Source organism: Trifolium pratense, linkage group LG6, assembly GCF_020283565.1.
Source record: "Trifolium pratense cultivar HEN17-A07 linkage group LG6, ARS_RC_1.1, whole genome shotgun sequence".
Lineage (NCBI taxonomy): Eukaryota > Viridiplantae > Streptophyta > Magnoliopsida > Fabales > Fabaceae > Trifolium > Trifolium pratense.
In genome coordinates this window covers 30,878,742-30,950,830 of record NC_060064.1, presented here as the reverse complement: position 1 = coordinate 30,950,830, position 72,089 = coordinate 30,878,742, and the positions used below count along the sequence as shown (strand labels likewise).

Sequence of the window (72,089 nt, the reverse complement as noted above, 5' to 3'; positions counted from 1 at the left end):
AATTAGTAATATCTCCTGTAATTAAATCGATCACTATGTTCACCACTAACTTGCCGGTAAATTTCATGAAAGAACGCATTCTCCCTCTTTTTGATCTTTTTTTCAAATTTTCAAGAATCATATCCTTGAAACATGAAACATGAACACAAGACTGTCCATCAGAATTAACAACATATGACCAACCTTCAAATTGGTTTCTCACAACATGCTTTTGCTTACAATGATAACAATCTGATGGAACTTCATGAGACAATGTCATTATCACGTTTCCATCATCATTCAAAATATTTTCTTCGAGATTCAAACAACAAGGATGTAGAGAATATCTTGTTCCTCCGAACAAACGGTTGAAAAAACCTTTTTTTGAATGGTAGTAAAATCCTAACAAATCTTTTCCACAAGCATCACAAAATCCACCTTCCTCTGCTTTCTCACGAAACTCGAAATTGCAATTTTTGAAAAATGGATGAACAGCATGTTCAACATGTTCTACACATTCTTTATGGAGGATGTAATTGCAACTGTTGTTTTCACAGTTGTAACTAGATCCAAAACCTAGCTCTTTGCAACCACTGCACATGAATGAAGGTAATTTTGAACCATTCAATTGTAATGTGTGTTGGTGATCCATATAGCACTATAGTGTATGTATCGATTGTGACTTTTGTTAAATATGAGTGATCAAAATTTAGCTAGTAGCTTGCCTGTTTTCCGAGAGGTTACTTGGTTCGAAACCCGGCACAGTTAGAAAACTCAAATTTAGCTAGTAGCTTTGTATACTTTTTGTATTAATATATGCTTTATGAAACATTTCTATTTATATGCAAAAGATGTGTCAATAATACAAGACTTCGGGTTTCCTAGAAAGGGTATAACTTATTCTTAATATATTATCAAACATGACATATTCAACTAGTTGACTTGTTGTGTTAAAAAGAAAACTAATTGACTTGTTCTTTTTTCGTTATATATACATACATATGTGTGTCGTGTCGGTGTGCAGATGCATGGTAGTTAAAAGAGTACTTTACTCCATCAATACCACTTCTACATGATTTTAATTTTAAAGGTGTCTAATTCAAACACAAATTTTGAGACACAAAATTAACAGAACTATCTTTCCACTCATAAAAAATCAAAAAAAGTATATTTGTTGTATTTTTGTCAAATAAATGTGTTAACATAACATTTTCCTTTTAATTTTGAGAATTGTTATGAAATATGGATCGAAAGAATGAATATCTAATTCATAAGAGAAATAAGTTTGAGAAGTTAATATAAAAGAAAATTTGTAGTATTCATATTAAATTATTGATTAAAAAATGATAGAATGTGTACATATTCTATTTAATTTAATTATAGAATTCAACTATATAACTAATAGAATAACTAACTATAACTAAATTTTTACTACCAACTAATTATATTAATTTCTATATTCTAAAAAGAATCACTACCACCCCTTTTTACCATTTTTTTTGACAATAATTTATGGTAAAAAGGGGGATTTTATATTTATTTTATCATCATATACTGATAAGGCAAATGGAACCTCTAGTCTTTCATTGATCATAGCAAAGCCTTATATAGCCAATGTACAAGATACAAGTTAGTTACAACAAACTTAACCAACACAAAACAGTTAACTTGGGCCTTAAGCCACGGCTGGTGCGCGCGCGTGCCTTAGCAGCAGGCCTGCTCATAGGCTTGGCAAGCTTGTTTATGAGCATTACAACTGACTAGGGTTACATTGATCAACATATATCTAACATTTACCCCCATTTAGCAGGTCATTGTTTACTATATATGGCTATTGTGGATTGAAATCATTATCAATTTTTACAAATATTTACTATTGATTGCACGTGCTTGAATTATGCAGTTGAAGGACAATTAAAGGAAAGATTATTCAATAAATCTGAAGAAAAAAAATTAAGATTTGGATGAATATGACCAAATTTGTATGATATAGTTCTTAATATTGCTACGATGTGGCACACACACGTGATTGAAGATTACATCAAAATTGCAATAAAATTCTTTTACGACAATATAGCAACATTATTGTTGCGGCCGTAATTGCCCGTGCTTGGCACGGGTCCGGATACTAGTTGCATATATGAACCACATAGTGGTGACTATTAAACATACAAAGATGGATCCTCTCCTCTCAAATTTTAACCGAATTTTCTTTAAAGACAAGTTAAAAATTAAGTGCCTCAATAGATAATAATTAAAAAACTCTTGCCATTTAAATTTAAATCAATAATCTATGACTAATATTTATATATATAGAATAATGAGGCACACCAACATGACATCCCAGGTATAGGATAAAACAACGAGAGGGCTTCAATCCTCCTAACTCATTTAGGCCTAACATGACACCACAACTAACTCTATCGTTTCCAGCATAAAGTATGTTGTATATCCCCAAGAGTGACACAAAGTGTTGGTTAACATGATTATGGGAAATTGCAATGTTAACAAGAGGATTCTAACTTTGATCATACACATTTGAGATCTCAAGAACATGAATTAACAAGTTTAGATTAATCCTATTTAGCGAGAAAGAAATAGATCCTAGTTGGTTAACTAGTATCATGAATTCCCTATTTTGAAAGTCTCAAGAATTCACTTAATTTCTTAATTTGTTTTCTTTTGGGGCTTGCCCCCTTTTTTTCCCCTAAAATATAAATTAAGCGCTTTTGTATTTTAATGGCTAAAAAATTAAAAAAAGTACAAAGATACACTCCAATGCAAAACAATCAATAATCAAAATTCAAAGATCAACTACTATAATTATTTGTTTAGTTTCTTTTTAAAAGGGAAAATAGATAATTATATAATATGAACCAAACCAAAGAGTACAACCAGTACCAGGAATACTAGATCACAGAAAATAAAACCAGACACAACAAAGAGACAACTAAAACAAGAAAAACACCAAAATCCACTACATAAAACACACACCAAAAAGAAAAGCAAATTAGCCAACTGGAATACAGAGGATCGTGACCAAACTAAAAGTGAGTTGGACACCACACTCTAACTCAAAACCTTAAGGTGTTAAGTTTATGGGTTCTCGTGTTCAACCTCCACTTTTCTGATCAATGTGAGACTTAACTCAGCTCACACTTGCCACAACATTAATCACCCAGCAAATATTGCAGTGACGTCTCCCACAATGCCACCAATAGAAGTAACATCCCCTGTGAATAGCATTGCTAGGTGCACCCCTAGCATTGTTAGGTGCCCAGCTTTCTTGCTAAATTTCATGAAAGAACGCATTCTTGTTAGAATATTTTCTAATATTCTGTGGGCTGCAATCAATTGTGGGTTTTGGTTTTAATAAAAACGGGTTGATGTTGTTGTGATCCATTTGATGATGCTTAAGCCCAGTAATTGTGATCAGTAATAATGGGCTTGAACACTAATTCTGATTTGTGTAGAAACAAAGTGTAGGCCCAACTCTAGAGTCCATGATGGGTGGTACTAGGGTTGTGATCTTATATAAGATTGGCTAGGTCCCCTTTGCCGTCACGTACAAACACAGTAAGCTCATTTGTTGTCTTCCCCATCAAAGACCTCAAAGACGGGAGCATGTGATTAGGCAGAGGAAGACCTTGTCTAATATATCGGTGATTTCGATATCGGCTATTCCGGTAAACATGATTGCTGATTATCAAGTAAGTGTGTTCTAATTTCATATAATATATCGATCTCTAAATTGTTAATTATTACATGTGGTATCAGAGCTTGTTATTATATGAGGTTCCTTGTCAAAACCATAATTTTATTTTGAGGTTCCTTGTTAATCATGTTGTGCGATTAACATACTTACTTCTGTTTGATAGTCGTATGAATGTTGTTGCATATGCTATTGGTGGGTTTTCAAAGTTTTGGAGATTATTTTATTTGTTTCTTCATTAACCCAGTACGTGAATGACCAATAACATCATATTATTTTATATTCACATCGGCTGTGATTCATTCAAGGAAATCGTATTTGCTTTCCATATATCGATTGGGTGTTTTGGATTTTATATAATTGTTTTATTATTATGTTTTGATTTTGTGCAATTTCCTTAAACCAAAACCGAACTTAAAGAAACCAAGTATATTGTTGTTGTAAGCACGAAGCAGAATTGTTTAATTGAAGCTTAATGTTTTTTTTTTTTTTTTTTTATTGGTGCTTCGTCTCAAATTGGTTAAGTATAAGCCGGTCATGTTTGAATCATAGCTATGCTTCATCATTGTGAAATTTTTATTCGGCTATGTATTTTTTCGGTCAATCACGTTTTGGTTTGGTTTAAAGATTGATTTATCAATTATCCCGGGTCAAAGCCTAATTTTTTATAGTGAATGTTCTTGTTGGTGAATAGAGCCAAATCATGTTTAAATATGGAGAAATTGACGTGAATACAAAGGACATATTTCTTTTATTTTTGAAAGAATTGATCCTTTCTAAATATATTTTATTTTGTACAGAAACTAATTTTACGATTTGAGATTTCTCTTGCTTAAATTTTTAACTCTCAAATCAATGGGTTTTGTGTGCTGGCTGCATTTGTTAATTTCTTTTCTCAGCCGTATAGTTGGATTTAAGTTGAGTACTAGTATAATACTTTTGCTCTCAAATTATTTTGTGGGTCTTCTTCTTAAATATTGGGACCAATTAAATTATTCTACACGGGATTGCTACTAATTTTATTTTGCAGCAACCATGTGAAGTGTGAAGTATGTTAAGAGAAATTCGGTGAGAAATTTTTTATTTATTTTTTGTACCACCACTGGTTGCCGGTTATTCAATTTAACGTGTTATGGTATAAGCAAGGTTTTAAATAAAGGTCCGTTACCGCGAAAAAGGCCGCGACAAAAAGGTTTTGACGTCTACCGTTACCGTTTTTCACCGTTTTTATATGGTGAAAAAAAATCACGCCGAAACGTCGTTATGGCCGCGACGAAACACCGATACGGCCGCAACGAAACGCAATACGGCCGCGACAAAATGCTAATAGATAGAGACTTCTATTTTTTACAATAGAAATGAATAAAAATCACATTTTTAGTACAAATATGAACATAAATTATAAAGTGTTATCTCTTTTTAACTCTTTCCTAGTTCAAAACTTTACATTTATCTCATATTTAAGTTGTTATACATATATTATAATATAAATAATTTTAATAAGAGTTGTGCGATATTGTGATTAATTCACATCGCGACGACTGTATTTCGTAACGCAACAGCCATTACAACCGAAATCGCGAAATTCTTGACGTGACCGCGACCGTGACCGTTACCGCTATTTAAAACCTTGGGTATAAGTGCTCAAATTCTTCTGTTTTGCTCAAATTCAGATTTTGGACTATTAATTTTGAATGTTGCTATGATTCATATTTTAATAATAACTTACGATCTATTTATTTGCCAATTTAAAGTATGTGATATTTGGAAATAATTGGCTAAATAAGAGCAAAATCAGTTACGTTGAATGGATTGCAGGCAGAAGGAATCAATGGTTGTTTATATATTATATTCTCTCCATCAGACTTATCATCCTTGTGGGTTTTGTTCCTCAATATTTGGATTTGGGACTAATGATATTTGAAATTGTTTGGTGCTTGATTTCTTTTAATTCTATTTTGCCGCAAACATGTGAAATATTATTCCTTTGAGCAATTATGGCAATTTTACAATTAACATCCTTGCATCTTTTATTTATATTTTATATAAATTGAGTCGATTATTATTAAAGTTTATTATTATGATATACTGGTTTACTGTTGATTTGTGAGATGTTTGAGATGACATTGTCAAAGATCTTATCGTAAAGTCATCGATGCTCGTCGACTCTATTTGCAAGGATGAAAGTCATACTCTTGGAGGTTAGTGGTGAAATTATTTATCCTCTTGTGACTTATTATATAATTGTGCATAAGGAGAAATTCTTTTAAGATATTATCAACTCATTTTGAAATAATAAATGTGCAATTATATATGAAAGTTTTATTGTTTTTCAAGAATATTTTTTAAAATTATAAACTCTCTACAATTATCAATTGACTTCTCGTATATACTCCAATTTTAAAAACTTTACTTTATTGAGTGGGAGTATTTTAAGTTTAATATTTTGAGAGTTTTATTCTGGATAAAATATAATTTTAAATTTAGTGTGACATTATTTGACATGTCTTTTGTGTGATAGAGAAGATAGTTGAATATTTGCTTAAATATTTTAAAATTTTGAATTATATTTCAACTATAATTCTCTATCAAGTGGGAGAGTTTTACATGTCAACTATTTATAAATGTTTATAGAGACTTATATTGAGGAGTCCTATGTTATTTATAAAAGTTCGGGACTATTTGCTTTATATCCTCAATAATATTTCAAATGAAGTCTCATATTATTCCGCTGCATAAATTATTTATTTATTATATTGAGTTGACTGATTCACAGTAATGATCTCTCCCCTCAAATACTATTTTTCCGCATTGAATAATTCAAGACATGTTGAGAATGCAAATTAAAATATAATGAGTGATCAGTTTAGATGCATTTAAATGATGCATATTTTTACTGAGTTGTATTTTGACCAGAGACAAAAAATAATGATTCCTATGCAAGAGATTTCATGCATTAATATAGGCCGTTACCACCAAAGTGGAACCGCTTATATTATTGATTTGATGAAACTTTTCTTTGTAGTTTGAGGAATGTGTTTTTAATTATTGATTCCTATGCAAGAGAATTTTGTGCGTTGGTATAAACCGTTACCACCAAAGTGGGACCGCTTATATCGATCAATGAGATTTTCTTTGTAGTTTGAGGAATTTTTTTTTTAATTGTGACATGTGATTTTCTGCCTAAAGGTGATAATTATATGTTGTAGTTAAAAAATTAATTTTAGATGAAGTTATTGGAGTTATCTTTAAAAAAAAAAAAAAAAATTGTGAAGGAACATTTGGATAAGTGAGAGTTTTAATATACCACTTGATTAGTGGGAGATAACTTATATTCTTTTGATATGCTTGATTAGTGGGAGTTTGAATTTTATATTAACTCCTTTTATAAATTTGAAATTATTTGAAATATAAAAATATTTGAGCTCAGTGTTGTTGGGATCACTATGCCGGTGATCAACACTATTTTGGAGCTGAGGCATTATATAAATAAATATTATAGCTCAGTGTTGTTGGGATCACTATGCCGGTGATCAACACTATTTTGGAGCTGAGGCATTATGTGAAAACATAAATAAATAAGCTCAGTGTTGTCGGGATCACTTAGCCGGTGATTAACACTATTTTGGAGCTGAGGCATTATGGTATCTTAAGAACCATGTAATTTCTCTGGCTTTGATGCATTTGAGAGAAATTATGTCTAAAATATTGGAGCTCGATGTTGATTAGATCATTATACTGCAGTAGTCAACATTGTTTTGGAGCTTGGACTTGTGGTATCTTATGGACCATAGAATTTCTCTGGCTTTAAGGCATTTGAGAGAAATTGAGGACTGACGAAGAAAATGATAGTATGGTTGAGATCACAAACATATCATTTTCTCGCTACACTCTACACAAATGACTAGTCGACGAAGTTTGGTGGTATTTGTAACCATGGAAGGTGTTGTGTCGATAATGATATAATTACCGCTATGATTCGATATCATTTAACTTTTGTTGGACGGAGTCTTAATTAGATGTTGCATCTTGGGATCAATGTGGCCACGTTAAAATATGTTGTCAACCCGAGAGTCGTTTTCAAAATGTTTTCTTCAAATTAAATATACACAATTGATTTTGCCCAAGTGGGAGAATGTTAGAATATTTTCTAATATTCTGTGGGCTGCAATCAATTGTGGGTTTTGGTTTTAATAAAAACGGGTTGATGTTGTTGTGATCCATTTGATGATGCTTAAGCCCAGTAATTGTGATCAGTAATAATGGGCTTGAACACTAATTCTGATTTGTGTAGAAACAAAGTGTAGGCCCAACTCTAGAGTCCATGATGGGTGGTACTAGGGTTGTGATCTTATATAAGATTGGCTAGGTCCCCTTTGCCGTCACGTACAAACACAGTAAGCTCATTTGTTGTCTTCCCCATCAAAGACCTCAAAGACGGGAGCATGTGATTAGGCAGAGGAAGACCTTGTCTAATATATCGGTGATTTCGATATCGGCTATTCCGGTAAACATGATTGCTGATTATCAAGTAAGTGTGTTCTAATTTCATATAATATATCGATCTCTAAATTGTTAATTATTACAATTCTCTCTTTTGATCTTGTAGTAGTAATTTCCTGATTAATATTACATTTTTCTGGTACAGAAGTAGTTTCCAAACTCTCAAGAACCATATCCTTGATGCAAGACACATGAATACATGACTTTTCATCAGAAGAATCAGAATCAAATACATATGACCACCCATTATTTGACAACCATTTATAATTTTTCCTAACAACATCCCTTTGATTACATATAACACATTCTGATTGAACTTCATGAGACAATGTCATTATCACGTTTCCATCATCATTCAAAATGTTTTCTTTCAGATTCAAACAACAAGGATGTAGAGCATATTGCATACCCAACAAACGTAATTTGGAAAAACCTTTTATCTTTGACATGTAGATAAAACCTGAAAAATCTTTTCCACAACCATCACAGAATCCATCACATCCTTTTTCTGATTTCTCAATGAACTCAAAGTTATATATAGTAATTGAAGTATACATACGAGCTAGACTTCCACGGTTATATATAGTAATTGAAGTATATTATAGGCCTGAGTATCGATTCGAGACGAAAATCGCCAATTTGATGAAAACCGTAACCATTTTATTTGGAGGCAATTTCGACCGTTTATATCTTTTATTTGTTCGAATGCCAGGTCGTTCGGATGGCGGGTAGAACGAGTCAAATATTACAGATTAGATTGAAACTTAATTTACATCTAAAATTTCATTATCCAAAAAATCATAATTTTCAAATAATTTAATACCTCGTACACAATGGAACAAATGATAGAAGAATTAAATATCTAAAGACAATAATAGATTAGTCCATGTGAGCTTAGCTCAGTTGGTAGGGACATCGCATTGTATGTGCATGAGTCCGGGTTTGAACCCGGTACACTCCACTTATTTACTTTTAAGGTGAATTTTATAGCCACAGACTACTTCACATAAAAAAATAAGACAATATGCAGTATTAAGAATTTCGGGTCCGTGCTCATCCTTAGTATACTAGTTATTGTAGTATTAAGATGCTTTATGAAACATTAATTTATATGCAAAAATTGTGTCAATAATTCATGACTTATGCATTTCCTAGAGTTGACCCTTCGTACTGTGACATTTTCAAATTTTTCAACATTGACATTTTTATCAGATCTTGACCTCACAATTCACAACATATGGTTGTAATAAATTACTAAAGCTAAACGTGTCTACCATCAATAATGAATGACTGAAAACTTATAACGATGGCAAAATTATGGATTAGGATTTGCTACGGTAAATAAACTATGTAATAATCATTCTTGTTCATCAATTTTACATCATACCGTCAAAAATCAATTTTACATGAGACGGTTAATATACATTTGCATCAAAATAATCATGATTAATTCATTTAAATCGGATGTTGCTACATAACTATGTTAACGCAGTTACAATAGACAATTTGTTTCCTAAAACTACAACTAGGAAAATCAACTGCACGCATTCTTTAGTACAACATGCAATAAAGTACATAATTAGCACTAGCAATTGGGAACATTCAGTTGACTAAATAGCACAAGCAAGTGGGTGCATGTTGATTAAGGAATCTATAGCTTAAACAAACACACATAAATATCCAACATGCATGCTGATCTTGCATTTACAATGAACACTTCACTTCATTAGTTCATTCATACATTTTATTAAACTATCCATTTAAGCAACCAAAATTGACTTCTTTTTTTTAAAGCCAATAGGAGTAAAACAAACTATACATTATATGAAATTAAACCCGAGATTCCCCACTTCAAGACTGCCCCTGATCTGAAAAATAAAGAACGTAGTCATTGTTTTACGATTATTGTAGTTGTTGCGACGTGCAATGTGGCTATTGTGGATTGAAATCATTATCAATTTTTACAAGTATATACTATATAAAGTGGCGCCGTAGTTCCACTACACATTTTACACACTATAGCAGAGTCTACATTTACTCCGTAACTATTGATTACAGGTGCTTGAATTATGCAGTTGAAGGATATATAGTTAAAAGGGAGATTATTCAATAAATTTAAAAAAATTAAGATTTGGACTAGGAGAAATACTAGCATCACACTCTCTAACACACTCCTCTAACACACTCCAATTGAAATTGGCCACATCATTCACTTTTTTTATTCAATAACTTGCTACCGGTTTCATATTAAACCTTTTTATTATTATTATTTGAATAAAAAAAACTTTTCATCTAAAAAAAAATTTTCATCTTCATGTTCATGCTCTTCCTGTTCATTTCAACCTCCCACCGTCTCTTTCATTTCAAAATCAAACCAAATCACAAATTCATTACACCACTTTCACAGTTCAATCGCCACAATATTCTTTAATTTAGACATCAATTTTTTTTAACTTTTTCAACTTCTTTCACTCTCAGATGCTTTGTTTTTTTTTTTGAAACAGCTCTCAGATGCTTTGTATTTGTACTCCATAAAAGGGTTATCATCTGGGTACCCTTTATTTGCATATGGATTTTGGTAAAGCTTGAATATTTCTTTTCAATTTGATGGACTATAAATGGGTTCTTTGGATTCAACTATGGTGGCTAAATATTTTTAGAAATTGACGAGGAGCTTGATGCTGAGGGAGAGTGCACAGTGTCGTAACATACCAATAACAAGTTTTCATAAACCTCTCTGTTCTGGACTCGGCCTAAAAGCCCAAGTAATAAGAAATCACGGGCAAGAGCTGTCGAGCAAGGCCCAATAAGAGGCTGCTCGCGAGCTGTGTTCGGTAAACCAACGGTCAAGATACTTATGCATGTCGTAACGGTCGTTCCTCGGAATGATGAGCATTAACTGCTCATCAAGGCTTTCCAGCCATTTTTCGACAGCCACTTGATGGCCATTAATGTCATCAAGGGTCTTGGCCCAGCGCTCAAGGTACGTATCATTAGCTAAGAAAACCCTCACTCCACACTTACTGACTTGAGCGTCGGAGTGCCTGCACGTATACACAACCCCCTCCGTTTCAACAGGGGCTAACACGAGCAAACGCCGGCGCGGTTGTCCTCTCTGATTAGGTAAGATCACTCTCCAACATATCCCTTTTCAAGAATTCAATATTCCAAAAAAAAAAAAAAACAAAAAAGTGCAGCAAGAAGTTCAGAGAGTGAAAGAGAAGAAGGCTTCACAATAGAAGATTTAGCCCCTCGCCGGAGTCGTCAAATGTTGTTCAACACCGATTCAAGCACATCCTCGATTGTACCTCCACATCGTGAAGTGATTGTTAGATAAAGTTGAGAAGTCGACGGACACATTGGGCAATGGAGTGGAGAGTTGAAACGGTGATAAACTTTTGTTGGTGATGTAAAATAAAAAATAAAAATAAAATAAAAATAAAAAGAAACTAAAGGAACTTGTTTAGCCGGTTATCAAGTAAGGGTTAAAAAAATTAGATGACATAACCCAATGGAGGAGAGTGTGTTAATAGGAGTGTGTTAGATGGTGTGGCATACACACGTGATTGAAGATCACATCAAAATTGCAGTAAGATTATGTTGCGAACAAGTTAAGACAAGTTTTATCCGAATTTTTCTTAAAGACAAGTTAAGACAAGATTCAGTCCCCGTGAACTTAGCTCAGTTGGTAGAGACATCGCATTATATGTGTAGAAGCTCGAGTTCGAATCCGAGACACTCCACTTATTCATCTTTAAGATAAATTTTCTAGTCACTAAGCTACTTGACAAAAAAATAAAAATAAAGAATTCAGTGCCTCAATATATAATTAAAAAACTTAAAACTCTTGCCATTTAAATTTAAATCAATTATCTATGAGTACCATTTACCATATACGATTATCATACTGTGAATAGATCTAGAGAGAACCAATCTGAAGTCGGGTTACTATAGTCTATATAGATGTTTATTTTTGACAAAAATATACTATAGAAAATGATTGATTTTCCAAAAAATCAAAATGATTGACTGAAAACTTAAACGATGGTAAAACTTGGTCAAACTGAACAACTTGAAAACGCAACTGGGAGCAATTTTTATTACAAACTCATCAATATCCAACATGCAATAAACTTAATTGTTATCCCAAGACCTACCAAACTGTTGCACATGCCAAAACCCTTGATAAGATAAAATCAACTTTGATCAAATCCTCACTCTAATGATAATTATAAAAATTATAGAATGAAAAAAAAAAATCTTTTTCTAAGACGACTTGAGAAGTCAGTAGGAACTAAAAAAAAGTATTGCAACATTATAATATCATATGATAGATCAAACATGCATGTATTTAAATAAAATAATAGCAACTTGTTTCATTACACACCAAACAGTTCATATATTTATATACATTACCATTAATTTTTTATTTATTTTATCAAGGTTATACTTAAATGGGTAACAGCAACAACAACAACAACAATAATAATAATTATTAAAGTAATGTCAACGCATTTGGTGTCTAATGCCAGCTTATGTGAAACTAATCAAAAGAAGACTAATTTATGAAATAATATAGTTGAAAAAAAATAAGGATCAAATCCTAATTCCTCTTACCAACCAATTTGTGCTACACAAATCTCAATTAAAGTGCTAAGATTGGTTAGTTTCAAAGCTTTTTGCAAGACTCATATTCAAAGCATTGTTTATGTTTTGAAATGATTTGGAGTGAAAATTCTGTAGTCTCTTCCTTTCCGGTGCCATCTTAAAAGCTTTCTACTTTTGCGTTCAGATCTCATGTTGTTTTTATTTGGTTCCTTGTGATCAAGCAAGACGTGATGATCCATCCTATTTGAAGTTGAGGTTTGTTTCACATCCATATCCTTCATCTGAATTAATATGTTTGCCTTATTATTGTCACTATTTGGTTTGGTTTAGGATTTGTGGATCAAGATTATGATGTTTATATGATATACTTGTAATATCCACTTTGATTTTTTAATCTACGGTCCATAATTAATAGTACTCAGTTTACTCTTTTATGCGAGTTGTTCAATTTAGATTAGTCAGAGATCCATATATATATATATATATATATATATATATATATATATATATATATATATATATATATCGTATACCTGATCATCTCTTTATTATAAAGTTAATATAATTTTATACGCAGGAGTCGAGGAATCAACTCACCACTTGCTTGAGACTCTACTTGGATTGATGAATTGTGATAAAAAATGGTATAAGTAATTACAATTTTTGAATTTGCAAAATAATAATGGGGGTGGAATAGAACACAATAGAGCCCATTCCATCTCACACTAATCTTTCAATTTTTCTTTCCTTTTCTTATGAGTATTTTTTCCTTTCCTTTGTATGAGTGTTTCTCTCTGTGTTTTTTTTTTCTTGCATGTATATGCATAGTTGTTTTTCATACTCATATTTTTTTTTTTAAGGAGAATTTTTTTTATAGAAATAATACATTTTGCATAATAATTAATAGTGTTTTATAAATAATGATAAAAAGAAACTAAATTATAATAACTTGATCAATTACAGCTAGTTTACAAATAATTGAATAGAAATATCTTTTTGTCATTATGGTTTGTTCCACTCAATTCCATTTCATTTCGTTTAATTCTGCTTTAGTTATTACTCCATCCATCCAAAATCTTTAGTCTTTTTACCTTTTTAGTTTTGTCCCAAAACTTTAGTTCTTTTAAGAAACCAATACACATTTAGTGACATTTTACCATTTGTACCCTTACTAAAGTTGAAACATTAATTAAATATATTATCTCTTTCTTAATAAAGTAAGGGTAAAAATGACTTTACTTATCATTTTTTATCATTTCTTAATCTCCGTGCAAAACTCCAAAATGACTAAAGTTTTAGGACGGAGGGAGTATAAATTATTAGCTAACTTATGCACTATATGTTATTTTTATCTAACAAATCTTCTAATAAAACAAAGACAAGCGTAAAACTATTATGAACATTATTGCAGTAATTATTCCAAATCTCTCACTTTTTCATTTATTTATTTTTTCTTAAAATTCTTTTAAATCCGACAGTTTTTGAAAGAATTTTTTTTTTTAATTTTCAGATAAATTCCCCAGGTCTAAGCCACTATGTTTGATCTCAAGTGATGAGGAGTTTGAATAGTATGTCATAGGTTTCGGGTTCGATTGACATCTCATTGTAAACCAAGATACTCCCTTCGTCTCAAAATTATTGTCACTATTTAACTGTGTGCAATATTCATACAAGGTACTTTGACCATGTTTATTTTTATTAATGTATAAAGATAAATATTAGCATATGAAATCTTGTTAGATTTGTCTAGATGAGTATTATCAAAATATCAATTTTTCATAATTTATAATAGGAAAATGCTAGATGTAGCGAAATTGGTATCACGAAACCATCACGAAGACGACGTGGCATGGCAACACGTGTTTCTCTCTCATGCGTGATGCGTTTCTTTCCCCTCCTTAGCATTTTTTTGGTGCAATAATTCTCCCTTAGAGTGTGTTTGGATGGTGACGGTAGTTCTGCAAGTGCACATAATCGCTACCAAATAATAAAGTGATAAGTTTATCGTTCTCCACAGGGATTGTGCCAAAATTACTAGTTTCACTTAGGAATATGGATAGTTGTGTTCGCTTTGTTTGAAAGGTATATTTGCGGGTAATCGTAAATGACAGGAAATTAAAGACAGAAATTAAATAAAAGAAAAATAAATGGTGCGTGCGTGTCCACGCGGGGTGGTTACGTGTGGTCAGATGCCTCCCTTACTGCTTGGTGGTTATTCCCTTGTTTCCCTCTATCAGGAATTAGACTATTAAAAATAGGTTCAGAAACAATCGTTCCCTATTTCTATTACAAACTGTTCAGAGCCTAGTTAGTGGTTACCCTTACTCTGTTTAAGTATCATCGCCCTAGGTTCTACTTTTTTGTTACAAACGTTGGTATCATTACCTTAGTGGCTCCATGTGTCACAAGCTGTCACTTGTGCCTCTAACTAGTCCTAACTCTGCCTCAGGTAGAAATTATCGTTCGTTCTAACCCTAAACTAAGACATCAGATACTGAATTTAATGGTCTCATCTTGGCCATAGCACACTGTCCTTCATTTGGGATTACTAGCTTCGTTTCTTATGCGATTTCCACTAGGTCCTTAGATTTTATTCTAATGCAATCAGTATTAAAATAAAAATAAAACCAGATATTAAAAGAGTTTGAAAGTAGAAACAATTGAATATATACCCAAATTATACAAAACCAAGCATTCGTAAGGGAGTTTCTCGACTCCACCTAACCTAGGAAAAAAAAATTACAAAGACAGAAAGAAAAGAATCTTATTGGCCTTGGAGTTCCTTGGCCTCCTTGCCTCCTCCTTAAAGTTCTCCTAACTCTTGGTGAGTATTCAAAGTACTAAATATTTTGGAATTTTTTGAGATGAATAATAGTGGAGGAGGAAGACTCTATTTATAGGCTTTAATTAAAGTCCATCGCACCCATCGTGGCCACGATGACCTGTATTTTCGCCTCATCATGGCCACGATGGATCATATCGTGGTACGATGGAAGATCTTCCCATGATTTTCTGCGTTCTTTCAAAGTCATCATCGTGGTACGATGGAAAAGATTTGTTGCAGATTTTCTTCAATTTAACCACCTTCTCATCGCGCCACGCTGGAATTCATCGTGGGTACGATGGATGCACTGTTTTTCTTAAGTTTTTGCCCTTTTTTGCTGCTTTTTCCACTTTTCTTGCTTTTGGGCCAAGTAACTTCACTTTTCCAGGTATTTGCTTGCTTTTGGGCTTCAACTGCTATTAACACTACCTAAATTACTACTAAAAACATCATATAATTGATTGTCATCACAACCCCACACTTAAACTATTGCTCGTCCTCAAATAGCATGCCTGCCAAACAAAATCGTGAGTGAAACAACAGATAACTTAGACGATAGGCAATTCACAACCTTTACATTTTGTCGGCAATGGTACCACCGATCTTTACTACAGCCATTATGTTCAACTTTTTTCTCTTTTCTCACATTTTTCGCTCAATTTGAAAGGGTATCTCTCAATCCTAAAGCCAAAAAACTCGGCTGAAAACCTAAACTCGACCAATTTTTTGGGTTTAGGGTCGATTTTTGGTTTTTCAACTGATTTTTTGGGTTTTCGGTCGATTTTAGAGTTTATAGTCGATTTTAGGGTTTTTTGTCGATTTTAGGTTTTTCAACCGATTTTGCGTTTACGGCCGATTTTAGGGTTTTTGGCCGATTTTAAGTTTTTCGGCCGATTTTATGATTTTTGGCCGATTTTCAGTTTTCGGCCGATTTTATGGTTTATAGTCGATTATAGCCGATTTATGGTTTTTGACCGATTATTGGTTTTTCCTCCGATTTTTTTGTTTTTTCAGCCGATTTAATTGTCGATTTTATGTTTTTTGGCCGATTTTATGGTTTTGGCCGATTTTAGGTTTTTCGGCCAATTTTTTCGGTTTTTCGGTCAATTTTTTGGGTTTAGGGTCGATTTTATTAAAATAAATAAAATTAAATGAAGGAAATTCAATTACATTACTCAAACAAAGAATTTTACAATTGATGGAATTTCAACAGTTTATCCAAACACTAGAATTTGAAAATCAAGGTAATTCAATTGAATCAATTGAATTGCCTAGTATTTAAAATCCCTTGAATCTCTAGAATCCCTCATCCAAACACGCTGTCGATTTTTGGGATTTTGGCCGAGTTTTTTGGCAGATTTTTTAGGTTTTCAGTCGATTTTAGGTTTTTCGGCCGATTTTTTGGGTTTTCGGCCGATTTTAGGGTTTATAGTCGATTTTTGGGATTTTGGCCGATTTTTTGGGTTTTCGGTCGAATTTTGGTTTTTCGGCCGATCTTTGGGTTTTCGGCCGATTTTAGGGTTTATAGTCGATTTTTGGAATTTTGGCCGATTTTAGGTTTTTCTGCCAATTTTTGGGTGTTCGGTAGATTTTTGGGCTTTTGGCCGATTTTAGGTTTTTTTCTGCCGGTTTTTTGAATTTTCGGCCGATTTAACGTTTATCGTCGATTTTAGATTTTTCGGCTAATTTTAGGTTTTACGATCAATTAGTAATTTTTAAAAGTTTATAGAGAAGAAGTAATTTCAAATTCTTTGGTTTTAGGTGTCATTTTGAAATTATCTAAATTTAACTTGAACATAATATTTTATAAATTTTCATCATTTTGAAAATTCTTCAAATTATCATCCAAACAATTGAATTTACCTGAAATCATTTGAATTCCCTCAAAACATTACTTTTTTCTCAAAAAATTTCCCATCCAAACACAAGAATTTTGATGACTCTATTTCTGGTTTTCTTCCATCACAACCGCTTCACAGCTTCCATTCCATCTCATCTATCCTTGCCCACAAAAGTGGACTCGCCTCAGCTCCAGAATCTGTGTTTTCACACCTCTGTGTATGTTTGTAACACACTATAAAGGGATGCCAAAGTAGAACATCGATATCTCATCATACAAAAAGAAAATGATTAAAATTTAGAAGAAAAGAGCTTAGGAAGTTAGCCTAGAGATGTTCACGGCATTGAAAATACCTTGACGTCTTGAAGAATCTAATGATATTACTTTATTACCAGCAGATTAGAGTGAGCAGTGATATTGGTTCCAAGTGTGTCAGGAGCAATAATTCTAGTGGTGTGACCGACACAGAGTAATACTAGTTTAATAGTGGTTTTATTTTTTGTATAATATTTGCGGAAAGCAACAAAAGACAGTGTTCGTGAAAATTCACGAGACATTCTTTCGCGATGTATAGCATGTGACAATTATTGTGGGACGAACGGAGTAACATCTTCCAAGCTATCTTACAACCTCTCTTCTTAATCAGCCACAACACCATGGCAAAATACCACCAAGCTCCACTGCACCTGCTCTCCCTCAAGACAAACGCCCCAAATATGCCGTCGTCATTCTGTCGCTGCACAGCTTGGACGACCGCCGCCAACTACTTCCGTCAATCCTTTCAATGGTCACCGTCATGCAAGCCGATCTCCTCTAAGCTTTCACGCTGTCAGCTTGTTTTCCAGTTTTGCACTTTTTTTTTTGTTCAGTACAAACTCTCTGGTTCCCTGGGAAGGGTGTCCGATAATCAGAGTTCGGCCGCGAGTTAACTATTTGAGTCCATGTCTTGTCACAGTTTGGCAGTTTTCCTATTCCAGGATTCGCTTTTCATTTATTATTTATAATTTTCCTTTTTATTTGCATATTTATTGATCGATTAATTAATTAATTAATTACTTATCCTTGCCTTTTTATAAGTTCATTTACAATGTTTGCGTATGTCACAATCCTGAAGTTTGTGAATAAACAAATAATCCTGATTTTGAATGACATAAAACAACTTCGTGCTTATCTTAAGTTTTAGGTGCATTTGATCTACTAAAAATCAAGGGATTCAACAACTTTTATTGTATCTTGTTTGATTTAGAATCTAGTCATGGAAGTGGACAAAATCGGTAGCAAAAGATTGGACAAAAACAAGAATTTTGTCCGTCATTGAACTTAACCACACTACAACTTTTTATCCTACCAAAATTCCCTTTTTATTTTTCCAACATAAAAATATTATCCATATATCTGTACCGTTCTGTCTAGTATTTTCCGTTTTGCGAAACAAACGCACTCTTAACAATGTAATAATTAGTTTGACAGTAAGTGATATAATTTGAGGACTAATTTGTTAGTGAGGGACTAACAAAGTCTTCATTTTCTGATCAACAAAACATCATTTTTACAACACAGTACATATTATAGTAGTATAGGCACACACAATACGGAAACACAAGTTCATGTTCTTCTTTTATATATTAAACTAAATAAATTCATGAATTTTCCTTTATTCACTGTTTCATCGTAATTAATATTTTGTCTGTGTTTTGATCATGCAGAAAAAAGATGTAGTTGATATGGATATCTAAATAGCTCAGTGAAGTCAGCAATGCACAATGATTCCTCTAACCTTATTTCAATTTGTAAAATCAATTCCTGGAATAGAATGGCTGAAGGAACAACTGATTCAGCTGAAACTATACGAGGAAAGACTTGGGGAACTAGAAGGTGCTGTTGATGTGCTCAAAAAAGAGCTCGAGTCAGTTATAAATAGAGTTAATGAGGAAGAAAATCGATACGGGAAAGTAAGGACCGCCAAAGTTAAAGCATGGATAGAAGGAGTAGATGTTATAATTTCTGAGTACAACGAGTTCATTGAGGACAAATGCGTTGACGAACTTGCTGTGCTAAATTTTTTTACAACTGGTTACCTTCCCAAGCCAGGGATAAGGTATTGCCGAAGCAGAAGAGCATATAATATTATAACGAAAGTCAATGTAAAAAAAAATACGGCTGAGTTTGATAAATATGCTGAAGGGTCTGGTCCACCCTCGAAGGCTTCCTTTTTACTTACCGATAATTATGAAAACTTTCCATCACGAGATGAAATTGTGAAAAAACTCAAGGCAGCATTGGGAAACCCCAATGTTAAAATGATTGGGCTTCACGGGTTAAAAGGTGTGGGCAAGAGTACAATGGTAAAAGAACTTGCTAAGGAGGTAGAAGTTAATCAGAATTTTGTAATGACCATGGCAAACTTGGAAGGAAATCCTGGCATAAGACAAACACAAGGGGAAATTGCTGGCTGGTTGGGGATCACATTAGTCCATGAAAGTGACAGTGCAAGAGCTACTCAATTAGAAGATCATTTGAAGAAGAAGAACGCACTTGTAATACTAGATCATCTTTGTGCTAATTTGGACTTCAAATTGCTGGGGATACCATCTTTAAATGATAACTTGAATAATGTCGAAAAAGGAAAACCCTCCGGGCAGCATAGTATGGTGGAAATAGAAGAAACTATTCTTGACTGTTACAAAATGTGCAAAGTTTTGCTAATTTCAGAAAGCAAGCAACTATTAAGTCAAATGGGTGTAAATGAGACCAATATTTTCACTATGGATGTCTTAAAGGATGAGGAAGCAGAAATGTTTTTCAAGAAAAAAGCTGGAGTAGGTGATGGAGAGTCTGAATTCAACATATTAGCCGCTCAAATTGCCAACAAATGTAACGGGTTGCCATCATCACTAGTTGAATCTGCAAAGGGATTAGTAAAGCAAAAAAGTCTTTCAGCATGGACTAATGCTCTGGAGAATCTTGAACGGCAAATGTCAACAGGAGTGCCTGAGTTTTCTACAAAGTTGAGTTTTGAACTTTTAGATGAGGAACTCAAGAATATTTTCTTACTCTGTGCTTACATGGGTCCAGATTTATTAATTATGGAATTGGTAAAACACTGCATTGGTCTGGATTATCTTCAAGGAACTTACAAAGAAAGCGATCCTAGAGACAAAGTGCGTGAATTGGTCAGAAAGCTGAAATTGGTCGGTTTGTTGTCTGACAATCATTCAAGTGATCATGTCACCATGCAAGCCATTGTTCGCAGTGCGGCTTTATCAATAGCATCTGATACAAAGGAGAAGCATATATTTACAATGACAAAGGAGCCATTTCATAAATGGCCTGATGAAGATAAACTTAATAAGTTAGCTGTTATTTCCTTGCGTCATTGTGATATCTGTGACGGGTTTCTTAAAAGAATAAATTGCCCGAGGCTTAGAGTCTTCCGTGTTGACAATAATAATCCTCTTTTGGAGATACCAACAAACTTTTTTGAAGGAATGAAAGAACTCAGAGTTTTGATATTAACCGGCATTCATCTATCACCCTCAGATTCATCAATTGCATCCCTCAACAAACTCAGAATGCTCTGTTTGGAACAATGCATTCTAGATAAGGATTTATCCTTCATAGGTAATTTGAAAGAGCTAATAATTCTTAGCTTTTCAGGATCTGATATTGAAAAATTGCCTGTGGAATTGAAACAAGTAAAAAAGCTTCAAGTCTTTGATATAAGCAATTGCTGCAAACTTAAAGAAATTCCACCCAATGTTATATCAAGTTTGACTGATTTGAAAGAATTGTATATGAGAAACACTTTTATTCAATGGAAGCCTATAGGACAGACACATCCTGATGGAATTGCTTGTCTTTCTGAGTTTAGACGATTGATTCACAATCAGTTGACAACTCTAGACATACAAATCCCAGTCGTGTCCTGTGTGCCAAAGGACTTGTTCTTTAACAAATTGAATAGGTATAAGATTGTTGTCGGTGATGTGAATGCATATTTCGAGACGGATTCCAACATGCCAGAGAAGTATGAAGCATCGAGATATTTGGCAATACAGTTGAAAAGTGGCTTTGACATTCATTTTCAAGAGGGGATCAAAGGGTTGTTTGGAGAAGTTGAAAATTTGTTTATTGAAGAACTGAATGGTGTCCAAGATATTTTTTACAATTTGAATTGGAAAGGATTTCTATCTCTAAAACATTTGTTGATTGTCAACAATTCCGAAATTCAGTCCCTCATCAATCCAAAGGACACACAACATTCAAAGAATATTTTTCCTAAATTGGAGTCGTTGCATCTGTATAATCTCAAGAACATTGATGAAATATGCTCCTGCAAACTTTCAGCACCCTCTTTTGCTAACTTGAAAGTCATTAAGATTAATCTATGTGCTAAACTGAACAAGGTCTTCTTATTTTCTGTGATTAGTCTTTTAACTGTTCTTGAAACAATTGAAGTTTCTAAATGCAACACTTTGAAGGAGATCGTTGCTTTGGAAGCACAAAGTAATCCTACAGAAATTATGTTTCTGAACTTTCCTGAATTGCGCTCTTTGACTCTACTTAGTTTACCTGGATTAATTGGATTCAACCACATTCCATCAACAGGAAAGAAAGCTACAGAACTCTTCCATGAAAAGGTGTGTTTAAAATTATGGTGTAGGATCGTTTATCTTCTACATTTCAAACTATCTCTTCGTCTTTTATTTGTTAAAACAAAAGGAATGAGTTTGTAATTAAGGTGACATAATTATTTTAAACTTATCTTTTCACCAGAAAAAATAACTTGAGAAAATCAAAACCAATTTATTAATTTTAGACAGCACTAACGATGTGTATCACTTGGCAGGTTGCAGTTCCAAAATTAGAAAAAATGGTTTTGTCCTCAATCCAAATTGGCAAAATATGGTGTGACCAACCTTCACAGTGTTTTCAAAATTTGATACACTTGGATGTGAATGGCTGTTGGAACTTAGAGTATTTAATATCATTTTCGATGGCTGAGAGTCTTGTGCATCTTGAAAGCCTTTCAGTAAGTGAATGTGTGCAGATGACAAACATATTTGATCCCCAAGGGCAAGAGAGTCATGCTAAAATTAAGGTATATATGAGGCTGCAGAGATTAGAATTCATTTCTTGATCTCTTTGTATTCCACCAATCTAAATACCCCAATTGAACATGTTAGAGAATTTGAAATGATTTTGTGTTATAGTGAGTCCTGAAATATTGAAAACTTATTTAGGAACAGACATAGCATATGAAATAATATGAGGCACTCTACATTTTCATGTTCAAACACAACATCAACATACTATATGTGGACATCTAGATATTGTGGAATTGCAATATTATACACAGAGATACATACATACCAGTAAATCATCAGGCTATCCAAGAATTAAAATATTATACAAATTTAAGTCTGTGACCACACATTGTGTGATTTCGACAGTTATTGTGAGTTTGTGACTGATTTATATATAATTTCTAAAGGTTGTATATGTCTAGATTTTTTCCTACACAACTTTATGATCAATATACTTTTTTTCCTTCTATTTGTTTGATTATCTTTGCCTATGGTTCACTTCTAATTTAATTAACTTACGGTTATTTGAACCAAAACAGGATTGCATCTTTCCAAATCTGAAGAACATCAAACTAAGTAGCTTGAATAGTTTGATGGAGATATGGAATTCTGGACTCCCTTCAAATTCCTTTGGTAAACTGGATGCTTTGGTCATCGAGGAGTGTGACAAATTTGACAATGTTTTTCCATTTTACATGGCAGGGATATTTAAGAGTCTACAGGTCTTGAGGGTTACTAATTGCAAGTCAATGACGGCAATATTTGATCTAGATGATAAAAGAGGAGATGCTGGGGATGTAGTCAACTTGCGAGATGTTCATTTAGAAACACTCCCTAAATTGGAGGATGTATGGAAATGGAACAAACACCAGGACAGGATTCTTAAATTGAACTATATTCAAAACATGTGGGTTAGTGATTGTCATGGATTAGAAAATATATTTCCATTTTCCGAAGCCAAGAATCTTAACAAACTTGAATACCTTGTGGTACGTGATTGCTCTAATTTGAGAGAAATTGTTGTCAACGGACAAGGTACCAACACTGCCAGCACAAGCAGTCCTAATATATCATTTGTGTTTCCTAAACTAACCACCATCAACTTTTCGAAACTGCCAAAACTTAAGAGCTTTTATCGAGGATGTTATGAATTAAGTTGTCCAGCACTGATCAACCTGTCTATTGAATTGTGTGACAAGGTGGAATTATTCTGTAAAGGAACCACAGATGAAAATCCAGTGCTATATCCTGAAGAGGTACGTACTAGTAAGCCTTTCAGCTATATATTATTCTTCAAAAATAAACAAAATACCTTTCAGCTATCATGAATTCTTCTAATTCAGAGAAAAATAAAGAAACAATTATAATTGAAATATAAATTTACACTTTTTTCATTATGTTCTTCTCTTATAGGTAATCAATAAGTTGAAATCTATGCAAATTGATGGTGAACCAAGTTGCAGCTACACGGGGAAAGGGAACTATCAAGGGAAAAACTTTGAAGAGCTTCACTTATGTAGATTAAAGAATACTGACATGCTATATTCTTTCCTTTACAGTAGTCCCGATCTGAAAAGCCTTTCTTTGATTGAATGCTTCTTTGAAGAGATAGTGCCTCTTGAAAGGCCTCGTGAACATCAAAACGCAGGGGTTGTTCCAAATCTGAAAAGCTTGAAGTTAATAGACTTGCCTAATCTTGAGAATATAGGATTTGAAAGGGGTGCATTTATTCAAAAGATAGAGCTCTTGATTTTAAAGAATTGTCCTTCTTTAGTTAATATGATACCTTCCTCGTTGTCTGACACATTCTTGACACATTTAGAAGTGGTTAATTGCAACGGATTGAAAACACTAATGCCACTATCATCTGCAAAAAGCATGGGTAAACTCAGAACCATCAAGATAATCAAATGTGAATATCTACAGGAAATTGTAGAAAATGAAGATGAAGACCGTAACGTAGTTTTCAAACAATTGAAAGTTCTAGAGCTTGTGTCACTAACGAGCCTCAAAAGTTTCTGCAGCTCAAAGACTTGTGTTTTCGTGTTCCCATCATTGGAGAAATTAGTGGTTAGTGCATGTCCCAAGATGGAAAGCTTCTGTGACGTCAAGATCACACCACTTTTACAAAAAATACATGTTGTACCTGAAAATGAAAATCGATGGTGCTGGAAATATAATTTAAATGCTACCATAAAATACATATTCAAGGAAAAGGTACGCAGGCACTTGTGAATCTAATCAATGAATTTCCATTTACATGCATTCTTTTTCTTTATAAATTTTGATTAAGTAAGTAAATGAAGATATATATATTCATTTCTGACAACTATAATTTTCTGTGTATTGAGAAAATCAGTGGGGTGAATGAAGAAATATTATGATAATCTGATGATAAATTTACATTCAATATTTACAGAAGTTTTTTGAAGGCATGGACGAGATCAATGTTTCTGAACACCTTGAGCTCCAAGAGTGCCAGTATGGTAACCCTTTTCAGCAAAGTAATTGGTTTTATAGTTTGAAAACTTTGAAGCTAAAAAACTGTAATAACCAATCATGTGCAATTCCTTCCAATATTCTTCTTACTTGCTTAAAGAGCTTAAACGAATTGGATGTAAGGGATTGCCAGAGGTTAGAGGTAATTTTTAATTTCAGTGACGCTGAGATTATGGGATCAACGTCACAACTGAAGAAGCTGACTTTAGAAAACCTACCTAGGTTGACACATGTATGGAAAAAGAATCTTCAAGTGAGTCACAACTTTGAAAATCTGCAACAAGTCATTGTTAAAAATTGTGAAAATCTGGAATCTCTGTTTCCTGTGGCCCTGGCTGAAAATCTGTTGAAGCTCGAGAAACTTGAAATAGGATTCTGCTATAAGATGCTAGCAATTGTTGGAAAAGAAACTTCTGGAAAGGAAGTGACAAAAAAATTTGTGTACCCTTGTTTAACCATCCTGACTCTTACTAGTTTGTCAATTCTCACTTTCTTTTACCCTGGATCATTCACTCTGGAATGCCCCGCCTTATACAATTTATCAGTGTTCTATTGTTCTAAGTTAAAGCTATTTCAAAGTGAACATCTGGAGGGTGATACTGAAGGCAGTAGTACTTCAATTTACAAACATCCCGTTATTTCGGATCTGAGGGTAAGAAACATAGAATCTGCATTATCAACATTTTTTATTTTTTTTTATATTTCATCTTCTAATTTTACTACTCTTTCTTTACAATTGGTTTGTTTACCTCTTATAGGACATTCCCAGCCTGATGGAATTGTCAGTTGATTGGAAGGATGCTTCAGCATTATGGTTCAGACTATTTACAGAAAACCTCCCATATTTAGATACACTTTTCCTGAATTTGTATGATTTGAACAGTGATAATAAGCAGCCTGGTTTTCTCTTTGAAATACTTGAGAAGACACTTAATGTGAAGAAATTGTACCTATACTATTGCAGTAGACCTGAGGTACTCCTGAATCAAAATCCCAACATTGGTGAAGAGATGATGCTTGGACACTTGGAAGTGTTGTCATTGAACCATATAACAAATCTCAAATTCGTTGGATCAGAGGGATCGTCATTTTTAAACACAATTTGTGAGAGGCTGCATCAACTAATTGTTTCCAATTGTCCTGATTTGACAATATTATTAGTACATCCTGGTTCTGCTGTATCTTTCTCCTGTCTAAAAGAATTGGATATTACAAAGTGTCATGGCTTGAATTATTTATTCACATCTTCACTAGCAATGAAGTTAACGCACCTTGAGAAAATCAAAGTCAAGAATTGTAATACAATGACAAGGATAGTGGAACGAGACAACACTTTAGAAAGGCTCAAACTTGAGCAGCTAAGCTGTATAGTTCTAAGTTCTTTATCTAGCCTGGAATGCTTTTATTCCGGCAGTGAGACTTTGCAGTTACCGTCTCTGGCACAAGTGAACATAATGGATTGCCCTCAGTTGAAAATTTTCTCTCAAGGGTCGATAGATGCTGAATCTATTAATTCAATTAAAATTGATGGTGATTTGATTTCTTACGATGATCTTGACGTGTGTGTAGAAATGAAGTTTCTGCAACAGGTAAGGACTTCATCAGAATCAATTCACATGTCTTTTCATCAATTATGGCATGTTCATAATATTTTGGTATTTTTATGATTTAATAACTTGATATTTTGTGATTAATCTTTATATCATTTTTGTTCTAATACAATTTACAAGTTAATCTTGAAAGAAATGTTAGCCATGTACATTGTGTGTATGTGTTTTGCTCAAATAAAATTGGATCATGGTTCTGTCTGTGTTCTACTTCGTTGACGTCGATTTAGAGATGTTTTATTTTACCTCAGTTGGTTGCTTTTGATACTAACTTGGGACGAACTGGCTCACAACATATATAACTCCTTCACTTCTATATAAAATGCTCATTCAATTTTCATTCAGTACATTGGATGCTTTGTATATGTAAATTTTATTCACATTGATGAAATTGTCAACCTTGAAAAAAAATAGTGGAAGAGAAAATACTTACAATGAGGTAACATAATGAATGAAAATGATTGCTAGAAGAGAAATTGACAAAATAGAATTCTTGATTTGGAGAAACAAAAAAGTGAGTGCTATGTTAGAAGCTCTACCTTGTAAATAACAATAATATAATATGCATTCATACATAGTATCAAGCAGTTTCATGTCCTTACTTTTGCAGGTCGAAATAGATCTTTTAGTTCTTGGTGATTCCCTTCTGTTTCAAAAGATATGGCTTCGATCAGTAGCAGTCCCAGATTCTTTTCTCTGCAATTTAACCTCTTTAATCGTGGAAGGGTGCGGATTTTTATCAAATGCAATAATACCATCCCACTTACTTCATTCCCTAAGTAACTTGGAAAAGCTGCAAGTGCGGAAATGTAACCATGCGAAGGCAATTTTTGATGAAACAAAAATGAATAATACGGGACCTGCTTCTAATCCCCTGTCCTTTCGTATTAAAATACTGATTTTGGAACAGTTGCCAATTCTGGAGCATATTTGGAATCACGGTCCACAAGGAAGTCTTAGCCTTCCACTTCTGAAGAAAGTTATAGTTGATGGATGTAAAGAGATGAAATACTTGTTTCCTGCATCAGAAGTAAACATGGATCAACTAGAAACTCTTCATGTGAAAAACTGTGATATGTTGGTGGAAATTTGGAATGAGGTTCAAAAAAGAAGTCTCAGCCTTCCGCTTCTGGAGGAAGTTATAGTTGATGGATGTAAAGGGATAAAATACCTGTTTCCTGCATCAGAAGTAAAATTGGATCAACTAGAAACTCTTCATGTGAAAAACTGTGATATGTTGGTGGAAATTTGGAATGAGGTTCAAAAAGGAAGTCTCAGCCTTCCACTTCTGGAGAAAGTTATAGTTGATGGATGTACAGGCTTAAAAAGTTTGTTTCCTGCATCAGAAGTGAAAATGGTTCGACTAAAAACTCTTCATGTGAAAAACTGTGATATGTTGGTGGAAATTGTTGCCAAAGAACAAAATGAAAAGATTTTCTCCAGTGTAACTTCTTTGAAGTTATGGAATTTGCCAAATCTGTGGTGGATGTATTCCGGAATGGACATTCTAAAATGGCCTAAGTTGGAAGAATTGGATATTTTACGTTGTCAAAACATTTTTCGAACTAATCTCTCACTTGCAAAGGTATGGTTATGAAAGCCCTTATTATAACGTGTTATTTTTTTTCCTTTTCTTTTGTTAAGCGAGAAGTGGTTACACCCTGTCGAAAAATATTTCTGAATATTCATTATTATAGACAAGTTAATACTAGATATTCCCAACGGGCCTGACTAAAAGGCCTATTCAACGACGACTATTAATTACAGAATATCTTCTATTTGAAACACTCCTCCTCAAGTTGGGGAATGCAATGCATATCTACAATTCCCAACTTGCAAGTAAGTTGGTTGAGATGTTCTGTTGGCTAATCTTTTGTTGACTCATCAGCCAGTTAGTATCCAGAAGGCATGTAGTATGTTGTTATCAATCCATTATCTAGTTTTTCCTTAATAAAGTGTCGATCTAAGTCAATTATTTTGTCATGTCGTGCTGAGTTAGATTATTAGCTATATTGATAGGTGATTTCTTGTCAGAAAACAACTTTACGGGCTTCATACTTTATATTCAAGTCATCTATCACCTTCAGGTCATCTGGCACAATCTTCAACCACAATAACTCATATCCATTGTGGTTGTGGAAGTAGACTCCCCTACATTAGGCGCTCTGATGCCATGTGAAAATAGAACTACATGATTTTTCTGTATGTACTTGATTTACACAACACCAAGCAGCATGCTAGCTTAATTTATAAAAAAACACTTGTCAATTCTACCTTTGTGCTATTGCATCTTATTGCAGGTTTCACCAACCTCTTAATGTTCTCTTTTATCCTTTCTATCAGTGGCATCTTCCTGCACCTCTCATTTCCTTTTTGAAGGATTAACCCAAAGACTTGTGTATTTATATTAATAGGATTAAAATCAACTGATCAAGATCCCTCAATTATAGGATAAGAGTAAAGAGCCTATATCATTCTAATTGAGTTACAATCTGAAACATATGCAGAAGGTAAGGAAAATAAATCATAGAAATATTTCAACACTCCCCTCAAGATAGTGCATATAAATCATATGTATCATGCTTGGCATATATATGATATTCGTGGGTCTCTGAGAGACTCGAAAAAAATAAAAATCAGCTAACTGATCATTAGAATTCAAAAAGGATGTAACAATCCGTCCAGAAAGATTCTTCTCACGGACAAAGTGACAATCAGTCTATGTGCAATTAGTGCGCTAATGGAAGACTGGATTAGATGTGATATGTAAGGCTTCCTGATTATCACAAATAAGAATCATTGACCCAGATTTGTAAAACTTTAAGTTTAACTCACCAAGAAATTGTTTCAACCAAATAAGTTCACATGTAGTGAAAGCCATAGCTCGGTATTTAGCCTCTGCACTGGATCTAGCTACAACACTTTGCTTCTTGCTTTTCCAAGAAATAATATTCCCTCCAATAAGAACACAATAACCAGAATTAGAACGTCGATCATTAGGACATCCAGCCCAATCTGCATATGTATATGCAACAACATCAGTGTGACTTCTGTTCTCATAAATTAATCCATTTCCTGGGACCCCTTTATATATATCAAGATCCGAACCACCATATCCCAATGACTATCACAAGGCGAATTGATAAATTACTCACAACAATAACAACAAATAATATGGAAGGTCTATTTATAGTAAGGTAGTTCAACTTCCCAACCAACCTTCGATATCTACCTTAGTCTGAAAAGGATTACTCTTATCCAGCATAAGATTAATATTTTGATCTATGGATGTGTCAATGAGCTAACAATCTACATCCCTGTCTCTTTCAAAATGTCAAGTGCATACTTCGTCTGAGTGATGGAAACACCTTTCTTTGACTGAGCTACTTCAATTCCAAGGAAGTAATTTAGTCGGCCCAAGTCCTTGACCTGAAAGTGTTGAAACAAATTCTTAAAATTGGGTATTGGGCCTAACTCATCGCTTCAAAACCAGTTTGTATGGTGAGGATTGCCTCTTACTTATAAACCCTTACACCGGCCATCTCACATCTGATGTGGGACTTCTTAACACACCCCCTCACGCCCAGCACTATTGGCTTGGTGTGTGGATATAAATGGTGGGTGGCCCAATAACGGGTGGCCCAATGGATCTTGTAGAGGCTCTGATATCATCTTAAAATTGGGTATTGGGCCTAACTCATCCCTACAAAACCGGCTTGTATGGTGATGATTGCCTCTTACTTATAAACCCTTACACAGGTCATCTCACATATCTGATGTGGGACTTAACACAAATGACACTTGAAATCCACAATACCAATATGGTCATCTCTTGTAATAACAATTCCATCCACATAAATAAGATAACTGCGCTTGTTAGTAGAGCAATGCCTTCTAAACACTGAATGGGTCAGCTTCACTGCAAACCATGCCAAAAATTTTAAGAACTGAACTGAATCTTCCAAACCATTCTGTAGGACTTTGCTCGAGGCCATATAACGCTTTGTGCAACTTACAATCAAAGCCTTGAGATTTTGTTTTTACTTTTTACTTTTTAGAGTCACACATTGTTTAAGAGAGAGAACAAGTAGATGATTTTCTGCAATAAATTCAGATTTTTTGGTAAGTAATATACTTTTTAAAATCGCACATTACTTAAAAAAGGACTTTCTCAGCTATAAATTAAAACATACAATTTTCAAAATTAAAAATTAAAAAATGCAGTCTTACAGCTAGAACCAAGTAATCCGCTGGTGTTCTTACTGGTTCTTTGACAGTTCAGTTTTTGGGGTCATTCAAACCAAACACCGATCCAGTTCTGATTCCAACCGGTCCGTCTGACATTTCGAGTCTAGTTTTGATTACCTTGGTAGTAACTAGCTAGGTAACAAACTAGTTTGTATATTTCTAATAAAGGGATAAATGAATAGGGTCATGCTAACACGTGCCCTAAGGGAATATGTTAAGGATGCTTCAAATAGTAAATGAAATGCACAATTTCCAATACAAATTTTTTATCTATGGTATACTAACAAGTGCCCTTAGGGCACATGTTATCATTTCCCAAACGAATATTTACAAAGAAGGAAAATTAAACTAACTAATATGTGAACAGATTAATATAATTAGTAAACATATCAAGTTGGTAGTGCATTGCCAAGTCTTTTGAAATTCTAAGAGATTTGAAACAATATTATAATAGGTATTTTATGAGTTTCATATTTTTTATACCTCGACAAGTATCCATCCAAATTCTGTGTTGATTTTAATTACATAAACAAATGAAATTGATTAACAGTTTGTTTTGTTGTTCAAAGATTCAATATGGCTTTCTAATTGTCCTTATTTATTTATAATCATAGGTTACTCCCAGCTTAAAGCTTTTGTCGTTTGGCAAGGAAGAATTCACAATGATTAATGAAAAAAAACTTGATGTTAGCTGCGTTGAATTATACTCCCTCAAATTGCAATACTTCAGTGATGATAAATCAGATGTATTTGAATTCCTTTCCGATTCATGGAAACCACTCAGTATGGAAAACCTTGTAGTTGTTTATAGTGCCTTCAAAGAGATATTCTCCTCACTCCCAAAATTTAATCAAAGCTATCGACTAAGGAGTCACTTCCTTTCAAAGCTTAGAGGATTGGAGCTTCAGAATTTGCAACGGCTTGTATCCATAGGGTTTGAGCAATCCTGGATGAAACCTTTTGTTGAAAAACTGGAAACCATATTTGTTAAGGAGTGTCATTGTTTGACAAATTTGACTCCATCTGATAAACAAGTTTCTTTCTCCCATCTGACAGAGCTTAAGGTAGAGGATTGTTGTCGATTGGAATACTTGTTTTCGTCCTCAACTGCCAAAACTTTGCAGGTACTAAAGAAGATGCACGTAAGCAACTGTGAATCAGTACAAAATATAGTGGCCACTGAAGATGAAAATAGTATCACATTCAGGCAGCTTCAGTTATTGAGTCTCAAATTGTTACCAAAACTTGAAAGCTTTTACTCGGGGAGTTCCAAATTGAATTTCCCATCCTTGAATGAAGTATCGATCACTGAATGCCACAACATGGAGGTTTTCTGTTCTGGTGAGGCAATAACAGAGTGGTTGACGTTGACAATAGATGGAGTCTATATGCGAGGTGATTTAAATGACGTGATCAAGAAAAGGTAAGTCCTCCTTTTATATGTGTCTACTTAATTTATGTGTAAACAACTATTTTAGTCCTTGGATGTGAGGCATTGTCGTTCGTTATAGTCACCGTATTGAAATTGTAAACATACTCTCTCAAATGCCATTTAGTTAGTCATTTTGGTCTTAAAATGTGTTTTTTTGGTAGAGATTTTGGTCTTGAAATGTGTTTTTCGTTTGTCAAATAAGTGAAAAAAATTACAAATAAAAAGACACTTAGGGATGTATTTGCAATTTTGATACTTTCAGAGACTATAATGACAGTACCTCACAGATTAAGAACAAAAATGACTGTTTACCCCTTAATTTACATAGAGATGTAACTTCATGTGGTGTCATTACACTTAGGGCTGTCAATTTACATCCGGTGGAGTGGATCCCCGCGGGGATTGTCCCGTTCGGAGCTCCGAAAACAAAGATTTTATCCCCCATGGGGATGAGGATGGAGGCAAAAATCCACCCGTAGGCACTTTGGGGTGGGGATTGGGGACGAAACATTTGTCCCCGCGGATTCCCCGAATCCGTCCATATATACACTATATATTATTATTAGTATGATTATTAGTAGTCAAATGTTTTTGCAATGTTTTTAGTATGATTATTATTAGTATGATTATTAGTCCATTCCCCGAACTGTCATACTTTGCTATGAAATATTTTGGCTATGATTATTAGTAGCCAAATATTTTTGCAATGTTTGTTGGTTATGAATGCATTATGTGTTTTTTTATTATTTAATAAAGAAAGATGCAAAATATTTGTTTTTTAAATAAAATGGAAAAAATAACGTCATACTACTGTCATAATTTGACCGAAAAATATAGAAATTTTGTTAATATTTAATATCCGTGGATCTCCGCGGGAACCGTGGGAATCTGTGGGGATGGGAATGAAGACAAATATTCCCCCGTGGGGATGGGGATGGGGATGGGGATGGGGATGGAGGCAAAATCTTCCCCGCATGCACTTTGGGGCGGGGAATGGGGAAGCTTTCCCCGCACATTCCCTCCCCCATTGACATCCCTAATTACACTAATTGGAAACTAGGCACCTCAGAAAATTATATTGCCTATATTTTGAAATATAGCATTTGGTTATTTTCTTCACTACTATTATTTCATCAGAAAGAAGGCTCATTCTTCATCCGATCCGAAAAAAGAAAAAAGATAGAAGGCTCATTCAATTTTCTAATAGTTTCCATTTGTTTCTGTCCTCTACATACATGGATAATTGCGAGTGTTTAATCAAGCATATTCTGCATGAATTATTTTGGACTAGTTTTCTGATCACCCCGGCCGGCACTTGATGTTTATAATTTGCTTCAGGTTTGATGCCTGGTGAGAGAAATTAATAGCTACTGCGTTCATATTTGCTAGCCATGAGTTGAGACCTAGTCTTTTTTTTCCAGCAGCAACAGAGCAGAAATCATTATGGAATGCTAGTGAGTTCATTTTTTCACCATCTTTTTCTGATTTTATGAAAATATAGGTATGTATGAGCTTAGTAAATGAAAAATGACTAATTGAATTTGATGTTGATTTTGATGAAAAATCATAACTTTCAGAACTAGTTTGGAAAGAAAAATAACAATGTAACACTAAAATTTGATAGACATCTCACATATTTCATGGTTTTAAAATATGATTGTAAACATTGTGTATTTTTTGCTCATCAAAATTTGGGTTCTGTTTCAAAAAAAAAAATTTGGGTTCCAAGTCCAACACTCATGAATAGACTCAAGTTATTTTTCTTTTTCTAAGGTTGAAACCATTTTAGCTTTGTACAAATATCTAATGTATTTGTTTTTCCGAAAAGTTGTCGAGCTTCGGTGCTACTCGAAGAATGCTAGTTGAGAAGAAGTTGATAACATCATGGCATCAAATATGGACAAATCAAGGGTTTTCTGTTGTTTGAGTGTGGTAATCATGAATGAAGTTTACTTGTATTGTGTGTTTCTCATGTTATAAGTGTGTTTATTTGCTAAATAAAGTTTTCCTGTATATATACAGGATCAGAGGTGTGTATGGATTTTAATTTCCAATAAGAATGGTGTCTCATCTATAAATTTGACATTTATTCCTATATGAGGCTTTGTATTGTTTTCAATGGTGTTAATTATATGAATAAAGCTGACATGATGTATGTTGTAAATGAATTTGAAATTTAACAATGTGTGTTATGTATTCATTAATGAAGGTGACCTGTTGGAAATTTTATATATTTTAAAAGTTTTAAATAAATTATGGTTTAAGTAAGGAAAATGTTAACTTGTGCCCTTCAGGACTCCATTTGCCAACTGCACGGATAATATCATTTCCCTCACGAGCAAGATCACGTCCCTTATTCCGAGCTTGTACACATGCTTCCAGAGCGACTCGATTCGCTACGGCACCAGGTGCATTTCCCCAAGGGTGTCCTAAAGTTCCTCCGCCGAATTGAAGTTCAGAATCATCTCCAAAAATCTCGGTCAGGGCGGACATATGCCAAACGTGGATACCCCCTGAAGCAACAGGCAGAACACCCGATAAAGAAACCCAATCCTGAGTAAAAAAAATACCGCGACTTCTATCTTTTTCAACATAATCATCACGTAGTAAGGCAACAAGCACATTTTAATGAGATAAATGTGAAAATGTGTTCTTGGAAATTGTGTAATCAATTCTTTAAACATTTAATATTTTGTATCATTAAATGCTAAATTTCTATATTTAGGTACTTTATCATGTGCCCTTAGGGCACAAGGTAATATGCCCCTTATATTTTTAATGTGAGGAATATAGAAAAATACATATTATTAAAAAATAATAATTTAATTATCTCTTTACAATGGTAGTATTAACTTGGTCACCACACTACCTCCACCACTACCTTTTTTTTGTGAGGTGAAGCTAACTCATTTTAATCAGATCATGAAAAACTCTCCTTTCTTCCTTTCTTTTGTGTTCAGTTTTATATTATTTTGTCAATTCATATCGGGAAGAGTATGTTGAACCCTTGACATTTTCAGAACAGCTAGCTAGTGGTGATGTATTTTCATTTAACTTACATTCCCTCGACAAAGAGATTAAACTTTGTAGATATGACTTTTTGTAGGCCTAAGAATCTACAACGTTGTAACAATGAATATAAGCTCATGTTGATTATATATATCAAATTGAATTTAATTGGTAATCTCAGTTTTTAGTCAAATGTTAATCTCATCACTACTACATATGTGTATGATGAAGAAAAAACAAACAATTTTTTTAATAAAAAAGAGACGTTTTAAGTCGTTAAAGTTTTTTGGCAAAAGGAATTTTTTATCGTCAACAATCATTTAATGCTATTCAGTGTTTGCTTTAGAATACTCCTCCGGCCTCTTTTGTAAGTCAAAATTCCCTTTTGCACACTTATTAAGGAGATACTTTTTTGTCTTGATTTTATGTGAAATTTCTATTACAATTCCTAAAATGACCTTCTAATATATTAAATTTGCATTGGGATACTGCAATCTTGTAAAATAGTTGAACAATTAATTAGGAGTACTTTTGATAACTTTTGCTTATATTTGAGGCTAAAATTTTTTATTCACTTTTGCTTATAAATGAGGCCGGAGGGAGCACGCATGTAGCTTCAATTTTGACGTCCATTATGGTAATTAGCTTTATTGATGCTAGTGTTAAGCATTAAATTTTTTAGCGTTGTCACTATTTTGAACGGATTTGGATTCTCTACCTTCAACAATTCTACATTCACCTACATTTAGTGTAATTGTAGGGTCAATTTTGTCATTACCACTTACCATAATATCTCTCTCAATTTTGTCTCCTAACGTATTTACACTAAATATGAGTGAATATAGGTGAATGTTGAATTTTTGAATGTAGAGAATCCAAATCCGTTTTGAACATTTTTCTGACACTAAGTGCTTTTAGCATCTAATTTTTTACTATTCGGGTCAGCAAAAAATTGATGCTAAAATGCAATTTTGTTGTAGTCACTCGATATTGTATAATATATATTCATTTCACAAACGTATATGTACATTTTTTTTGTTCACTCATGCATATACAACTATAATTTCAAACTCAAACACCCAAAAGGGACCAAAATAAAAAAAGGTAAAATGGAAAAGCAAGCCAAACTATTTTGTAAATTAATTTGAAGCAAGAACTTCCAAAAGAGCAACAAAAGCAGATATAGGATTTCCAAAAATTGCTGAAAATATTAACTTGAACACCACAACAGCAATCTTTGTGTACTTGCTCATAGTCCTTGCTCTCCTTGAAATACTCAAACTTTGAACCATCTCACAACTTGTGAGTGCAAGTTGAGTTTCCCTATCACTCATTGAACTTGAATTTGTAATATTTCTATCTCCTTGAGAAAAATAACCCCTCCTCCAATTCTCAAGTATCAAATCCTTGAAACATGACACATGATAACAACAAGAATTTCCATCATAATAAGACCACCCTTCAACTTTTCTCACAACATGCTTATGCTTACATTTAGCACACTTCGAACGAACTTTATGAGAGTTTCAAATTCACGGTTCCGCTTTCATCTGAAATACTATGTTTTAGCTTCAAACAACATGGATGAAGATCAAAGTTTGTGCTAGAGCAATGGTAGACATAACCTAGCACATCTTTTCCACAAGCGTCACAATATCTTGTTTTATATCCAGGTCGTTTCTTATAGAACTCGAAATTGCTTTTCTCAAAAAACGGATGAAAAACATAAGAGTAGTCGGGATTTGCACATTCTTCATGAAGGATATAATTGCAATTGATGTATTCGCAATGGTGACTTGATCCAAACCCTAGTTCTTTACAACCACTGCATTTGTATGGTGCTCCTGGAGGCTTGTATTGCAATGAGAGAGTGTTCGTGATCCATCTAAGTTATGCTTTTTGTGAATGAAAATTCTGTTGAAACAAAACAATTAAAAAAAATACAAATAGTTAATTAAATGGGTCAGTAGAAATATTAGAAAAAAGTCTCCATGAGCTAAGCTCAGTTGGTAGAGACATCGCACTATATATGCAGAAGTCGGAGTTCGAACCCGGACACTCCACTTATTCACCTCAAAGGTGAAATTTTCTAGCTACTAAACTAATGACCAAAAAATTAAAGAAATATTATAAACAAATTGAAACTGAGCGACCATAAAACCGGATTTTAAAATACATACCAAAATTTATTTATTTATTTTTGGAAAATAAGACGCAGTTAAGCCAAAAAATTAATTCAAAATGTAAATAAGAAAATAAGGCGTATTTTGCTAATATTTGACATATGAAATAGAAATGGTGACTACTTCTCTACCCTCACATAAATTGAGGGCATATGCCCTATGCTGATGTGGCATGATGTGTCACCAATCAAATTCAACCACATGTATTTAAATCAAATATAATTAATTTTTTACCACAAAGTAATTTTATTTTAAATTAATTATATTTTAAGTATTATATTTTATGAATTTACATTTTAGTCATTGCTTCTAATTTGTTTGTTTGCCTTCTTCTTCTTCCATCTCTATTTTTTGTTCTCCTCTTTTTTGTTGCAGACTACATGGATAATGCTATGAAAAGTACATGGATAATGCTATGAAAAGTATCACAGCACCTAACAATCACAAATTCCCCAATTTATAACATATCAAAAACCCTAATATTGATTCCCCAATTGCCTTCTTCTTGCTCTTCCTCTCTGCGTGAAAGCAAAACCCAGCACCCATAGACCCAAAATCAATTTTTCACCATTCCTGGCAATTAAGAATCATTGTATGTGAAATATTTGGAATAGATATCCAACAAAATTATCCATGAGCGGAGAAACATAGGTTTCCACCGTCGCCGTCGTTGCCGCCGTTGCAATCTAATTACCAAAATTCAATTTGTACGCAGATAACATTCTTGATAAGGTTTCCACCTTCGCCACCGTTGCAATCTAATTACCAAAATTCAAGATGAACCGTTGCCACCGCCGTTGCAATCTGTAACCCCCACCGTCTGTTTCAGTTTTCTTCTCACACTGCCGTCAGTTATCTAGTTCATTGCCTGTCAAATAGAGATGGAAGAAGAAGAAGGCAAACAAACAAATTAGAAGCAATGACCAAAATGTAAATTCATAAAATATAATACTTAAAATATAATTAATTTAAAATAAAATTACTTTGAGGTAAAAAATTAATTATATTTGATTTAAATACATGTGGTTGAATTTGATTGGTGACACATCATGCCACATCAGCATAGGGCATATGCCCTCAATTTATGTGAGGGTAGAGAAGAAAAAGCCAATAGAAATACATACCACAAACTTGATTGTTGCTATTAATTAGGATGCGTTTGTATATGTTTGATCTTTTTCTTCTTTTTGACAATAGGATGCGTTTGTATGTCCACAAACATAGGAGCTAGCTACTTATATGCAAAAGAAAACGTGTCCAATAAGTGTTTTGTTTAATCTTGTTTTTTAGAACTTTTCCAAGAAATGACTTCATATTATACGCTATTACGCAATAGTTAGCTTGTTGTATATTCTTTTTAACAAGTTACTTAGTTAGTAAGACTGTTGTCATTGAAGCTTAGCTGTTCCTAGATTGGTTATTATCACTTTGGTCAAATTGGTTTAATGAAATGACTTAACAATTGTATGGAATTTCTATATACGTATGACGACATTTTGGAAAATGCAATGGCATCTTCATGTATTTTATTTACACAATGGAGTATATCATTATCTTTCTAGAATATTATTAAAATTTCGTTTTGATATTTAAAATTGTAGTATCTTCTAGCCCAAGATTTGACGTTCCGGTTTGAGGTAGACTTACAATGTTCTGGAAGATGAAGAAGAAACGTAAATAAAAAGAGTTGACGCTCAATTTTGTCTCACAATTTTATGTTGGCTAAATCTAGTTTCCGATAAAAAAAAATTCCACATTAATCTTTGATGATCTAGAAAAAAAGTTAGTCCTTGTGTACAAAAAAAAAAGATAAATTAGTCCTTTATTCATTATCACAGAAATGTAAAGGACTAATGTGAATTTATTTTTTTGTCAGGGATTAAATTGGGTAGAGAGAAAATTGTGAGACCAAATTAAGTTAAGTGAAGATTCATTTTGGTCTCTTGTAATTTTTTTACCGCTTAATTTAGTCTCTGACAAAAATAAAACACAAATTAGTCTATGTCATTTTCATATTGTTTATAAACTACCCCATCTATTAGAATGAAATAGAGACTAGTTTGTCAACGGTATAAAAATATCATGAATTAATTTGAGTTTTATTTTCGATTGAGTACTGAATTGGACCAACAAAAAATTATAAAGAGCTAAATGAGTCTTCACTCAAATTTTTATCATGAATTGTAAAGGACTAAAATGAATCTTCGGTCAGTTTGGGGAAGCAGAAAGGCAAAACCCTAGCAGAGGGGAATCAAGAATGAATTTAGATTGACACTATTACCTTAAAATTGTCATTTGCTAACAAGAAATTAAATACAGAGAATTTACAAAGATGGCGTGCCCCGGATATTGTTAGAACACAATTGTAGAATGCACAAAAACAATGTGTTCTTGAGATTGTGTGAATGAAAAAGAAGATGAAAAAAACTTAAGAAAAGAAAGCAATTTTATTCTTCCACTACTGGGCCATATGAAAATTGAATTACAAAGATATCATACACATAGAGTGTATTTATAGCCTAAAACTAACTTCTAACTAACTTGGTAGTTAAGTAACTAACTAACTACCTTAAAAGACACAAAACTATATAACAAACTGCACATCAGAACCATGCACGAGGTTCAGAGGCAGAACACACATCAGAAGCTCCACCTTTAGAAGTTCTGAGACTTTCAGAACTTGTTCTAGCTTCAGAGGTTCTGAGAGCTTTCAGAACCAGCACTTATCTAACTCTGAATTATCACAAACTAACAGATAACAGCTTCATTTGCATAATTTAATGTCACTGTAGCTTTAATTTCACTAATCATATACTGTACAAAATATTGGATGTATAACTAACTGTCACACTATAGCTATCACACGAAACCTTTCAGTTTATTTTCCACAATTTCCATTCGCATGCAATGTGCAGAGAAAAAATGAAGAGACTCTATTCATGTCATGGTGGTAATAAAAAGTCATGGATCCGTTATAGGAAATATTAATCCATTTTATGACTGAAGATTAAAGTGGACGAATTCAGCTAATTTACATTCCACATATATTAAAGAAGACAACCTAAAATATTTTCAACAATTCTATCTATCCAAAATAGATAAAAAAAAAATTCCAAAAACAGAATGGCCAAAAAATATGAGTGACCTGTTATCGGAATAGACCTTGGCACAACCTATTCATGTGTTGCTGTATGGCAGGAGCAAAATAATAGAGCAGAGATCATACACAATGATCAAGGAAACAGAACAACACCTTATTTTGTTGCTTTCATTGGTGATTAAAGGTTGATTGGTCTGAGGGTCAGTTCTTCCATCAAGTGGTACCGGCCCCTCCTGATAGTATTATCTTCTTTTTTTTGTTCCTGCATAAATGGTTTATAAATTTATAGCTATTAATATTTCACTGCTATGTTTTCATTCCAAAAGAAAAAATAGTACATCACCTACGATTTTGTTTTCGCAGATGCAAAGAGGTTAATTGGAAGGAAATACAAAGATATTCAGAATGATACCCAGTTGTGGCCCTTTAAGGTCATTGCTGGTATTGATGACAACCCATGGATCCTTGTTAACTACAAGGGTAAAGAAAACACTTTTTTGCAGAGGAAATATCATCTATGATCCTCACAAAAATGAGGGGGATCGCAGAGAAGTTTTTGGAGTCACCTGTTAAAAATGCGGTGATTACAGTTCCGGCATATTTCAACGATTCGCAGCAAAAAGCCACAGTAGATGCCGGTAACATTGCTGGATTGAATGTAATGCGGATAATCAATGAACCAACTGTTGCTGCACTTGCATATGGCCTTCAGAAAAGAACTAATTGTGCTGAAAAGTGAAACATTTTCATCTTTGATCTTGGTGGTGGAACTTTTAATGTATCCCTCCTCACAATTAAGAATAATGTCTTTGAAGTTATAGCTGTTGCTGGAGACACTCACCTCGGAGGGGAGGACTTTGATAACAGAATGATGAATCACTTTGTAGAGGAGTTCAGGAGAAAGAAGAAAGTGGACATTAGTGGAAATCCAGGATCCTTGAGGAGGTTGCGGAATAGTTGCGAGAGGGCAAAAAGGATTCTTTCTTTTGCTGTTGTCGCTACGGTTGAGGTAAATGCTTTGTTTCAGGGCATTGACTTATCTTCATCGATTACTCGAGCAAAGTTCGAGGATCTCAACATAGACCTCTTTGAAAATTGCATGGATATTGTCAATAGGTGCTTTGTAGATTCTGGAATGGACAAAAGTAGTGTAGATGATGTTGTCCTTGTTGGGGGCTCGTCGAGAATCCCCAAACTGCATCAACTATTACAGGACTTTTTTGGGGGAAAGGATTTGTGTATGAGCATCAACCCTGACGAAGCTGTTGCTTATGGTGCAGCTATTCAGGCTGCTATGTTGAGTGTCAAGTCTGTTCCAAACATAGTGTTGCGAGATGTCATACCGTTGTCTCTTGGTACGTCAATAAAAGGAGATATCATGGATGTTGTGATTCCTAAGAACACTTCCGTTCCTATTACAAAGAAGAAAACATATTTTACGGATGTAGATAACCAAAGTAGGTTTTTAATTAAGGTTTACAAGGGTGAGAGTATAATAGCTAGCGAGAACAACTTGCTTGGTTTGTTTTCTCTCTCACTTCCTCTTGCACCTCGCGGTTTTCCTATCCAAGTATGTTTTGCAATAGATAAAGATGGAATATTAAATTTGTCCGCAGAGGAAGAAACCGGTGGTAATAAGAAAAATATTATGTTAACAAATGAAAAGGAAAGACTATCAAATGAAGAATTAGAGAGAATGATTCAAGAAGCTGAGAATTTCGAGGCTGAACATACAAAACTTGAGCAGAAAGCTAAAGCAATGAATGATTTGAATGATTATCTTTGCCATGTGAGGAAAGTAATTGCTGATAATGATATTGGTTCTTTGATTTGCCCTGTTGACAAATTGAAGATCTATACTGCAGTTGTGAAGAGCCAAAATCTGTTGGATGGTAACAAGCATGAAGAAACAAATGTTTTTGTGGATTTTTTGAAGGAGTTTTAGAACATGAATTTGAAGATTTAGATATGATTATATGTATTTGAGCCTATTAAGAAGTAAGCTCCTTGACAATGAAATAACATATGTATGTAAGTTGAAAATAATCAAATGAGAGTGAGAGAACTGAGAAGTTCTTTTATGGTTTGTATGTTGAAAATATTTGATAAAACTGATTTTAATAGTCTTAAGAAAATTTTGTGGTCAAATGATTGATTTGTGTTCTAAAAGTGATTTAAAAAGTATTACACTTTTGTTAAGATCACTTAAATATTTCTACTTACACCCATGATTTCTGTTGAATGGACAGATCTAATGCTCACAATTAATTCCTGATGTTTTTGTGATAATACCTTTCGCGGGGTCTGGTTATGGTGCATAAGCCAAACTTATGCATCATGCATAAGCTTGCTTCCTACACCCAAGTCTCCAACATAATTGCTTCGTACACCCCAGCCTATTTCGTCATACACCCCCACCCCAACATAATTTCTTCGTACACCTCAACCCATTTCGTCATATACCCCCCAACATAATTGCTTCGTACACCCCATCCCATTTCGTCATACACCTCCCAACATAATTGCTTCGTACACCCCAACCCATTTCGTCATACACCCTCCAACGTAATTGCTTCGTACACCCCAGCTCATTTCGTCATACACCCCCAAGCTCATCTCCAAACTAATTGCAACTAACAGTTATCATTTGTAATTCACTTTTTTGTCCAAAACAAACCAACGCCAACAACAACACGAAATCATCATTCATCACCATCACAGAAATCATCATCATCACCGTCACTGAAATCATCATTCATCGCCACATCACAGAGCTCATCATTATCGCCGGCCACACCACAGCATCACGGGAATCATCATTCATCGCCAAGTTCGAGATTAGTGATTGAAAATGGTTTCTTAATAGTATATCAATTCTTAATAATAATTTTATTGTTCTTTTATTTTATTAGAAACCATTACACAATTATTTTGATTTCACATACAAGACTATCAAAACCAATAAACCACAATTATTTTGGTTTCATAGTAATTTTGAAAAAGCTAGACAAAAGCAGAAATTCATTTTACAACGGAAGAAACAAAAGAGAGATGATGAGGCTTTACAAAAAAAATGGTAACTAATTGATTGATTCACATTTGTTAATTGTTTTTATGTTATAAAGTGTGCACTATAGTTTGTGAATAATGGTTTAAATGTTTATCACATTTGGTCTTTTGTTTTATTACAAAACCATTAGACAATTATTTTGGTTTTACATAGAAGACTATCAAAATCATTAAACCATACTTATGGTTTCAGTAATAATCATTATTTAAAACCATTTAACAATAATAATGATTTTGGTGTATAACATCTTAAAACTATTTAACCAATATTAAGGATTTCAAAAATCTATATTAATGGTTATATAAAACCATTTAACGATACTAATGGTTTCGGTGTATAACATCTTGAAATCATTTAACGATACTAATGATTTCAGTGTATAACATCTTGAAACCATTTAACAATAGCAAGCTCAATGTACCGAAAAAATAAAAAACAATACCAAGCTCAATTTCCCCTAATTTATGACCCGAATTAGTAGAATGCACCGATTTCACATTCTTCCTAATAATTCCATGAACTTTCTGATTTTTCAAAATCGAAGGAACCTTTTCCTTTCCCACAAACTTGGATCCATTAAGCAAAGCTCTCGTATCACTAGCAACAGCAACTTCCTCCTTAGAACTATGTCCATCCATCACCAGAATCCATCAAATTGAAAACCGTCACATCAGCCTTCAACGCCTCACACGAAAACACAGCTGCAACATCAGCAAACACCACGAGCACCGCCGATTGATACTCCAAAACAGCAGAAACACCGAGCACCGCCGAACACTCTTTGTTTATCGACAATGAGTGTTCGTCTTTGGTGACATCGAATTCCTCTTCGAATTGAAAACTCTTCCAATTTGAATTGAGTGATTCTGATATCCATAACGGAAACTGTTTGGATGAGTTACAAAGGAGGAGTTTATTGAGAAGAACGGTTGTTTTGCAATTGGTTGTTATTTGGATCTGATGGTGGATATTCAGTTATGCACCATAACTTTTGCCGTTTTATCAATCTTTAGCGTGCTATTCAATATTGGCTCCATAACAATTCATACATAATTGTTTAGCTATCAACTTAATTTTACCAAATCAAGCCAATATATTTATTTCCACACATCAAATTAATTACGTACAAATATTTTTTTTCCTCACTCATAAGCTTTATTCCTCATACAACAACTATAATTTCAAAGTTCAAACTCAAACTTAAAAGTGACCAAAATAAAAAAAGATCAAATGAAAAAACAATCCAATTTTTTTTGTAGAAGTGACCGGTAAATTAATTTGAAGCAAGAGCTTCTACAATAGCAACAAAAGCAGATATAGGGTTTCCAAATATAGCTGAAAATATTAGCTTGAACACCAAAACAGCTATCTTTGTGTACTTGCTCATAGTCCTTCCTCTCCTTGAACCACTTGAACTTGAAGCTATCTCCATACTTGTGAGGGCAAGTTGAGTTTCCCTATTAGTTGAACTTGCAATTGATCTATCCTCTTGAGAAAAATAACCCCTACTCCAATTCTCAAGTATCAAATCCTTGAAACAAGCCACATGATAATAAGATTTTCCATCATAATAAGACCACCCTTCAACTTTTCCATCAACATGCTTATGCCTACATTTGGCACACTTTGAACCAACTTTTTGTAAAAGTTTCAAAGTCACGTTTCCACTTTCATCCGAAATACTACGTTTTAGCTTTAAACAACATGGATGAAGATCGATATTTGTTCTAGAGCAATGGTAGACAAAACCTAACACATCTTTGCGACAAGCATCGCAAATTCTTGTTTCATATCCAGGTGCTTCCTTATGGAACTTGAAAATGCTTTTCTCGAAAAATGGATGAAAAGGGTGAGGATCGGGATTTGCACATTCTTCATGAAGGATATAATTGCAATTTATGTTGTCTTTACAATGGTATCTTGATCCAAACCCTAGTTGTCCACAGCCACTACATGTGTACGGTGCTCCTGCAGGCTTCAATTGAAATGCGTGTTGATGATCCATCTCAGTTATCTCACGTGATTAATCTGTTGAAACAAATCAATAAAAAAAAATTGCAAAGTTAATTGATTTTGGCATAAGAAAATTTGATTTTTGGATATGAGATTAAAAAAAGCTATAAAAAGACAATATAACATATACCACTAGTCCAAATAAAAAGATATAATTCAAAACGTATATAAGAAAAATAATGGCTAGCTATAGTGTAGTGTGTATCTTGCTAGCTATTTGATATGTTGTACTTACCAAAAGCTCAACTGTTGCTATGAATTAAGATGTGCTTATGATCAAAACTATTTATGATATTTATAATGGGAAAAAAAATAATTAAACCGTGTGCAATACGTGACTTCTTATTTCTATTTTTTTATATATATATATATCTTTTCCAAGAAATTACTTCATATTTTACGCATAGTTACCTAGGTTTTTTTTGTTACAAAAAATAGTTAATGATAGTATATTTTTTTTCTTCATTATATTAGTATGTAAGACTGTTGTCATTGAAGTTTCGATGCCCGAAGGTAGGAATTTTCTCGAGTTTCATTTTTTGTTTTTAATAAATAATTTTCATTGTTCCTAAGATGGGTTGTATTGTATATTATATTATAGCTATGGTTATACAAATTTGAATTATTTAAGCAATTTAATAATGATTTATTCTTTAAAATATACTAATAACATAAAACTTGGTCAAACCCATCAATTTTTGTTATACAAATTTGAATTATTTAAGCAATTTACTCCGAACATTTATATACGTATCACGATGATGACATTTTGAAAATTCAGTTGTTTCTTCTTCATGTTTTCTTAATAAATAGATTAAATGGTAAGTTTTTAAAAGCTCACACATAAAATAGAGGAATGAAATTCCAAGAACTGCGCTATTTACCACGACAACGAAACTCACGACACGCTCATTAGTCATTACTATCACAAGTATTATTTTTTAAAATCAATTTTCAAATTGATATGTGCGAATGTTACAAAATCAAATTCACCAATTCTATAGTTAAGGAAAAATCTAGTACGACCAAGTAAATCATACTATTTTTAATAAATTCTAATAAAATATTATTTCTCTTTTCGTTTTTTTTTTTACACATATTATTTCTCTTTTCTTAAAAATGGTAAAATTTGATTCTTTCATTTTTTTTTTTTGAGAAAAATAAATATACCATGCATGACAGTGTAAAATAAGTTTACATTGTCAACCAATCACAACTACGTTTTTTGCCACGTCACCCCACTTAATCCCACCTTCTTAATATGACATGGAAGATTGAATCGTTCTAATTGGTTGTCCGTGTAAAATTAAAATACACCGACGCCGCATATTCATTAAACTCTTTTTTTTTTACTCAATTCTTTGGTTTTTTTTTTGAGAGATACATATTGGACATATTATTTCCTCTTTTGTTTTATGTTTACATCTCTTATATAAATATAAGCTTGTGTATATAAGCTTGTATACACAAGCAAACCCTAAACCTAATTTGTTTTCCCTCCACTTTTTTCTTGCAGTTTTTTATTAAAAAAAACAATTTTTTCTTGACTAGGAATCAAACCCGAAACCCTTCATTGCAATACAACATTTCAACCACTATGGCAAATAAACCAATTATGATTAAAATTATGTCCACAAAGTGTTAGGCACCATCAATTCTCATAGGAAAGATTTCATACGACAATTAAGCACCATCAATTTTCATTGCACGGTTTAAACAATTAGAAATCTAGCAATTCTCAAGTCTGCTGATATAAAACATAAACACATTCCCTTCGTGGAAAATTTGTTGTTTTGGGTGGAAAATTCAGAAAAATTCTACCAGTAATACCTAAAGGTACAAGACCAGAAGTTGATCATACTACTATCAATTCTTCGGTTCTTTGAAATTTTTGTGAAGGATTAACATTGAGTAAAATCATGAGGCTTCTCAGTGGTGCTTCGAGTACAGACGTTGAACAAAGGAGATTGTTTTCTGAATGAGTTTTGAGTGTTGGCGATGGAGAAATTGAAGATAGCAACGGCGATTATTTAGAACTTGACATTCCATCAGATTTACTGATTCCAAATTCAAGTGATATCTTGTTTCTATCGTTGAAAGCACATATCCACATATTTTACAAAACATTAAAGATATAACATTTTACAAAAATAGAGCTATACTAGCTTCCGTAGTCGACACAATAAATGATTATATGTTGGATTTAATTCACGATGAAGAAAAAACATATTTGAGTTATGATATTCCACTCGCACACAACGTAGATGATCAGGTAGTGGACGATGTTCACACTCCCGAATTTTTTAGCACGACTTTTACGTCGGGGCTTCCAAATAACAAGTTGAGACTTAAAGTTGGAGTTCCAGTTATGCTATTAAGGAATTTGAATAAAAAATTAAGATTTTGCAATGGAACAAAACTTACTATTACAAGAATGAGAAAACGTAATGCTCTTGAAGGAAAAATTATTTCAAGAAGTAATATTGGTGATCAAGTTTTCATATCTAGATTGTCTCTGACACCATCTAACGTAAGAATTCCTTTTAAATTTCAACGGAGTCAATTTTCTTTAATCGTTTCTTTTGCGATGACTATTAATAAGAGTCAAGGACAATCTCTTAAGCATATTGGGATATATCTTCTGTCGACAGTGTTTTCAAATGGTCAGTTGTTTGTTGCGATTTCAATAGTTCCTTCTAGAGAAAGATTAAAAAATTTAATTATAGACAAAGACGGTGAACATACGAATAATACTTCCAATGTAGCCTATAAAGAAATATTTCGTAATATACCGTAATTTCTGTTGTTTGAACATTTTTCTAAATTTATTGTTAAACTATATTTTTTGCTGTCTCTTTTTTATCTGTTTCCCACAAAGATTAAAAAATAAAAGACGTATCTCCATAAAAATTTATAATGACTGTTTTATAATTTTTAAATACGAACGTATGTGATTGTAAAAATATAAAATACGAACCTATGTTTAGTCAAACAAAAAAGACGTACGTATGCACGTAATAATCAAATGCATTATAATTTGCTAGTCATAAGAGCTGACTTTATTTCCATAACTATGTGAATTTGTACTAATTATAAGAATGTCTTTTTCGACTTCATTGCTAGGAATGTGAATGATTTATCATATAGTTATATTGCTATGCACTTAAGTCTTAAACACACGTTGCTTGCTATGAAATTAGGTTGGTTTTTTCTTCTACGATATACAAAGAAACTGTGTCGAATATCTTCTTAATTATGAGACCACACTCTACTTTTTATGATAAAGTGTCTAAATCGTCATCGTGAGCATAATTCAATTGACAGTGATATTGTATGTAATATGTAGGTACCGAAGTTCGAATACTCTCACTTATTCACTCTAAAAAGTAAAATTTTAGTCACCAAACTACTTAAAATAAAAAACGCATAATTCATATACTATCATGATTCATATTATTTTTTGTATTATAATAAGAAAATGATATTGACATTTGAAACGTACTGCCATTTTTTTTTAAACTCATATTGGAAATGTTTTAGAAGGTTAAACTATGAGATTAAATTAGTCATGAAAACATTAAACTATTGTGATGATGACGATAAGTTTATAAGTTCACGTTTTCTAAAATTGGCTTCAATTAGAAATCCTTTATATATTAAGGCAGAAAACAATGTTTCCCACCTAACTGCTAATTATCCCGTCTAAATTATTTTCATATTATTTATTTATTTATTTTATAATTTTTAACTCTCATTAATGATCTTTTTTAACTAAATAAAAGACTTTTCCAATTTCCACTGTCTCTAAATTCTGAATATTGCTATTCTACAATTGATTAAGTTATTTTTTCTTAATATTTTCATATATAAATTGGCATGTACAATACGGGATTTTTCAAAACATCTTGGCATATTTTTGAGAGTTTTTTTTTGTCTCAAATGGATGCTTTTATATATATATATATATATATATATATATATATATATATATATATATATATATATATATATATATATATATATATTCATTATTCAATGTGGAAAATACATGTAATTGGTCAAGTTTAATTTTTATGCATTGTCGGTGTGAATTTTTTTTACACATGCATCTAATAATTTGTATCCTACTTTGTATATTACCGGAGTACAAAATTTTTATCGTAGTATTTTAAATTTTCTTAACATACTACAGTACTACAAATTTTCATTGTATAGTATTTTAAATTTTCTTTAACTTTGGTATTTTTTTTGTCAAGTAGTCTAATGACATGACTCACATATAGAGGATAAGACTTTAAGCAATTTGAACGAGGGTAAGCTAATTTTTTAAAATTGTCATGGTCATTGGTGAATGTGGATCTCACTAAGGAGTTAATTGAACATATTTTTATTTTCTAATATATTTTCCAGAAAATTTTAAGCTCTTTCTTTTTCTGACAATTTGTACTGGTTTACATGAATATATATGTGCCTGATTATAAACACTTAGTGTCCGTTTGACCCTACTTATTTTTTACTTTTCTACTTCTTTTAAGGAAAACTATGGTCAAACACAATTTTGATAAAGTTCTTAAAATAAGAAGTGTCTCTTTTAATGAAGAAAACACAATATAAGTGACTTAAAAAAAAATTATGAAAATTATCGATTTAAACCTTCCAATTAAAATAGTTAAATGTTTGAATATTTTTCTATTCTACCTTCATTTTAGTTCACCATTTACTTTTGTGTTCCAATTATATTTATGACAATTTTGGAACACAGTGTTGATATTTTATATATTCAATCTTTTTTAAGACTAATAGAACAATAATTTTGTAACCAAAATTATATAAATTTAGAACACTTTCAAATTTTATCATAGTCCCGTGCATCGCACGGGTACACGGACTAGTTGGTTTCAAAATTGCAATGCATGTGAGTATTGATCTCTTTCAATGTGTCTACCATATCAAAGACAAGTTTATTAAATAATCTGTCTATCAATCGTTAGTTGGTTTAATGTTGATTGACATTGAACTTTGCAGAGAAGACCATAAAATGTAGTACTATACTACTATGTATATGGAGTACAGTATCTTGTTTCTATAAATTCCACAAAATGAATAATTTTTCCTATACGAATCCATGACTTTCGATTACCCCCATGACATAAATAGAATCTCTTCGTTTCCTGTGCACATTTGCATGTTAATGGAAATTGTGGTTAATTATCTCTTCGTTTTCCTGTGCACATTTCAATTAGTTGTTTTTGTAGAAGTAAATTATACTCCCTCCCTTCATCCTACAATATGAGTGAATAACTCTTTAAATTTTGGGTCATGTTAACTGGTGTCCCGAAAACTAAACATAGAAAAATCTGTATATAAAATACTACCTCTAGTCCTAATTATAATAAAAAATTCATTTTTTAGATAAATTCAAAGTTTGATGTATCTAGACTATAATATAGACTAGATACATTAAACTTCCAATGTATCTAAAAAGTGAATCTTCTCTTGTTATAATTAAGACAGGAGGGAGCAGCACTTTTTTCTTTTTAATACAATATTAAATATTTATTTTTAATTATACCTTCTAGTTAATACTACTTGCACCAATGTTTACTTTTTCACAATGGTAGTAGTACTTTTTAACAGAAGTTAGAAACAGGTTACCAACAAATTGATATAAAAAACAAAACATAAAAAAGAGTTACCAACAAAATGCAGAATAATGCTCCAACAAAATGCAGACAAATGCTTTGAAGGAAACGTACCTCTATAGAAAACATGAGAAATGATGAAATCAAATGAACTTGCAGAAACGATTTCAGCCTCCATTATGAAAAAGTAAACATTGCTCTGAAATTAGAGGACAGACCGAAAAAACATAAGAACAAAAAAAGTTCTACAAGTTACTGTATTAAGAAAACATATTTAACTACCACTTTTAAGCTCCTTTATATAAGTTCATTCACGGTTAAAATGAGGATAGGAAAAAGCATATATTTCTCACCTTTTATATACCTATAACAATCAAAGGAGATAAAACATACCATAAAATAGACAAAAATTATAGCACAAATGAATGGATGGATAATAGACTTTATGATTTGTTTCCATGTAACTCAAAATCTGAATCTTGAATAAATGGTCAACATAAAACACAAAAACTATCATGTCAAATACAAATACACAAAACAGAACTTGGTTGATATACTTCATGGAATGTCTTAATTCTATCAAGAATTTAGGTAGAATTTTGCTGTGTGCACAGTTGCTGTATACAACTAGCTGATAATGCTGATATATGTACAAAAATATATTGTCATATTCAATCATTTTGAGTACAAAATGCCAGATTTCACATCTCAATCTCTCTAAAAATTATAATAAGCTTGATAAGTTTACACATCAATCTGAAGTTCTGCAACAATGCTCAGCGCCACACTAAAAATATATGTAACTAGGGGAAATTGGTATCTGTTGTAAGTCGGTTGCTCTGCCATAATTCATTCTAAAAACACAATCCATTTATCAAATTCAGCTACGAAACAATGCTATAGCGCCACTATTTGACATCATTTTGTACTAAATAGTTTGTAGTGGAACAATAGCAATTTGTTCAACATTCTACTATGCTATAGCGCCTCTATTTAACAAGGTTGATAAAAAATTACAAATTACAAGTGTAGGTACAGAAACAAAGTTCTCCATGATGCCAAAATGATTCAACAATGATATACATGATAATTAAAATTGGACAAGAGATACAAATAAAAAGACTGCACAATACAACTGAAAGAAGTGAAATCTATCGAACGGATCCAATGCTCATCAGCGGAATCTTTATAATAATTCTTCAAAGGATCATCATATACACAATATACATCAACCGAAGTAGGAATATAAAGCTCAAAAACCCGAGGAGCACCAATTAACTACGAGTAGAAGACAAACAAATAAGTATAGCACACACAAACCTAATATAATTCACATATTAAATCGGGTTTAAAAGACTAAATAAAAAGTTGAATTCAACAACCTGAAGCTCAATCTTCCAAATGTTCTGATATGAAAGCTCAAGTTGGAACTTTTTATCTTCATGGCTAATGATGAATCGCCACTTTCTCATTCTAATCCCAAACTCTACACTGACATCCACCTCTCTCCATAAAACCAGAATCTCTTTGAGATTGGAAAGCCAAAATACAGCTTCACATCATCCAAACTGTCCAAAACTGCTCTTGGCTTCGAATCAATATCTCTTTCCATTTCCGGATGTTACCAACTTCTATTAGATAAGGATATCATGTATGTAGCAAGTTTTGCAGTAGTGAATTGGATAATTGAGGAGGAAAGACAATGTATTTCTCGAAATGCGAACCTACTTTTCCAAGGCCAAAAATAATTCAACAATGATATAAAATGTATTTCTTTGCACATTGACAAATGTATTTCTTTGCACATTGGATAAAGTGAATTTAGATGTTTAACACTGGAAAAACTGTGACATCATAAGGATGGTTACCGATTCTGAAATGTAAAACCATAGCCTGCTTTCGTGGTATATTTGAACTTCCAATGGTTAGCTGATAAACTAGATATTGAGTTGCAGACCATTCACAGACTCTCTTCTAATGCCACCATAACTGGGAATGGGACCCATCACTTGGCTTGATATTGTCTCTGTACACTTGTAATAACTTGTTCAAAAACTTTGACCTTGAAAATGTTCAATTAGAGCTTTTGGTTTGTGTGGTCTGTGACAAATGCAAAAAATAAATTTTACTAATTAATTTAAATATTTGCAGTCTTATATGTTTTTCATGTGATAATTATCATGTTTAAGTGAAAATAATGATTAATTATCACAAATATATAGTTTATCTTATACTACTATTTGAACTCTCTTAACACAGAATCTTTTAAATTATTGGATAATCTGTTTATTTCTTACCAATATAAACTATTCTAAAATCATGGTTGTGGCTAGGCCTAGGCAACTAAGACACCTTTGGCATCAAGTTTTCTCATTCAGTATATGTTATAGTTTAGTTCACATTTCTAATTATTATCAAAAAGTCAGCAGGTAATTTTTGAGAGAACCAAATCCAACATCTAACTAGTGATATCAATGCAGGATCGATATTTCTAATGTGAAATACCCGTTACTTTTTAATTACTTATTTTATAAAATTTCACATTTTTGGTGCATGTTTTTTCTGTCGTTTTTAAGTCTACATGATAGTCTTGCCTAAGGACTCAAATTCTATACAAAGCCCTGTCTACAATTCAAAATTCAGTTTAAACTTAAAATATGATCCTTATTAGTCCCTGGTATAATTCTACTTCTTTACATGGATAGCGAAGCATTAAGTTTACACACAGATTATTGAACACATCAACACTTATAGTACACAGTACACAGACAGACTATTTGTCAAGAGGTGGTAATCATAAACATCTGAAGTAATGTAGTCACAATTCACAAACACAGTATCTAACCCAATAATATTAACAAGTTAGAGCTCTAGTAGGCAACTATAACCTGCCTCTGAATGTTAAAAAATTTAAAAACCAATAACAAGTTTTTCATATACCTCATTAACAGCTCCAGTAGGCAATTTCCATATATTTTGCAACTAAAAGAAACACAGTAAAGTCCATGTCAAAGTAGACCGGTTTGATGTCAAACCCCAATATTCCTCGGGCTGAAGTAGTAGTTCAGTGTAGCATACTTTTTGACATGGTTAACAGTTCTGACATGCAAAATCACTATCTTAGTAAACAAGTAGACAGACTTCAGATGGTAAAAAATGAGCAAATTTAATACAACAAACCTCATGATGTAGACTTCCTGAGCAAACTCTATCTGCAAGCTCGGTCTTGAGAACTTTGATGGCTACTCCCTTGCTTCCATAAGCCAGCTCAGGTGGGACAATTAACAGTCGCTGCAGAAAACTAACTAAATTACTGTTTGTGGAGGATATGATCCAATCCGAAACTAAACAATTTTCACCTATTTTATTCAAAAGTATTGGCGCAAATAATAATAGTGTGCTAAAATATTTTGGTCTAAATCCATAAGGCTGCAATAAATTAAGAATGTTCTCATTAATCAATCAACAACAAAATATTGGTTAATTAGGAGTAACTTTGAAAAGAAAATATATGTAAAGTACTGTGTTATAAATTATAATTATCACAGTCCTAATTATCAGCAATACAAATAATAATTATCAGCCTCTCAACCTCAACAATGCCAATGAGATATTCATATATTGAAAAGAAGATATATGTAAAGTAATAGTGTTTATAGAAGAGCTGAGTTAAATCTGTAGATCCACCGCGGCACAGCTACATGAAAAGCAAAGGATAAGTAATCTAGATTATAGGTTGTTGTTCAAAGATATTTTCCAGGTCTAGGCATAAAAAAGGCAAACATTTAGTGAATAAGGATCGCCTTTCAAATGGCACTCCATCTCAAAGTACCTTTTGAGGATCAAACAAATTTTTCACTGTAAAACAGAACTAAAAATGCAGCCATCACTAGAAAATTACCACTACAGATCACAAGATGTTAAACTTACCAAGTAAAAATAACACTGATCAACTTTCAAAGTCCACTGAAACTCTACTTTTGAGTTTATACAAACCATATCTTGTGGTTCCTCTATAGTGTCTTTGTCTGCATCATAAATAATAGAAAAAAATAGAAGAACATCATCAATTGCATTCTAACAAATAACTCAAGAAATCATGTTACTAGAGTATAAACAACAAATAGCTAAGTCATTTTGTTAGGAACCCAATATTTGAAATCCAAAGAAAGAACCCTTTAATTAATAAATATAAAAGAATAGGAGAAATCTCTCCTCCGAAGGTTTCCCATTCACAATAGAGTTAATACTCTATACTAAAAAACTTTACAATATTTAAAAGAAGGTATACTCTGTGTTCTCTTATTTATACAAATAGTTTCTAACTAATCCAAATAGCCAATTAACTTTAACAACTCTTACCACCATTAACTACTCTAATTAGACATGATTTTATATCATAACAGACTTGCTTTGGCATCTCAAGGTATATTAGTAGGTGAAGCTTATTAAGTAAAATGCTGTGAATGTGGAAACACTCCAACTGAGTTGCACAACACTACCAATATTCATTACACAATCAAATCGCAAATTGAGTATCAATTCTCTTTGTTCATAGAAATAATCATATCAGCATATGGATCTCAATTCTCACATGTAAATAATAGATGGATATATAAATAAAAGAAGGTATTTTAAAATATTAAACAGTTGTCATGTGCAATGTTCACTCTAGGACAGCATACCTAAATCTGTATTCAAACTACTCTTACATGTACCAAAAATGTATTAAAAGCTAAGCTATCAGGGCTGAAACCTTCAAATTGTTAAGAGTGTAAAGTTGCATTCTTGCTTATGTTGACTCTTAGATAACGGTCCATAAACCCACTTGGGTTGGTGCATTGGTATTGGCTTGGGACCTGGGAGTGTGCTCCTCTTGAGGTCTGAGGTTCGATTCTCTCTGGCGCCAATTTGGGTGGGCTAATTTAGCTTCTTCAAAAAAAAGATAAGGGTCCATAAGTTCTTCGATTATTATTTGTCTATTATCTGTTACAGGTGTACTATCATTCTTGTTCGCTTAGCTAAGGGTCTATTACTATGGGATGTTGAATCACATATGATGGTTAGCTAAAAGCCTAGTCCCAAAATCTATTATGAGCAATACTGAAAGGGATGAGAAAAAATAAACAACTAATCAACTACATCAGATACCACAGTTACTGCTACATGCCTTCATTTTAGCTGGAGTCTCTGAAGCTTCAAAGATTAAGATGATTTTCTGGTTCTCATCCAGATACGGACAGAAATTGGCGTATAAAGTGATACCATTATCTGCCTATACACATGGAAAGTAATAATATTTATCCCTCCTCGCAGAAAAAAAATACAAATTAAGAATATAAATAAGTGATAACTAGTACCAGTTTGTGGGTAGATTGCCGAGTTTTATGATATAGGAATTGAATGAACGTTTCAATCAGACGTCGGCCACAAAGTAGTAGTAACAATAAGTGCTCAACAAACTGACACAGCTACATCTGACATATCTTCAGAACTTGATGAATCCAGAACTAGGTTGCATTCTATATCAACTTCAGCACAATGTTCATAATTTTCTTTTACACTTTCATCATGGCTTAAGGCATCCAACGCTTTGGCAGATAATAAACCCAAATCTCTAATATAGGGCAATAGATCCAAACAGCATCGAAATTTATACATGTTGAAGAAATTTCTGTCACTTAGCTCAATCCTTGAATCAATCATCTCTTCTAGCAACTGTTTAACCATTTGGCGATCTTTTACTTTAAACGAACTGAAAAGCATCATGTTAAATGTCTGAACATTAGGTTCCAGACCATTGTTCTTCATCTGGTCAAACAAAGTGTTGGCTTCTAGAGTTTTTCCACTTCTAAGATGTGCACGGATGCCAACAGCATATGCTACACTGTCAAGTGGGTATTTCTTGTCTGCTGCTGATCTAAACACAATGGCAGCCTTGAGATACTGACCAGCCTGTATAAGCCCATCCACTATCACGGTATGGATGTGAGCATCAGCCGTTCTAGCAACACCACGATACTCCTTAATTGCTTTATCAATTCTTCTCTGAGCACAAAGTGCAATTAGTAGCCCAGCAAAACTATGTTTATCTGGCTTAAAACCTTCATCAATCATACGTTTATAGAATTTAACAGCACGACCGGGATGCCCAGCCTTAATATAAGAAGTTATAAGAGCATTGCAAAACACTAAATCACAACCTATAAGTCTGCAATCTTCTATTTTGTGTACGAGATCAAACTGTTCAAACCGCCAGGTTGTAGGTAACAATGAAGTATAGGTACACAAATCAGGTTTTATGTTTATTTGTTTCGTCAACCCGTCAAAAGCTAGAAATGCATCCTCGTACATTCCAGCCTTCGAAAAGCAATCAATTAACACATTATGAAGAACTAAATCAAGATCTAGACCATCAGAACACATATAACTCAACAAACGTAAAGCATGAATCACCATGTTAGATTCCATCAATGCTTTAATTAAAGCAGTATACGTGAAAACATTAGGAGAACAACCAGTTCGAATCATTTTGTAAAACAAACCGATAGCAACATCGGGCCTACGTAATTTACAGAACTTACTAATGAGTACAGTCCAAACATTGACAGACAATTCAACCCCTAAACCAACCATTAAACCCAAAATCTGATAAACTTGCCGAATTGCATTCATTCTACAAAACGAATTCAAAACCGCACTAAAAGTGTTATGATTAGGACAATAACTCAAGCTCAACATATGTCTAAGAACATAGGAAACATTGACAATGTCATTTACATTGGAAAGATGATAAAGTGCAATGTTGAAAGTAAGGAAATTTGGGTTTTTCGTTTGTTCGAAAACATAAAAAGCAATTTTATGTTGAGAGGTTTTAAACAAAGACTCCATAAGTAAGTTTGAAGCAAAGGTTTTCTTCTCAATTACAAAACCATGAAACTCTATCATATGATTACAAGTTTCAATAACCATGATGTGATTACCTGAACGAGAGAAAATCCTCAACAAATGTATAAAAGGATTAGGGTTTATGTTTATGGTAGAGAGATTGATAGAACCAATTGATTGTAACTCTGAGAGAATTGATTGAGGGGTTATGTAGTGGTCAATAAGGCGGCTGAGGACCGGGACCATTCGACCGAAGGTGATTGTGTCATGGCGGATGTGTTTTGAGGAGCGGAGGAAACCGCCGAGAGTAATTAAATCGGCAGAGAGATTTGGTTGTAGAATTTGGTTATTGAGTTTTGAGAAGAAACGGTGGTGCGGCCGTAATGCTATTGATAAAATGGTGTTCATGCGGCGGTGTATTTTCCGGGAAGGTTTTGGTTTTGAGTTTTGACGGCAGTTACGGTGACATCGACTGATACAACGAGGAAGATGACGGTGGTGCTGAGTTTTCCGGCTGGGGTTTAAGTGCGTGTTTTTTTAGGAGGAGCAGGGGTTATCGGTAAAACTCTTTCTCTCACATAACTATATTTTTTTGGAAAATGTTAAACAATGCTTCCCGAACACTGGTTAAACATTTAAAAATAAAAATTCTGTTACGAAATGCATGTATTTAATATCTCAAAAGTATTAAAAGTGTTGAGAAAATCAAATATTTAAGTATCCTTTAAGGATTAATATAATGATATAAATTACTAATGTAGTTATAATACTATAAATATATATTATACTAATGAAGAGAATGGAGAGAATGGAGAAGTTTTATGAGATTACTTGTTGCTCTCAAGGGTGTCTTTTACATGATCCAAAGGGTGGTATTTATACTACTAAAATTATGAATACATTAACTTAGATTTACTATTGCAAGTTGACATTTACATTGATAATTTTACATTACTATTTTAAGTTGACATTATAGATAGATATTTCAACATTAATAGTAACCAATGTCATTTCAAGATAATTTTGTTGATTTTCCAATTTATTATAACACTCCCCCTTTGAAATATCTATCATGGTGCTTTATTGAAGCTTAGTCGAATTTGTGATGGGAACATACGTTGCCTCGTTAAAAACCTTATTAGGAAAAACCCATTGGGATAAAAACCTCAATAAGGGAAAAAGAGTACAACATTATGCTCCCCCTTAACCAAGCCTAGGTAATTCTTCTTCAAAGGTCTCGAAGGTGACGCATTCCAATACTTCGTACGTGTTTCTTGAAGACTGATGTAGAAAGTGCCTTTGTAAAGAGATCCGCCACATTTTCACTCGAACGAATGTATTGAATATCAACCTCTTTGTTTCTTTCTAGCTCTTGCGTGAATGAGAAGAATTTTGGAGGGATGTGTTTGGTTCTATCACTTTTGACGTAACCTTCTTTCATCTGGGTAACACATGCAGCATTGTCTTCATACAAAATTGTTGGATTCTTATCAGTTGGTAAACCAGACGTTCCTTGGATATGTTGAATTACTGATCTCAACCATCTACATTCTTTGCTAGCTTCATGGAGGGCAATTACTTCAGCATGATTTGAAGAAGTTGCTACAAGTGTTTGCTTTTGAGATCTCCATGATATTGCGGTGTCACCATATGTAAACACATATCCAGTCTGTGATTTAGCATTATGTGGATCTGACAAATATCCTGCATCTGCATAACCAAGTAAAACTGGTTTTGTATTGTTAGAATAAAACAAACCAAAATCAGAAGTACCTCGGAGATATCGAAAAATATGTTTTATTCCTTTCCAATGTCTCTTTGTAGGACATGAACTGAATCTTGCTAGTAAATTCACTGCAAAGGCTATATCAGGCCTTGTACAGTTGGCAAGGTACATGAGTGCCCCAATGGCACTGAGGTATGGTACTTCAGAGCCAAGATCTGTTTCATTTTCTTCCTTAGGTCTAAACGGATCCTTTTCAACATTTAATGTTCTGCCCATCATTGGGGTACTCAAAGGGTTGGCTTTGTCCATGTTGAATCTTTTCAATACCCTTTCTGTATAGTTTGATTGATGTACCAATATACCATTTTTAGTATATTCAATTTGCAAACCAAGACAGAATTTGGTTTTCCCCAAATCTTTCATTTCAAATTCTTTCTTTAAGTAATCTCTTGCTTCTTTAATTTCTTTATTGGTACCAATGATATTTAAATCATCAACATAGACAGCGATTATTACAAAACCAGATATTATTTTTCTTATAAAGACACAAGGGCAAATAGGATTATTTACATAGCCTTCTTTAAATAAATATTCACTCAGTCTGTTATACCACATGCGTCCTGACTGCTTTAACCCGTATAATGACCTCTGCAACTTTATTGCATACGTCTCTCTGGGTTTTGAGTTTTCAGGCATCTTAAATCCTTCCGGGATTTTCATATATATGTTACTATCAAGTGATCCATACAAGTAAGCAGTAACAACATCCATGAGATACATGTCCAATTTGTTAAACACTGATAAACCAATTAAATAACGAAAAGTAATGGCATCCATAACAGGAGAATATGTTACCTCATAATCAATTCCTGGTCTTTGGGAAAAACCTTGTGCAACAAGACGAGCCTTGTATCTTACAATCTCATTTTTCTCATTTCGTTTTCTTACAAAGACCCACTTATACCCAACAGGTTTCACACCTTCAGGTATATCCACAATGGGTCCAAATACTTTTCGATTTTTAAGAGAGTTTAACTCAGTATTTATCGCATCTTTCCAATTTTTCCAATCATGTCTATTTTGACATTCATTCACAGTTTTGGGTTCAGGATCATCATTTTCGTTTATGATTTCACATGCAATTGAGAACGAAAATATTTCATCAATGTTCATACCTTTTCGGCTCCACAGATTTCCTGTATTAACATAATTTATTGAAATCTCGAGATCATTCTTGTTATCAGCTTCATTATTAATGATCTCATTGTCATCATTTTGTGCTTCTTCGAGAGCACAATTTTCAATCATGGATTTGTTGTTATCTAGTGTCTTTTCAGGATCACTTTCAATCATATTCACCTTTTCTGTTTCTTTTCTTTTTCGGGGATTTTTGTCTTTGGATCCCATAGGTCGGCCACGCTTCAAGCGTGCCTTGGATGTACTTGCTACATCATTTGTTTTTGAAATATCAATTCTAGCTGGGACATTTATAGCTGGTACATGTGACTTTGTCACTCTTTTCAAATCAGTGAATGAATCTGGCAGTTGGTTTGCTAAATCTTGTAAGTGTACTATTTTCTTTACATTTTCTTCCCATGATTTATTATATGGGTCCAAATGTAATAAAGATGGTACATACCATGTTATTTCATTTTCTATGTGTTTATTTTCTCCCCCTAGTGTTGGAAATTTTGTTTCATCAAAATGACAATCAGCCAATCTTGCCTGAAAAACGTCACCTGTTAAAGGTTCAAGGTATCTAATAATAGACGGTGATTCATACCCTACATATATTCCCAATCTCCTTTGAGGTCCCATTTTTGTTCTTTGTGGTGGAGCTATTGGGACATATACTGCACAACCAAAAATTTTTAAATGGGAAATATTTGGTTCCTTACCAATTGCAAGCTGATAAGGGGTGTGTTTATGATCAGCACTCGGCCTTAGACGGATGAGTGCTGCAGCATGTAAAATTGCATGACCCCAAACAGTAACTGGTAGCTTAGTTCTCATTATTAATGGTCTAGCTATATATTGAAGACGTTTTATTAATGACTCAGCTAAGCCATTTTGTGTATGCACATGAGGAACAGGATGTTCAACAGTGATTCCTACTGACATGCAATAATTATTGAATGATTCTGATGTAAATTCACCAGCATTGTCAAGTCTAATTTTCTTTATAGTATAATCAGGAAATTGTGCTCTTAATTTAATTATTTGTGCAAGAAATTTTGCAAATGTCATATCACGACTTGACAATAAACAAACATACGACCATCTACTAGATGCATCAATTAATACCATAAAATATCTGAATGGTCCAGACGGTGGATGGATAGGTCCACATATATCACCTTGAATCCTTTCAAGAAATGCAGGTGATTCTGTATGAATTTTGCCTGGTGAATGTTTTGTTATTAGTTTTCCAAGAGAACAGGCTTCACATGGTTTATCCTCTTTTGTAAACTTTAAACCTTTCAAAGGATGACCATGAGTACTTTCAATTATTTTTCGCATCATTGTTGAGCCAGGGTGACCTAAACGGTCATGCCATAAAATCATAGTTTTGGGGTCTTCTTTTACTACCAAATTACATTCAATTTTATGTATATATGTATAATGTAATCCCGAAGGCAATTTTGGTAGCTTTTCTAAGGTTTTCTTCTTTCCAGAAACATTAGTAGTAATATTAATATATTTCATATTGCCTTCAGTTACAGTTTCAGTGTCAAACCCTTGACGATATATGTCATTAAAACTCAACAAATTTCTCTTTGATTTAGGAGAATATAAAGCATCATTAATGACAAATTTTGTTCCATTTGGTAACATGAACATAGCATTATCTGTCCCTTCTATTAAATCAGCAGGTCCTGAGATAGTATTTATCACACCTTTAGTAGAATTTAAATCATTGAAATATTTCTTACTTTTGAGGATCGTGTGGGTAGTTCCACTGTCCGGGATGCAAATGTCTTTGACATGTTCCATGTCTGACCTTCTTAAAATAAAATCAAGATTAAAGATAGGAAAACAATAAATCAATATAATACATTCAACATTATTATTCAATAACCAAATATTACACAATGCCCACCACATAAGTCATACATATTATTAAGTAATTCAAGCACATCACACAAGTCACACATATTATTAAGTAATACAAGCACACCACACAAGTCACACATATTATTAAGTAATACAAGCACACCACACATTATTCAAATACTTATTTAATTAGTTACTTAATTCATATTCATTTCATTTTCTTCTTCAACAAAATCAGCAGCCTCAAGGTAGGTAGTATCATTATTGGGTTCAACTTCATTAAAATTTACTTCCTTTCCCTTTTCTTCAACAGATGCCCTGTATTTTTTACACAGGTGTTCTGGTGTCCTACACGTCTTAGACCAATGTCCATTCTTTCCGCATCTAAAACAGATATCATCACGGTTCCTTGAGGGACCTTCTTGGATATATTTACCTTTACCTTGATGATTCTTATTATTTTGGTCATATTTAGGAGGCCTATAATTATTCACATATCCTCGTCCACGACCTCTACCACGAAAGTGGTTTCGACCGTGATTTCTGCCTCGACCATCAAAATGAGCTTTACCCCCTGTCATACCCTAATTTTGTCCTACCCTCTTTTTACAATTATTTTTTTTTTTATTTTTCAATTATTTTTCACTTATTTTCTATTATTATTATTATAATCAAAAATTTAAAAAAAAGAAGAGAAAAACAACAACAAGACTGTTGTTGCTATGCGCCTCCTCCATCCCTTATTTTCAGTTTCTTCTTTTCATGATCTTTTCCCAAAATAAGTTCAGTCTTCCCCATGAATACACTCAAAGCAAAAGTGCAGTCACTCCATTCCCTTTTTGATCCCTGCCAAAACCATATTTTGTGCCAAAACAATAGAAAATCCAAACTCCATTTTATCCACTGGACATGAAAACTCAGCCATAAACTCTATAAATTGAGAGCCAAAAATCAGCAAGGAGGAGGACGATTTTTGAGGGGAGAGTTAGAGAGAAATCTGAGAAAGAAACATAAAAAGCTCACCTCTTCTCCATCACTTTTCCCAAATTCGAAATCCATTAAAACCACCTCCAGCCTTCAAATCTCTTCACCCAAATCACTCCAAACACCTCCTTAAGCTTGAACCCGCAAGAAAAACGAAGAAAACCATCAACAAAAGCTTACACAAGATTCAAAATAGCCAAGAAAGGAGTAGGTGTTAACCCACCTAAGCAAGCCTCAAAACAAGTAGGTTTCTAAACGTTTTTTACTCATGAACACCTAATGAAGCTTTTCCAACCCTTAATTTTGTTTAATTCGTTCAAATGTGAATTTTAAAGTTTTTTTGGGTTTTAAAGTTTCGAACTTTTTTTGAGATAAAAACACCTTTTAAAAAATCTAAGTATATATTCATGATCTACGCATGATTTCGAGTGAAATGGTATATAAACTTTTGATTTTTGGTCAAGAATTGATGATGTTGTGTTTGGCCGTGAGCTTCACTTGAAGCTTTCATGGCTTCTTGTTGTTGATTCTTCAACGTGAAGAAGGTGAAGGAGGTTGAAGACGATGACGTGTCAGCGCGTCATTGGCTCCCTCCCAAGTTTAAAACATGTCTGTTGGATCTATTGTAAGGCCGAGATCTGTTAGAGGATTTTTTTAAATCCAAGCCATTTGATCAAATCAAAGGGCCCAGATCCAGGAAGCCTACCGTGCACCTTTTTCCTCGCGCTGCACCATGTTCATTTTTGTTCTGTTTGCCATTTTTTTTTGGACGAACTGGGCTGGGCTTTGGTGTTGCAGATTGCTATTGCTTCACCCCCAGAACCCAGTTTACACCCCCAGTGGTGGTTTATTTATTTTTTTAGTGCTTATTCATATAAGTGCTTATTCAAATAAGAGCTTGTTGTCTATACTTTGTTAGCTTGATTTGTTTCTTCTTCGTCTTGTTTAAATTTATTCAATACTTAATCAATAAATAGAATGAAAAAGGAAGGGACTGACGTATGACTTTCTCTACCCGGATGGTTTCGAGGCCCTGACGTATGACTCGTGTCTTGGACCATTCTCATTCCCAAACCTTAAAACACCTAAAAAAGTATCTCTTAATCTTTTCTTTTGATTTTGTTAAATCAAATTAAAACGACTTAAGATTAAAAGGATGAAAAAGGAAGGGACTGACGTATGACTTTCTCTACCCGGATGGTTCCGAGGCCCTGACGTATGACTCGCGTCTCGGACCATCCTCATTCTCAAACATTTTCACAAAAACTCATAAAATCAACTCAACACACTCAAACCTTTTTCACTGCCCTCGCGCGCAGTAAAAAGAAAACCCTTTTCACAAAACGGGTGACGTTTTCGTCCATTCTCCGTAATACAAACCACGCTTAAGCCTCCAAAGTGCGAGCATACAAGCAGCGTTTAATGCGAGAATGCGACTTAGACGTCATGCGTCTAAAAGCAACCAACCCACAAACATTTTTACCCTGAACTACGAAACCCTGATTTTCCCATTGCACCTGGGAATACGTAGGAGCAGGATTCAACATCTTGTCGGGCACAATAATAAAAAACAAAACCTTTTTCCCCGCATATATAATAACATAAATAATAATAAAAAACAAACTTTTTCTCGATGAAGCAAGAAACGAGTAATCAAGCAAACATTAAAAAACACGTTAAAGCAAACAAACAATTTCCCTCTAAAAGGTTCCCGTTGAGTACAACGGATGTGAGGGGTGCTAATACCTTCCCCTCGCATAACCAACTCCCGAACCCATTTCTCTACCCCTCAAGGTTTTCTCGATATTTTCCTTTCCCTTTTTTGGGATAAATAAAATTCAGTGGCGACTCTGTTATTTCTCAAGTGTTTACGCTCGAGGTTATTTTTCGCGCCGCGACAGCTGGCGACTCTGCTGGGGACTAACCTTTTGAGAGTTAAGCCTAATTTAGGGGGTTTTCGTTTGTTTGCTTTAATGTATGTTATTTACATTCTTGCTTTATTGCTTTTAATATTATATTGCATACTTGCTTGGATATTGTCTGCTATATCTGTTTCTTCTGCTTCATCTCCTTTCTTTTTCCTTTTGCCCACTTGGGCCGATTACTTGGTTACCGAGTAAAAAGTCCTATACCCGGACTTGAGGAAAACTTAAGACACATCGGGGGTTGATTGCTAGCTCGCCTGACGTATGACTCGAGGGCTGGCAGGATACTCCCACTTGGGGTAGATTCGTCTTAGGGATATCGGTTCGCCTGACGTATGACTCGAGGACCGAAACGTTCCCTGGATGGATCTGTGACCTTGGGGACCTTTTAAAACCTATGACCTTGAACCTATGTTTAGGAACCGCGTCGATGGTTGCGTTACGTTAACCTTCCCGGTTGATGTACCAACTTCACCTAGAGGAGGTTTATCTTTAGTAGATGTTTGTTATGAGCCATCGCAACACGAACATCATCTCCTAAAGATTTACATATGAATTTAGGAACGGTGTCAAACCTAGAACAAACATGTGAGATTGGGATGGGTTGCGGGTAACTCTGAGCCGTTGGCCTTCAAAATTTACACCTAATCTGTTACGGTTCGCTTGATCTGCTGCATGGAATACTACTTGCATTCATGCATTCATAACATTAATCATACATGTACATTTTGGCCTTCAAGGAACTATACATGCACTAGTTACATAAGCATAAGGTTTTTAAATCATGTGGAGTAAAAGTTTGAATTTTTCTTATATCCTGAAACGCTTATGATAACCATGCGTCTATGGTTCTCTTAAACCAAAATGACAAAAAAGATTCGCAGATTTTTGCATGCATTTTCATTCATAAATTGCACCTCATTCCATTCGTTCATATAACCAGTCATATTCCCGGCGCCGGTATTGGACAAGAAGCGTCACCAAACAAGTCATGGAGAATTGGCAAGACCAGCACGATGCTTTGAAGGGCGAGGTAGCACAATTGACTGAAAAATTGGACAAGGCTCTTGAGTTGTTGATTAATCTGAACAAACCAGCGTAGCCAGTTGTGGTGGAAACCATGGTTCCCGCACCCCAAGGAGGAACTTTAGCAGTAAACACGGTTTGGCCAACTTTTGGTTTGCCCGTTGGGTATACTCCACAGAATCGGGTTGAAGTTCAACAGTCTCCTCAGAATACCCAGACTAGAGTCCCTCTGGTCCAACAAGGTTTTGTTTCACAACAAGAGAATCTGGATGATCCCAGAAATGCTTATCAGAGTCTAGGGTTATTTGATGATGTGCCAAAGGTTAATTCTAATGTTCCTCAGCTAGAGGAAGCTCGACAGAAATTCAAGGCTATTGAAGACCGTCTAAGCATGATGGAAGGAGCTGATCCCTTAGACCTTGCCAATATGTGCCTAGTTCCAGACTTGGTGCTCCCGCTAAAATTTAAGGTCCCTGACTTCGAGAAGTATAAAGGCCTCAGCTGTCCAAAGAATCATTTGATTATGTAGAGTCGGAAGATGGCCTCCTTTGCTAAAGATGACAAACTCATGATGCATTGCTTCCAAGATAGCCTCACTGGGGCATCACTCAACTGGTACATGCAACTGGAGGGGAACCGAATCCAATCATGGAGAGATTTGGCAAATGCTTTCATTAAGCAGTACCAATACAACATTGACATGGCTTCAGATCGTACTCAGTTACAAAACATGTCTCAAGAGGAGGGCGAGTCATTCAGGGTTTATGCTCAACGTTGGAGAGAGTTGGCTGCACAAGTACATCCTCCACTCTTAGAAGCCGAACTAGTGGACATATTCACTAATACTCTGCAAGGGGCGTATTTTGAAAAGATGGTTGGCAGTGTTTCAACTGGTTTTTCTGATATGGTGAAGATAGGTGAGAGGATTGAAATGGGGATCAAGAGCGGTAAGATTCAAGCTACTGTGGGCAATCAATGTACCTCAAAAGAGCCTGCAAACACTCCCAAAAGAAAGGTCTTTGATCTGATTCCTATGTCATATGGTCAACTTCTTCCATATCTAGTGCACAATGGAATGGTAATTCCCAGGACTCTAAAACCCATGACACCACCGTTTCCGGCTTGGTATGATGATAAAGCTAAATGTGAGTTTCATATGGGTGCTGAAGGTCATTCCATTGATAACTGCATAGCATTCAAACATCTAGTACAAGAGCTCATCGACGGGAAGGTCTTGACTTTCAGGGATGGCAAGCCAAATGTGAAAGATAGTCCGCTGCTAGAGGCCGTCTAAAAGTTTAAAGGTTGCCAACCGGTCAAAAAGGAATCAAGCTCAAGGACTGATTATCATTAGACTGTTTTCATCTTTGTAATTTTCCTATTTGCGAAGTTTAATTTGTGCTTAAACTTATTTATTCGCAATAGTGATCATAATAAAATGTGTATGCATGTTTGAAATTAATCTTTTCATATCCATTCACTTTTCTCTCTTCTCCACAAAAGCAAAATATATATATTTCACTCATTTCATTTCTTTCATTATCAAATCCGTTTGAATAAAGATTGGAGGGAGAATGATGAAAAACGAAATAACCAAAATTGCTACAGTATGCTTTCGGATAAAACTTTGTTGATGATGTAAGGCATTGTTTCAAATCCCTAAACACCGGAGAAATAAGGAAGATAATCCGTAGTCACCCATGTTGAGCCTAGAAGTTGGTGTTTCTTTCTATACGAAAAAACCCGCAATTTTAACCCGGGGCAGGGTAGTGTTCAGTTAATTCGACCATGCGTTCGAGTTTCAAGAGAAGAACATCTCATTCGAGGATCAATCACATTTTCTACCTTGAATGCATCACACAATCTCAAGGAAATAAAAATAGTCAAAAAGAGAATTTATTTTCCTCCACCATTGTCGAGGCAGTCACAATTCTCCAACAAAAAAAAGAAAAAAAGCCTGCTAAGTTAAAACTCAAAATGACTTAGGCAAAAATTAGGGCATCCCGGTGGACTAAAAACTCAAAAAATAGTTCAGGCAAAAATTAGGGATTACAAACAACAAAAAAAAGCGTCACCAATGAAATCAAAGTCATATGACCAAAACAAAAAGTAAGTGACTGTCGCGTCAAAAGATATCATTGACCTCTAAGCCATTGTATCCTCATCATCGCATTTCCAAAATCTCTTGGAACTTGAGAGCATAGGTTGAATTAATTGAACGTAGGACTGAAGAATATCATGGAGAATGAGGTGGGTTAAAATAAAATTTGAGCCTTATATCCTGTTATTCATAAACCGTGAACCAGGCCACGTTACAACCCTCAAAAGACCTAATTGAAGCAAGGTTTATTTTGAATGCATACAGTAGCAAGGTTGCGTTAACCTGACTCCCAAGATTTTTTGTTAATCATCAGTGTTGATATCATGCTCTCACACCCTCTTTCACAACATTCATCCACTATACATCAATTTCATCTCAATATTGATTTCAAAACTAGTATACACATTGCATTAGAATTACTATTTTTAATAAACAGGTTTATCTGCAAATCAGCACTTAACAATAAGGAAGTTTCAGCTATGAACGGTCACCAAGTGATCAGCAAGAAATCGGTTCAATCTGGGGCAACTATCTCGGAACTTCAATTAACCAAGAGGGACATTCCCTAGAGGGGTCATTCAATACGGGAAAAGTGACCCAAGATCACATCATGGCAAGCTGCATCAAAACCCAGGTGTTCAAAACCTAACGAACTGGTTCAAGATGTTCCTAATTAGGGGCAAATCACCTTGGGATCCTGACAATCAAGAGTGAACCCTTGTGACTAGGGGCACCTGAAGATCTCGTTGGTCCGGCCAAAACATCTCAAGAATGGGGCAATCAGGGTTGCATCTCCAAACGCTAGTTTGATCAAAAATATACCTCCTAGAAAAGGGGCACCAATATCAGTGAGTTGGCTAATCACTTCAAAGACGCAATTGACTGGGGCAAGACAGGTTACACAGGGGCAACTCCTCCTCATACCTTCAAGGCGGCCAAGCCAAATCTAGCATACATCCGCAACTGTTGAGTTCGGAATGGGCGTCGGGATTATGTTGACACAACATCAGGCCACCTTTCCACAAGAAGCCTTGAACATTCACCGGTTCTAAACCCAATCCTCACCCACTACAGGGGCATTCATAGTAACATGCAAATCATCGCATTAATCATCTTCATGCATTAATTATGTCATTTCATTCTAGCAAATCGACATCACGCATTAATCATGTCATTTCATTCATTTGGTATGCCCCATACCACAAACTCAATAACCTCGAGACTAGACAACAAATCAAATATCCTTAAGCAAAGCCCAATCGTTATTGGCACCCACTCAAAAGTCCAATCGTCATTGGCACACCCAAAATCCAATTGTTATTGGTACCCAGCAAAAGTCCAATCGTCATTGGCACACCCAAAATCCAATTGTTATTGGTACCTAGTCAAAGTCCAATCGTTATTGGCATCCACTCAAAAGTCCGATTGTTATTGGCACCCAAAGACCAATTGTTATTAGCATCTCCAAAAGTCCAATCGTTATTGGCATCCACTCCAAAATCCAATCGTTATTGGCATCCACAAAAAATCCAATTGTCATTGATATCCCATTAAAAGTCCAATCGTTATTGGCACACCTCAAAAATCCAATTGTTATTGGTACCAACTCAAAAGTCCAATCGTCATTGGCACACCCAAAATCCAATTGTTATTGGTACCCAGCAAAAGTCCAATCGTCATTGGCACACCCAAAATCCAATCGTTATTGGTACCCAGCAAAAGTCCAATCGTCATTGGCACACCCAAAATCCAATCGTTATTGGTACCCAGCAAAAGTCCAATCGTCATTGGCACACCCAAAATCCAATTGTTATTGGTACCCAGCAAAAGGTCCAATCGTTATTGGCACCAACTCAAAGCCCAATCGTTATTGGCACCCACTCAAAAGTCCAATCGTCATTGGCACACCCAAAATCCAATTGTTATTGGTACCCAGCAAAAGTCCAATCGTCATTGGCACACCCAAAATCCAATCGTTATTGGTACCCTCAAAAGTTCAATCGTTATTGGCACACACTCAAAAGTCCAATTGTTATTGGCACACCCTCAAACCCCAACCTCGTTTGGCACCACTTTGCAACCTAATCACCGTTGGCAACATTTAAGCCCAGTTGTCATCAACACCCGTTCGTAAAAAAATCCAATTTCTACTGGTCCCAATGATCATCACATGCACTAGTCATGCATTCCACTTCATGCATCTCATGCATATCATGAATCGAAAAATTCATGTGCATTAACTTTGCATCTTTAGGCATTAAAATATGCATAAACAATCATTGCATCATCCAAAGCATGCATGCATAAAAGCATATTCAAAGGTTTCTCCCCGCAGAGTACAACCTTCGGTCTTCAACCACGAGCAAGGTAGAGTCACCTTTTCCCTAGCAAGTCTGAATTGAAAGATGACGAGCTTTCTCCCCAGCAAGTCTTTTTGAAGAATCCTCAGACAAGATATCTTAAAAGGACATCCCCAGCAGAATCTCCTAGAAGAGCATCACCTCATCAATAAGGATCAACCTTCGGCAAAAATGGCTGAATAAGATTGTCTTATCCCCAATAGGATCTTAAGATCACTTTACTTGCAAAACTCTCAAAGCGGAGTATTCAAGTTGCAAAACTCACAAAGCGGAGTATCCCAGTTTCAAAGCTTTCAAAGCAAAGTGGAGAACAAGTGTTAGTTGTCAAAACTTACAAAGTGAAGTGGCGAACAAATTCAAAAGTTGGTTGACCTTCAGCGTGGGCGGCTGAATAAAATCAAGAAAATAGATTGACCTTCAGTGTGGGCGGCTGAATAAAATCAAAGGTGGATTGACCTTCAGTGTGGGCGGCTGGATAAAATCAAAAGAAGATCGACCTTCAGCGTGGGCGGCTGAATAAGATCAAAAGTGGATTGACCATCAGTGTGGGCGGCTGGATAAGATCACCATCAAGATTGACCTTCAGTGTGGGCGGCTGGATAAAATCAAAACAGAAGATTGACTTTCAGTGAGGGCGGCTGAATAAGATCAAACCAAGGATTGACCTTC

General features: G+C 34.0%; 5 protein-coding genes and 1 pseudogene across 11 annotated transcripts in view; 2 read left to right on the top strand and 4 right to left on the bottom strand.

The window, feature by feature from the left end:
* Positions 1-707, bottom strand: part of LOC123891478 — a 1,068-nt gene extending 361 nt beyond the window's left edge. The window contains exon 1 of the mRNA XM_045941351.1: positions 1-707. This exon is cut by the window's left edge and continues 361 nt beyond it. Within this exon, the coding sequence (XP_045797307.1) occupies positions 1-631 (631 nt within the window). The 5' untranslated portion in view covers positions 632-707.
* A 2,119-nt stretch (positions 708-2,826) lies between these two features.
* Positions 2,827-8,606, bottom strand: LOC123891477. Its single transcript, XM_045941350.1, has 2 exons — positions 8,284-8,606; positions 2,827-3,294 (listed from the first exon to the last, which is right to left on the bottom strand). Exons 1-2 carry the CDS (start codon positions 8,599-8,601, stop codon positions 3,154-3,156), a joined length of 459 nt encoding a protein of 152 aa, XP_045797306.1. The 5' UTR covers positions 8,602-8,606; the 3' UTR covers positions 2,827-3,153.
* A 4,103-nt stretch (positions 8,607-12,709) lies between these two features.
* LOC123891476 lies at positions 12,710-34,587 on the top strand. Of its 3 annotated transcripts, XM_045941347.1 has the most exons (13): positions 12,710-13,057; positions 13,380-13,446; positions 14,313-14,476; positions 19,173-22,106; positions 22,316-22,567; positions 23,093-23,809; positions 23,967-24,770; positions 24,973-25,704; positions 25,811-26,641; positions 27,270-28,244; positions 31,522-32,330; positions 33,678-33,793; positions 34,168-34,587. In XM_045941347.1, the coding sequence occupies exons 4-12, from the start codon at positions 19,230-19,232 to the stop codon at positions 33,691-33,693; spliced, it is 8,013 nt and encodes a 2,670-aa protein (XP_045797303.1). In that variant the 5' UTR covers positions 12,710-13,057; positions 13,380-13,446; positions 14,313-14,476; positions 19,173-19,229; the 3' UTR covers positions 33,694-33,793; positions 34,168-34,587. The 3 variants fall into 3 exon arrangements, with proteins under 3 accessions (XP_045797303.1, XP_045797304.1, XP_045797305.1); XM_045941348.1 differs by lacking the exon at positions 14,313-14,476 and having other exon boundaries at positions 34,164-34,582; XM_045941349.1 differs by lacking the exons at positions 13,380-13,446; positions 14,313-14,476 and having other exon boundaries at positions 34,164-34,582.
* Positions 34,588-40,654: 6,067 nt separating this feature from the next.
* Positions 40,655-42,576, top strand: LOC123892095 (annotated as a pseudogene).
* Positions 42,577-44,774: 2,198 nt separating this feature from the next.
* Positions 44,775-45,982, bottom strand: LOC123891475. The gene is made up of 2 exons (XM_045941346.1): positions 45,950-45,982; positions 44,775-45,729 (listed from the first exon to the last, which is right to left on the bottom strand). Exon 2 carries the CDS (start codon positions 45,704-45,706, stop codon positions 44,975-44,977), a length of 732 nt encoding a protein of 243 aa, XP_045797302.1. The 5' UTR covers positions 45,707-45,729; positions 45,950-45,982; the 3' UTR covers positions 44,775-44,974.
* A 7,130-nt stretch (positions 45,983-53,112) lies between these two features.
* On the bottom strand, positions 53,113-58,852 carry LOC123891473 (putative pentatricopeptide repeat-containing protein At1g16830). Of its 5 annotated transcripts, XM_045941345.1 has the most exons (7): positions 58,340-58,844; positions 56,717-58,032; positions 56,527-56,631; positions 55,287-55,384; positions 54,537-54,647; positions 54,297-54,455; positions 53,113-53,456 (listed from the first exon to the last, which is right to left on the bottom strand). In XM_045941345.1, the coding sequence occupies exon 2, from the start codon at positions 58,029-58,031 to the stop codon at positions 56,811-56,813; it is 1,221 nt and encodes a 406-aa protein (XP_045797301.1). In that variant the 5' UTR covers position 58,032; positions 58,340-58,844; the 3' UTR covers positions 53,113-53,456; positions 54,297-54,455; positions 54,537-54,647; positions 55,287-55,384; positions 56,527-56,631; positions 56,717-56,810. The 5 variants fall into 5 exon arrangements, with proteins under 5 accessions (XP_045797301.1, XP_045797299.1, XP_045797297.1 ...); XM_045941343.1 differs by having other exon boundaries at positions 56,717-58,852; XM_045941341.1 differs by having other exon boundaries at positions 56,508-56,631; positions 56,717-58,831.
* Between the last annotated feature and the right edge of the window lie 13,237 nt (positions 58,853-72,089).

Coding starts and splice junctions, on each gene's coding strand:
- LOC123891477 (XM_045941350.1), bottom strand. CDS start 8,601: ATGCAATATGCTCTACATCCTTGTTGTTTGAATCTGAAAGAAAACATT. Junction 3,295..8,283: donor CTACTACAAGATCAAAAGAG/AGAATTGTAATA, acceptor AATATTCTAACA/AGAATGCGTTCTTTCATGAA.
- LOC123891476 (XM_045941347.1), top strand. CDS start 19,230: ATGATTCCTCTAACCTTATTTCAATTTGTAAAATCAATTCCTGGAATA. Junction 24,771..24,972: donor AATACATATTCAAGGAAAAG/GTACGCAGGCAC, acceptor CAATATTTACAG/AAGTTTTTTGAAGGCATGGA. Junction 28,245..31,521: donor CTAATCTCTCACTTGCAAAG/GTATGGTTATGA, acceptor TTATAATCATAG/GTTACTCCCAGCTTAAAGCT.
- LOC123891475 (XM_045941346.1), bottom strand. CDS start 45,706: ATGGATCATCAACACGCATTTCAATTGAAGCCTGCAGGAGCACCGTAC.
- LOC123891473 (XM_045941343.1), bottom strand. CDS start 58,652: ATGAACACCATTTTATCAATAGCATTACGGCCGCACCACCGTTTCTTC.